The sequence below is a fragment of the Drosophila suzukii genome, unplaced genomic scaffold, assembly GCF_043229965.1.
Source record: "Drosophila suzukii unplaced genomic scaffold, CBGP_Dsuzu_IsoJpt1.0 scf_20, whole genome shotgun sequence".
NCBI lineage: Eukaryota > Metazoa > Arthropoda > Insecta > Diptera > Drosophilidae > Drosophila > Drosophila suzukii.
In genome coordinates this window covers 139,926-196,600 of record NW_027255907.1, presented here as the reverse complement: position 1 = coordinate 196,600, position 56,675 = coordinate 139,926, and the positions used below count along the sequence as shown (strand labels likewise).

Here is a 56,675-nt window from a genome sequence, read left to right as displayed (position 1 = left end):
GAAACCCCTTTGGTCCCTTAAGCTGAGTAACAGGTATCTGATAGTCGAGGTACTCGACTATAGCGTTCTTCCTTGCTTGGAAGCTGTGACCTTAAGCGTACGCTCGGAAATGTTTAAGAGCATCAATCGCTGCCAAGCACTGTTGCTCCGTGATAGTATAGTTTCGTTAAGCCTTGTTCAACTTTTTCGACACGAAAGCAGTCGTACGCTCGTCTCCTTCATCAGAAACCTGAACCAGAACTGCTCCTACCCCGATCTAGCTGGTATTACAATATATTCAGAAGGTCTTAGAAAAATCTGGATTGCACAGTACAGGCGCCACCGTTAAACACTTCTTTAATTCTGTAAATGCCTTTATTGCTTCAGGGACCAAACTTAATTTACGCTTTGTCGTTATCAGGTCTGTTAAAGGGGCTGATAGATCACAAAAATGGGAACGAACTTTCTATACCAGCCACAGAGTCCCATAAAGCTTCTTAGTCCACGGAGGGTTTTCGGAATCGGAAAATCTGTGATAGCCGCCACTTTCACTGGGTCTGTGCGTATTATGCCATCACCAATGATGTGTCCTAAGTTCCGTTCCCGTCTCATGCAAAAATGGCCTTGGCTAACTTTGATTGTTAAGACTGCTCTTTTGATGTGCACAGCCAACTCTCTGAGCACCTCCAAATGAGTCCCGAAGCTTGATGAAACCACAATTAAGTCGCCCAAATACAAGAAAACTTCATTTCGCTAACGTGGCGGTACCACCTTGTCCATCAGTCTAGACATGGTACTCGTCGCATTGCAAAGGCCAAATGGCATCAGCTTGAATTGGCAAAGCTGCCTACCGGGAACAGTAAAGGCAGCTTTGTTGCGAGAGTTGACTTCTAACAGCACCTGCCAATAGTCATCCTTTAAATCTAAGCTAGTAATGAACTCTGCCTTGGGAAGTCGACTCAAAGTCCCGTTTATCTGCGGCAAGGGCTAAGCGTCTTTTTCTGTGAAGCTATTTACCTTTCGGCAGTCAAGACAAATTCGGACTCTACTAGGATTGATTACCATAACTATTGGCGAAGATCAAGGACTTTGTCTATTTCGGTATATATAGCTTTTTTTACAGCCGGCGAAACCGAAACCGTCGATTGAGTGTGTGATTAAATTTGTTTTCCCAAGACCTTCCTGCGTGAAAGATGGAAAACAATAAATATCTTCCAAAAGTTTTTCTCTCTGGTCTTGGGATAAAACATGGGTATCATCACTACTGCTGTCACTGGCTTTGGCTTCAGCTAATTCTACTTCCTCTATCGCTAGACATTTGGGCAGAAGGTCGTAGTGCTTCTAGAAGTCTATCCCCAGGTATAAGTCGTGTTTCTGAGATGGCACAATGTAAATAGGTAAACATTTCTTAACATTTGCGTATTCTATCTCAACCTTAATACGCCCTACTATACGCTGAGGACTTCCATCAGCCGTCACAGCATTCCTTTAAATCGCCCTAAAAGGCACATGTCCTGCCTCTACTTCGGCTGCTAAACTGCAACCTACACAACTAATAGACGCACCTGAATCCAGAAAGCACAGTGCGATCCAACAGCCGAACTGGAAAAAATGGTCGAGGATCTCCAGCTGCATTGACACAAATGTAATCTAGGCCGAGTTCGCAATGCTTCACGGTTTGCCAGAAGGTTTTCATACGCCTTGAACTACGCGATTTCGGTTTTTGTAAGTCGGTTAAATAATTGATTGTATGAACAGTTGGAGCAGAGAACTAATATTACTAACTAACACATATAAAGAAATGGGATTGTCGACTTTAAGCATCGTCTTTCTTACTCCATCGTTGCCACTTGATTTCGTAAGGCACTCGAAGGCGTTGGTCTGAACGGCGACCCTATGGGAGCTCCGCAACCATAACAGAAAACTCTCCTTTCGGCAAAACAGTCCTGGTATCTGTGGCCCTCTTTTCGACAGTTCCAACACACCGGTGAAAACGTCTCCATTTCTAAATCTGTCTCTGCTTCTTGCTCGCTTCGCTCCTCAGAATCTTGAACTGTTTCCGAGATCTCTCGCCTGAATGGGCTGGCTTTTGCATACCCGTGTGTCTTCTTGACTTCATCCAAGAAGACCTCGCATCTTCTACAAGTTTCTCTCAGCTCTGTAACCGTTCGGATTTCTACGTTAAGAATTTCATGCCTAATCTCTGGACGTAAATTATTCTTTAAGACTCGTACAAGTTTGCGAGCAGACCATGGAACTTCTAATTGATCCACTAATCCCGATATGCTATCGTAAAAGCTGTCGAAAGATTCATTGGTCTTCTGCTTACTATTTCTAATGAGCTCTTCAACATCTACATCGTCCCTTTCCTCCCGCGTTGTACTCTATTCACGGACTTGTAATAGCGCCAATAGAACTCATAGGCTTTACCTTCGAAATGAACACTGGCATTTCTGGACAGTATTGAGAAGTTTCCCTCTAATGTCTGGTTTGTAAGTGCCTCAACTCTATATATAAAGTTGTCCACTTACACTCCGACTCCAGAGTACTTCAACTTCCATCCATTCAGGATCTGTACAACCTTATCCGGCCGGTTATTCAAGTCAGATCCAATGTTTCTGTGAGAGATGGGTGATCCAGCATTGTTTGCTGCTTACATTCCTCTCGTAGAGTCTATTTTGACCTTCCGTAGTGCGTGAAGGCGAAGTAGGCCTTATTCCGCTATTACCATTTTCATTTGCTGGGGTTGCGGCGAAAGCGCGAAATCTTTTTTATACTGAACTCTGAACTAACTCCACAAGTTTCTCTGAAAGAGTCGTGAGCAATCTCCTCTCCATATGTAACCAACTACTAGGCTCCTCAAGATGGGCTTGGCTTGCCTCACTTCTTTCCAAGATCATACCTTTAGCACGCGTTTGTGAACCAGCTGGCCTACAAGGCAATAGGCAAACGGGACAATAATCGCTCCCCTTGAAATGACTCTCAATACATTTCTTGTGATACTCGTTTTGACATGAAGTAATATACGAGTCCGCGGCACCTCTTATTTCCCTCTCGCACATTGGACACACTGATGTCGAAGCATCAACTTGAGATTGTATCATTTGAGAAAAGAGCAACTAACGATCGAATAAAGACAACACTATAAATTAAAACTCAACGCGTACTTTATTGCGTTTAGCTAACGCGAAAAAAGATGATTGAACTCTGCAGCGTGTCGAAGTGTATTAATAATTATTGTTTGCCGATATTCTCTTCGTTGAGACTTAGCTTTAGGGGTTATAGCTAGATAGTAAAAGATAATTGAAGATAGTTTAAAGATAATCTATTGAATTATTCCGGAGAGAACGCCGTTCACACTGTCTGACTTTCTGGCAAAAATATATCAACTTTCTTCAACTTTGGGTGGTTAAGACACTCTCGCAAGACAGGTAGTTTATTTTCCAAATCTCTCAGTTTTCGGAAAATTTGACTTGAAGTTGTGTTAGACTAACCGTTGTTAATTTCTCGTGGCCAGTAGATCAACCTAAGAGACTTACTTTTTTTAAACTGTTTTCCGCAAACAATTGAAGGTCAAACAAATAGTTCTAACAAAGTAAGTAAAAGAGAGTCGAATTTTGACAACGTGATTTTTTTGTAGCTCTGATCAAAAAGAGCAACTAAAATTGTACTCCTCTTGCGATCCAAAACATATACAGATTAAATCAACTGATTCGACATAAAAGTATTAGGGAAATGAGGAAAATGTAGTAAATTCTGGACTTTATTTACGATTAGTCCTAACGAGTGCAAAAAGTTATATCCATTAAGGCCCTTACGTTGGGCGCCACTAATTTTAATAAAAATAATTAATTATAACTGTAACGTGCAACCTTATATAGCACAGTATTGAACACAGATCTGTCCCCGCGGGGCACGCTATATTATCCAGCTCAATCTCGTCGGCTTTGGGGGTGGAGGTCTTGCTAATCCAGATCTGGTAGTTGCCCATTTTTATTAAACAAGGCATTGAGCGTGCTTGCGACGACATACGAAATTAAATCGTAGACAATGAAGAAAAACCCGGAGAATGTAAATTAATTCCAGAAGAGAGATAGATTAAATTAGAAGAAAAAAAGTAGGAAAATTCGGAAAATGAGACGCCGATGTTGTTACGTCTGTGGCCACTGGCTTCAATTTTTGATTCGCGTGATCACTGGCTCCAATTTTTGATTCGCGTGATCCCTATAGATACCCTTACGACCGCATAATAACCTGCAGAGTTTAAGCGAAATAATTACTCCATGGTTGTGTTCAAATACATTTTTAATAATCTAAATTAAATTCTATACCTATGTTGCCAGTGCGGGTTTCTCCCCTTTTGACATTGGGAAAAGACTTAAACGGAACACAATTGCAAAGGAAAAAAGAACCTTAGAGATGTCTAATAACCAAAAAAACCTATTGTTCGTACCCAAAGGTACTCAACATGACCACACCCAACAAATCAAGCAGTAGCCAAGTTGGGAACAGTACCAGGCGCTCAGTAGCACCCACTGCATATGAGAATGGCTGATCAGCATATTATATGTCTCACTAACTCACCGTCTCACCGACTCAACGGCACACTGACCGGCCAATGCAGTCAGCACATTTTGCAGTGTCTGCCGAGCCAACAACACAAACTGCTACCATAATCAAAACTCCCTGACCTACCTACCTACTTTAGAATATAGCGCACTTCACTAATCATTACACTAAACTTTCGTCTTCCAAGTAGTATATAAACATGTGCCAAATGAAGAATAAATCAGTTATCAACGCATCTCATAACTCCGCGGTTCTACTTCCTACCTCTGGGAATAGGGCTCGTAATACACTATCTCCACTAGCAGCTGACCCACGTTAGCTCACCCTCAGCGCAGTTCAGCATCGCCTGTGGTCCGGCATCGCAGTAACCATCGTTACCATTGCCGCGACGCGATCGTCCTGCCATCAAAGCGTCCCCGTGCCAGCGACAAGTGCTCATTACCCCCTTGTCCCGCGGTGTGTACTTTGGTTAGGCACAAACACCAATAGTTTGTTTTCCATTAGGATAAACAGATATAATTACTAGGTACGCATAGTATGAGGTAATCTTAAATTTTAATAAAGGGTCTTAATATATTTAAAATAAATAGAAATTTCATTGTTGGATTCATAGATAAGTTTTACTTAAAGCTTTAAAGGGCTCTTATTCTTCAAAAGAAATATTTTCCATTATTTGGTTCTAAATGTTGTTCTTATTTTTTCTCGGTGTATTAACGGCTTAATTTTATTTCATTACTAGTGTGGTTTTTTTTTTTTAACCGTTCTACTAATGAACCAAGTTCGGCTTTGGGACAACAAATGTTTTACTAATGGTCATATAAATCTTCCATTCAATTTGCTATTAGCTGCATGTTCTCTTTGACTTTTGTTTGACCATTTTATTAATCATTAAATTCAAATGCCGAGTATAAATTAACCAAAGAATAAAAATTTTTGTAGTAACTCACTTTGTATACTCTCCACGACGAAAGATCGATCTCCCGAGCGGTGGCTGTAAAAGAATAGCGACTCTGGTTCGCAAAGGGATAAATAAATACAGAGTATTCATATGTTTTAGTCAACGAACCAGTTTCTTAATTAATAATTCATAAAACCGAACCCTTTACATGATTGTATTTATACTAGATTCGTCGGAAAGTATGTAACAGGCAGAAGGAAGCGTTTCCGACCCCACAAAGTATATATATTCTTGATCAGGATCACTAGCCGAGTCGATCTAGCCATGTCCGTCTGTCCTTCTCTCTGTCCGTCCGGATGAACGCTGAGATCTCGGAAACTTTGAGAGCTAGGCTATTGAGATTTGGCGTGCAGATTCCTGAGCTTCTTACGCAGCGCAAGTTTGTTTCAGCAGAGTGCCACGCCCACTCTAAAGCCCACAAACCGCCCAAAACTGTGGCTCCTACAGATTTGATGCTAGAATAAAAATTTTAACTGAAATGTATTGTTCTCATCAATACCTATCGATTGACCCAAAAAAAAGTTTGCCACGCCCACTTTAGCGCCCACAAACCGCGAAAACCTGTGACGCCCACAATTTTCATGCTAGGTAAAAAATTTCAACTGAAATGTATTGGTCTCGTCAATACCTATTGATTGGTCCAAAAAAATTTGCCACGCCCACTCTAACGCCCATAACGCTTAAATCTGTATACCGCCGGTAGGTGGCGCATTTTAATCTCGCTTTGCTACTTGCATATCTCTATTTAGCTGAGTAACGGGTATCTGATAGTCGAGGTACTCGACTATAGCGTTCTTCCTTGTTTTATTCTTACATTCGGTTCTACTTAAGCATATATTTTCTGTTCCTAAATAAATTTTATTTTATTTAATATTTAATTTCACGTCATTTCAAAACTTTTCCTTCAATGTGTCATTCTGTGCATATTTAGTGACTCTGGCCGATCTAGCAATCATCCGGGTGGGTTAAATGTTAAAGAAATATTAACATTGTGCGAATTAATCGTTGTAGCACGGCTGTTCACTATTTACTAATGTTCCGGCAATAGGCGAGCCTGAGCTGCGGATTCTTTTTCTGGCTCTCCCTAACACCTTTGGATAATTTTCCATGCGCACGAGATCGAGCCCTGTAGTCGCGTTTTTGGTCAATTTAAACACTGGCCGACTGAACTGGAATCCTGGGGGACTACATATTCACTCTGTACAAACTATCGAGCTACTGCTGCTCTTGTTTGTTGCCTATTTAATTGCTGCTGCTCAGTTAACTACAGAGGGTGATCCGCTGATGCGGTTAGAAAATGCGATTTTCTGTCCGTTAAGATTAGATAAACGCTGTGAGAACACTAGGCCTTCGCGGTGGGAAACTTCTGGTGCTTGGTTGACTACAGAAGGTGCTCCTGTGGACGCGGTGGTCGACCGCGTGACTACAAGCTCGGCTGCCGGAGGGTGCTCCTGTGACGCAGTGGGCGACCGCGTGACTCCAAACACGGCTGCCAGGCGGTGCTCCTGTGGACGCGGTGGGCGACCGCGTGACTCCAAGCACGGCTGCCAAGAGGTGCTCCAGTGGACACTGTGGGGATCCGTCGATCTTCCAGCGTTTGTTGGGCGCGTCGATGCCCATGCTAACCAGCACTTGCTGCAGCTGCGGGTGGCCAATGCGGCTCGCTATTCCAATAGGATTAAAGAAAATCGGTAAAACGAACGTCGTCAGAAACCCGCTTAAGCCCGGTTATCATTTTTCAGCTTACCTAGGCAACTGCCAATATAAATAAATTTCATACTCGGTTTTCAGAACACTAGTTCGTATATTTCTTTCGGACTTAGCTTGCCGCACTCTAATTAAACGCATGCGATCGCTTTGGAAACTTTGAAAGAAAAAAACGTGTCCGGAATTCGGATGCGGATCTGTGAAGTTGGCCGCGGTGCGGAAGCCGAGCTTAGGATTGCGGCTCTGTTGCAGCTGATTTATTCCAGCTGATCTAAAGCAGCTGCAGCTGAGGTCCACTAATTTGGCAACGCAAAGCTAAGTGCATATGTACCTATGTACTTATAGAGCCTACTTTCAGGCTAACTATATATATACGTGCTCGCAAAAACACTTCAGGCGCTGTTACAAAGTAAATCGTCCAAATAAACAAAAACTTCGTTTCGCAGCTGTGGTGGAATTACCCTGTCCATTAATTTGGACATGGTTTGTCTCGCATGGCAAAGTCCAAACGGCATCGCTTTAAATTGGTACAGGGGTCTTCCGGAAACAGTGTATGCCGTTTTGTCCATTAAGGCCTCTTCTAAGGGGTCATGACAGTAGGCAGTCCTTTAAGTCAAGACTTGTAATAAATTCAGCCTTGGGTAACCTGCTTAGAATTCCACTAATCTGGGGTAGCGGATACGCATCCTTTTCGGTCAACGCATTTATTTTCCTACTGTCCAGGCACAACCGAAATTTTCCTGGTTTTTGTACAAGGTGATGACCAGGCACTCTCTGATTCCTCGATGACTCCTAAGTTCAACATTCGAACTACCACAGCATACATTAATTTATCCATTGCTTGCGAAACCGGAGTGATCAAAGTGGTTTTTCCCAATCCTTTTTGAGTAAGTGAAGGAAACAAGTTCACCACCTTTGCCAGCTTCGTCCTCTGATCATGCTCTACAGACTTTAGGTCCAGTTCGCATATGCTAGCCAATATTGGAAGAAGATTAAACTTGCGCCAAAAATCAATACCCAAATAAAGGTTTTGTTTCAGTGTTGGCACTTTGTAAATGTCTAATTCTTCTGTTCTTTTGTCATAGCATACCGGAAGCCTCACTTTGCCAACTATTTCTTATTTGTTTCCATCTGCCGTGCTAACACTTGGAGCTATTTCCTTAAAGTTTATGCTACTGTGAGGATGCGTGAAACACACCCTCCACATTTCGCCACCTTTATTCTTTCCGCCACGAAGGCATACAATTTGATATTACGGCACGACTGCCATTTATTTATAAGTTATAAGCATAAGTTAGCCATAAGTCGTTACGCCACGAAGGCAATTTATTTAAGTTCAAACTAGAAAGTAAGCTTATCAGATTTAAATATCGCGCGCACCAGGGCTGGAAAACCACCCAGTGTTGGTCAACCGAGGGCCAACAGCTGATAGTGCCGATAGCGATAGGCGGGGGATCGATAAGAAACTGTGTTGGGAAACGGAAAAACCCGGCAAACCGAGCTTACATGCGGCCGCAAGGGCGGAAGCTCGACCTCATATTCCCGAATTGCAGAAAAGGCGACCAGACCAAGGAGCGGACTTCAACCCGGAGTGGTACAGCGGCACGAGCGTCGGCACGCCGGATCTAAGGAGTAAGTGGGACAGACAATAGAGATCAGACTGAGTGCGAGTAGGGGACCAGGAAAATAACTTGTAAAACTAGCGAGTAATAGAGACAAGAGAGAATGAAGAAGTATGTGTCCGTGTGAATTTGTGCATTTTTCGGGAACCCACGTGCAGTGATTTGAGCCGGTCGGGAATCGTGTTGCGCCAGAGAAGCTTACTCAGTGAAAACGACCACCCGATCGCCCGCAAGGAGCATAGGAAAGGATCGCCTCTGGCCACCCTCTCCTGGGAACCCCGCCCCAAATACGGTTTAGGTAGTCGCGAGCCACGTGCAGTGATTTGTGCCGGTCGGGAATCGTGTTGCGCCAGAGAAGCTTACTCAGTGCAAACGACCACCCGATCGCCCACAAGGAGCATAGGAAAGGATCGCCTCTGGCCACCCTCTCCTGGGAACCCCGCCCCAAATACGGTTTAGGTAGTCGCGAGCCACGTGCAGTGATCTGTGCCGGTCGGGAATCGTGTTGCGCCAGAGAAGCTTACTCAGTGCAAATGACCACTCGATCGACCACAGGGAGCACAGGGAAGGGTCGCCTCCGGCCATCCTCCCCTCGGATCCCTACCCCCTACCCCAGTAGCTTGTGAGTCGCACATCCAGAAGGAACGGCCACGCCGTCCCGTTTTGTTGGTATTTTCTCAGGGATCGGCTACGCCGCTCGTTTCGTTAGTATTTTCGCCGGGAGCAGCCCCGCCCTCCACTATACCTTTCGGATGCCGTGTTGCGCTAGAGCTGCTTACTCGGTGCAACGCGGATACTCTGGCCTCCTTTTCCCACAAATCCACGCGGCAACTCCCCGTCCAGTTTCGTCCCAATACTTTTCTACAAATTTAACTGGAGAGGACCCTGGCCGGACTGAGTTGTATCCCAGCCTATGAAAAAGGTCCTTACACTACTTGGTAGAAATTCTCGAGCTAAATTCCCTCCTAGACAACTCACGGCTGCCCCTGAATCTAACAAACCCTTTACTAGTAGTTCCAACAGCTGCACAGCTACAAACGGACGTTGGTCAGCTTTTGAGTGTTCTAGAGCATTGGTTTCTTTAAGGTGACTCTGCAGCTGCTTCATTTCTGACTAGAATGTTTTCATCCTAGTTATGCTCCGAGAATCCGTCTGGTGATCGTCTGTTTTTGAATTGTCGATCCCTACTTCAATTTCCTGCTCATTTCCTGGTAAGCACATGTGGTCATATGAGCTATTGAGAGATCTTACAGATGCTTCTGTCTCTGACTCGTACGCTTTGAAATCTAAATCTACATCGTTTTCCTCATCGACCTCACTTTGACTTGCTGAATCACATCCTACGAAATCTATAAAGTCTGAGGATCTAACGCCATCATCTAGGCGTGCGCCTCTGGGTGAACAGGGTTCGGGTTGTTTGTGTTGCAGCATCTGCGTGCGGCCGTGGAGGTTTTTTGCCAGACATTTCCTGCAATTCATTTTATACACTTTTTCTAACCCGCATCCATGACAAAACACCCGCCTCGCTTGCTTGCACTGTAGATGTCGGTGACCTTCTTAACGGAAATTCCCACCAAATTCTATCGCACCTACTTCACTCTCAACATCTAATTCACTATCAGGTATCTGACCGCCTTCTACCAGAACCTCCTGTATTTCCGCTATGTCTCTTTTAAAGGTCATTCTTTTTGCGTACCCATGGGTGCGCTTAACATCCTCCAAAAAGGACTCCCTACGTCGACAGACTTCGCGAAAATGTGACACACAGGTGATGTCTACGTTAAGAATCTCGTGACGAATTTCAGGCCGCAAGTTTTTCTTAAGAATCCTGACAAGTTTGCTGTTTCATTATCCAACAGTGAGCAGAACTAGTCATAGAAGTGGTCAAAGGTTTCTTGCTCTTTTTGTAGTCTCTGCCTTATAAGTTCCTCTATATCCCCATCATCTCTATCATCTCGGAACTGCTGCCTTAGACCCGCACAAAGTCCATTCCGACTTATATTTCTGACAGACTTGTGATGTCTCCAGAAGAATTATTTGGCTTTTCTCTCGAATAAGGAGCTAATATTGCGGCACGTGACCTCAAAGTTTTCCACTAACGTCTGGTTAGTAAGAGCTTCTACCCGATAAATAAAATGATCTATGGATAAACCTGTACCGGAAAAAGTAAGCTTTCAACCATTCTTTATTTGACCCACCTTATCGGGTCTTTGTGATACGAGGGTGGTCCGATAAGTACTTAACCTCCAAAAGAAAAACGAAAATTTTGGAAAAGTGGCGATTTATTTCTCAACTTAATCTCCTTTTAGCTCGATACACTTGACCCATCGATGCTTCAACTTCTTTAGCCCGTCTGAAAAATACGTTTTCTCGAGGTCTGCAAAATAGGCCTCTGTAGCGGCGACGACCTCCTCATTCGACGCCAATTTCTGTCCAGCGAGTGACTTTTTCAAGTTTGGAAATAAAAAGAAGTATCACGGGGCCAAATATGGAGAATATGGTCGATGGGGTAGCAGTTTGTAGCCCAATTCGACCAATTTGGCCTTGGCGAGGCCGGAAGTGTGAGCCGGTGCGTTGTCATGATGGAAGAGCCTTTTTTTCTTCGCCAAATGGGTCCGTTTTTTCTGCAACTCGGCGTCGAATCGGCCCAATAATTCGGCATAGTACAGCACTGTGACCGTTTTGCCCTTCTCCAGGTAGTCGATGTTGATCACACCTTGTGAATCCCAAAAAACGGTGGCCATCATCTTTCCGGCCGATGGGGCAGTCTTCGCCTTCTTCGGAGCAGGTTCGCCGGGTGAAGTCCTCTGTTTCGACTGTTCCTTGGTCTCTGGTGTGTACCAGTGGATCCATGTTTCGTCGACGGTCACGAAACGACGCAGAAACTCCTTCGGATTGCGCTTAAACAGCGTCCGATTCGGATGAAATTTCGACAGTAGCCGTCTACGAGAATGTACTAAATAAATTTCTCTTGCGATAGTGACGCCATCGGACGGTGAGGCTAAGTACTTATCGGACTGCCCTCGTAAGTCTGAACCTGTACCAACGCTTCTGCCCATCGAATGCTCTCTACCTCTTTGCGAATTATCACCGCGCCAAGTATGTACTTGCCTATCCTAATTCTGATTCGGTTATTGTACGTCGAAGGCGATAGGCGTTGAAAGCAGTTCTGGACATTTTTCTCTATCAATTGGGCCAATTTATCCATCAAGGTGGTTAAGATTCTGTTTTCCATACTGTTGAGTTGATCTAGACCAATAAAACTAGCCGTATTATTGGGAGTGGATGAACCCGAAAAAATAAATAAAAACGTTTTATATAAATAATATTAAAAATTCCAAAAATAAATAAGTCAAATTAAAAACCGTTAAACGTAATGCATGGACAAAGCCCTAAAACATTTGCAGTTCTGAAAAAACGTGTCTTTACAATTTTAGAAAAAACAAGGAAGAACGCTATAGTCGAGTACCTCGACTATCAGATACCCGTTACTCAGCTAAATGGAGATATGCAAGCAGCAAAGCGAGATTAAAATGCGCCACCTACCGGCGGTAGACAGATTTAAGCGTTATGGGCGTTAGAGTGGGCGAGGCAAATTTATTTTTGGATAAATCGATAGGTATTGACGACACCAATACATTTCAGTTAAAATTTTTTATGTAGCATGCAAATTGTGGGCGTCACAGGTTTTCGCGGTTTGTGGGCGTTTAAGTGGGCGTGGCAAACTTTTTTTTAGGTCAATCGATAGGTATTGATGAGAACAATACATTTCAGTTAAAATTTTTTATCTAGCATCAAAACTGTTGGAGTTACAGTTTTGGGCGGTTTGTGGGCGTTAGAGTGGGCGTGGCAGTCTACTGAAACAAACTTGCGCTGCGTAGGAAGCTCAGGAATCTGTACTCCAAATCTCAATAGCCTAGCTCTCATAGTTTCCGAGATCTCAGCGTTCATCCGGACAGACAGACGGACAGACGGACAGACGGACAGACGGACAGACGGACATGGCTAGATCGACTCGGCTAGTGATCCTGATCAAGAATATATATACTTTATGGGGTCGGAAACGCTTCCTTCTGCCTGTTACATACTTTCCGACGAATCTAGTATACCCTTTTACTCTACGAGTAACGGGTATAACTAGGAAGAACGCTATAGTCGAGTACCTCGACTATCATATACCCGTTACTCAGCTAAAGGGAAATGGAGACGTGCAAGCAGCAAGCGAAATTAAAATGCGCCACCTACCCGTGATCTCAATATATGGTTATGTGGGCGGTAGAGAGATTTAAGCGTTATGGGCGTTAGAGTGGGCGTGGCAAACCTTTTTTGGACCAATCGATAGGTATTGACGAGACCAATGCAATTCAGTTAAAATATTTTATCTAGCATGAATATTGTGGGCGCCACAGGTTTGGTCGGTTTGTGGGCGTTAGAGTGGGCGTGGCAATCTTTTTTTTTTGGATGAATCGATAGGTACTGACGAGACTAATACACTTCAGTTAAAATTTTGTATCTAGCATGAAAATTGTGGGCGCCACGGGCTCGGGCGGCTTGTGGGCGTTAGAGTGGGTAACAAACTTGCGCTGCGTACAAGGCTACGGAATCTAAATCTGAGATCGAAATTCTCTACCTTTTATAGTTTCCGAGATATCTGCGTGCATACTTATGATTTTCTGAAGTTTGTGGACGGTTTGTGGACGTTAAAGTGGGCGTGGCAATCGATAGGTATTGATTGGAACAATACATTTCAGTTAAAATTTTTTTTCTAGCATCAAAACTGTAGGAGCCACAGTTTTGGACGGTTTGTGGGCGTTAGAGTGGGCGTGGCACCCTGCTGAAACAACCTTGCGCTGCGCAGGAATCTCAGGAATCTGGATACCTAATCCCAGTATAGAGCTCTTATAGTTTCCGCGATCTAAGCGTTCATACGGACAGACGGACATGGCTAGATCGACTCGGCTATTAATCCTGATCAAGAATTTATATACTTTATGGGGTTCTGCCTGTTATATACTTTCCGAGGAATTTAGTATACCCTTTTACTCTACGATAAACGGGTATAAATATGCTATTGTATAGTGTAGTTGTTAAGGATCGCAATCCTATGCACAAACACCGCCATTCTACAAAAGCATTTTACGATGAACTCTTCGTTTTCTATCAGAATGCTGGTATGGTAAAATTCTGAAATGATTGCCAAAATTCCATGATATCTGAAAACATGAAGTGGCCATCGATCGTGCACCAGACAACTAATATGAGCTGGTTCAAACCTGGGCTCTGGGGCGTTATGTTAGAAATTCCGAAAGTCAATATAAATTTGTCTGAATACACGCTTAGGCACCACATGAACTGACTACGATTTCAATCGAAATTTTCTGTAATCTGTATTCCAAAACGATCATATTCAATTCTAGGTTTGAGAAAAATGAAAATGAAATAAAGAAATTGTTTGACTATCGTTTGGTGAGTCTCATAGTTTAATGAAAAATACATTTTTCCACCATTGAGCTAACACGTAGGGGCGATGATGCTAAGGACTTTTGGTTATGCCAAGAAATAACCCTTGGGCTGATGTTATCTAGGACTAGCAGCAGCGCACGCTATATGTGGCCGGCTAGTACTCGTCGTTTGGGTGTAAAGGTCTTGTCACTGCTATCCCGCCCTCTCATATGCATCACCTCTCTTATAAATTGAGCGTGCTTGCGACAAACAAAGGTACGATCAAGGCACGACGAACACCTAGACACGCACATAACAACCGGACGGAGAAACGACAGTCAAACAAAAGTATTGCACATTCCATCAGATATATGTTGCAGCCACTGTTGTTATTCTGGCTGCATAGCCCACCCTGCCTGCGATCATCTTTTCCAAAAAAATTATTATTTTTGATGACCCCATTCGCTAATGTCTTAAACACCTAGGACAGCATTGAGGTAATAATAATATAATATATAATAATATTTATTACTTAAAATCTACAAGATACACGAAACGTAAAAAGACGATAATTAAAAGGGACACTAAATTTATGACTAAACTCGGAACATCGAACGCAAACCTAAATCGAATTTACATTTAACAAATGGACTAAACGAAAAGCTTTTAAACGCGCAGCTGCACTTCAGAAAAGGTAAACAAACCGAACTATTGGGGCGCTTGAAAGTGCATCTCTTAAATTGTTGTTGCTAAGCTTTGCCTAAGCATTAGATGCGCTAACAGGCGCGCATGCGCCGAAGCAACCTCGCTTGGACGAAGCTAAACTAAAACAAGGAAGAACGCTATAGTCGAGTACCTCGACTATCAGATACCCGTTACTCAGCTAAAGGGACCAAAGGGAAATGGAGATATGCAAGCAGCAAAGCGAGATTAAAATACGCCACCTACCGGCGGTAGACAGATTTAAGCGTTATGGGCGTTAGAGTGGGCGTGGAAATTTTTTTTGGATCAATCTATAGGTATTGACGAGACCAACACATTTCAGTTAAAATTTTTTATCTAGCACGAAAACTGTGTGCGTCACAGGTTTGTGCGGTTTGTGGGCGTGGCACATTGCTGAAACAAACTTACGCTGCGTAAGAAGCTCAGGAATCTGCACGCCAAATATATAGCTTCCGAAATCTCAGCGTTCATCCGGACAGACGGACATGGCTAGATCGACTCGGCTAGTGATCCTGATCAAGAATATATATACTTTATGGGGTCGGAAACGCTTCCTTCTGCCTGTTACATACTTTCCGACGAATCTAGTATACCCTTTTACTCTACGAGTAACGGGTATAGAAAAAACGCGTATAGGAGCGGGGTGAGGGGCATGCAGATAGGCAGATATTCAGACAAAAGCAAATATAAGGCCCTAATAAGATATTCAGACAAAAGCAAATATAAGGCCCTAATATTTGCTTTTGTCTGAATATCTTATGCATGGTTACAAAGGGACTTACATGCTTTGTTGCGATCCCCGATGAAAGCGCTTCCAGTCGATTTCCGCTGTAAATTTCTTTGGGAGAGAAAAATTAAAGGTCTAAGGCCCTTATTTGCCATGCCTCACAAAACTACAACCTTGACACAAAAAAGGAAGTTGAGAGCTTATTATTCTCTGTGCATTTGCATTTTCGCCTAAGCGCCGTTAGCTGGACTGACGATTTGTGGGGGTCTGTTACAAACTGTGGCAATTTGAGCCAACCCCTTGGTGGGGAAAAGCGACTCGGTGCTCCCAATATTCTTTGCGCTGCCAGATAAAGTCGTTGTTTGTTGTAGGTGTTTGAATTGAACATTTTCATTCCCTGGACGAGATGTTCTAAGAACTGCAAATTGATTTGTTTTTTTTTCTAATTTGCTGTCCTACCAGCTTTTTTGACTATCTCACCCGAAGGCTTTGCCCTACCAGCGGACTGGTTGCTATTGAGCTCAAGATCCGTTGGTTTTATTGAAAAAGATCAATACAAAACAAAGAACTATAACTTGGACTGACTTTAAGTGGGCGAACAATTTTCTTATTACCGCACTTTGCACTGCCACTATGAAATCACTTTTCCGGGGCTTGTGCCCGCGGTGCGCAGCTTTTATAGGGACGCCGCTTGACCCATTTCCCCACAATAGAAGGAGAAAGCCTATCATCACTTTCAATCTTTTTAGACCATGTGGTGTTTGCCCACTCAGGCTTTGACCCTTAAATCTCCCGATCTCCACAAGAGAGGGGATAGGCGCTCATCGAATTCCCTCGCTTAAAGGTTGAGTTGCTAAGCGTCAACAATATGTTGCGATGCTTAGGCACATGCTTCGGGAACATTTTCACCGCAGCATTTGCATTTGTATCTATACAATAGCTACAAGCTCCCAACACAGTTTGCTAAATTCTAAACGATTTCTGTATCGAAGTCATATCTGTTATCGCTACCGAGATCTTGTCACCGAACTTTGTACCGAAAAGAAAATTCTAGAGTGTGTGAAAGGATTTGAGAAATTAGGATTCCTGCCAAGTTTTGGAGCAATGAGTAATGTGTAAATATAATTTTCATGCAATAATAATAATTATTCATTTCAGATGATTGTCCAACCAATTACTACAATTACATAGGATGGCATTCCCATACCTTGTTTGCTTTAGTTGATAATAGGTATGTCATTACAGGTACCGAATTCTTTACGTTAATGTTGGACGCCCAGGGTGATGTGACGACTCACAAATTTACCTGCAGAGTAAGCTGAAAACAATGTTGGAGCAGCCAGCATGCCAAAACGATACGTGGAACTCCGATCCCAGTTGTTGTCCTTGTCAGCTCGGCATTTAGGTTTCCTAAGACGGTTATGAAGCCATATCCCTATTCACTAGATCCCTGCAAGCATTTTCTATCGCGGAAGGCACTATTAAGTGACTACGGCGACAATTTTAGAAGTTACTTCGGCGATTTCGCATTCGGATCGCCGAAGCGACTCCCATCGGGAAGAAATGTGCCACTTCGGCGACACTTCCCGAAGTTACTTCTGCGTTACTTCTGGAAGTGTCGCCGAAGTCACTTTTGGAAGTGTCGCCGAAGTCACTCATAGAAGTGGCGCCGAAGTGGCACATTTCTTCCCGACGGGAGTCGCTTCCGCGATCCGAATGCGAAATCGCCGAAGTAACTTCTAAAAGTGTCGCCGTAGTCACTTCTGGAAGTCACTCAGAAATGACTTTTCATTTGCTTGTAGAAGATACCTAGAAGAGTCTTTCCCAATTGGAAAAACTTAAAAAAAACATATTTTTGTATACTTTCAATGTTTTGCATTTATTTTGTGTATAAGGGCTTTGTCCGCTTGTATACACGGTCCCTGGCATGTAGGAAATTTTTGCTGAACAATTTAAGTCCAGTTCCGTCGACATAAGAAAATTATTAATAACCATTTCTAAAAGAAACAGAAAAAAAAATTGTTTTTTGTTCAGTTAAAGTAAAAATAAACTAGAAGCCATTACCTTTTACAATGAAATATGTTGAGAATCGTTGGATGCTGGGTTTCTCCGCAGTTACACGCCAAGTAATGTCCACAGCTTGCTTGTCCGTAAATATTAAATCTGTTAAGCAATTAAACTCATTTAGAAAAAAAACAAAGCTATATATTTAAAACGCACAAATTTGATACAAAACCGAACTGTCCAAAGGCAAATCGCGCAATGAAATGACGCTCGGGCGAAAATTGGGTCAAAAGGAAGACCCAAAAAATTTTCCGAAAAAAAGGAGTAACGGAAAATTACCGCGACCTCTTTTTATCGGGTGTCTTTTCCCACTAATTTAGTTTTTGTAAAATGTGTACTATCGTCTTTCTATCGCGCAGAAGTGTCTCAGAAGTTACTTCTTCGCAATCCCGACCCTTTGTCGTGACCTGCTTTTTACGCAGTGTAGGTGCCGGCTAGTCATCGACCGTCCCAGGGAGGGGAACAACCAACAACAACTACGCAGCAGACAAAACAAAAACAAAACGGAAATTCACACTCGGACAACGGCAATCTTCACGACGGATTTTTCTTGAACATCTGGACTGGACAACACAGCTCTTATCGTGGTCCTGGAGTCCCTCCCAACCATGAGTGTATCCTTCAACATTTTGGACACATCTCCCAATTCTGTTTTGTGGGTCTTGCTACCTCGCCTAACTCATCTCACCCCCAACACGAATTTCTATTCACACTTCATTTCGTTTTCACATTATAACATTTAACATTTAATAATCCTACCTACGGTACCGAACTTTTACAGGGAATACATATATATATGAATCAATAAATAAATAGCAATAAACAATGTTCCAATAGTTTTGGGTTTGAGTAAATAAATAGGTTAAACAAATAAATAATTTAAATAGATATTGTTGCAATTGGAGTCGAGTGGGAGCGACGTTATCGATAGTTTAGGTCGATAGGGCGATAGCTGCAGCAGCGGGATGAGTCTGGCGGGCGATCTGGCCATTTGAAGATTAATCCCGGTTCGCTCTGGGATTACTTCAAATGGCCCATGTATCCAATGACCCAATGTCGAGAGAGGCCATGTAATATGGCGGGGGGCGATGATCAGCAGATATCGTGATAGTCGCGGCCATACTGTCCAGCAATCAAGGCAGATGCAGCTAGGAGTGCTAGTACAAATTTTCTTTGTGCCTTAAATTAAATAGTGAGTTATGTGAAAGTTCTATAGTAGTTCGGTATTTAATATTTATCATTTATAAAGGCAGCCGGGGTCCCAATACAAAGGGCCCCGGAAGAATTTATTTGGAGTTTTACCGACATCGCCATACTTCGCCATACCTACCAGCCCGACTTGGCTGCCCAGCAACCGGTGTCCGTTCGACCCGTGCCAGCGACCAGCCAGGAAAGCCTTCCACGATCGACGCCGACGACGTCAACATTTCCCGGTGAGTCCGTTCCGGCGTACCGCGTCCTCATCCTCTCGCGAACTTCCAGCGGTCGCATTGCGGCGCTGAGAAGTATCGCCATTTTGTCTGGCAGCCGAATCTCGGACTGCCCGTGCACCACTCACCGGAGAGCGCCGTTTTCCCGTGTGGAGATCCGTATCGCTGCTGGCCGCCGGCAGAAAGTCATCCGCCCGGGCTATCATCGCCTCCAGGCCCGGCCCAACAGTGGCTGAAAATTAGCAGAAATTAAATACACGTGTACATCGATTATATATATTGATATCTACTTACCTGTTTGTGAGTTTATCCGGAGTTAGACCCGAGAGCCTTATTTGTCCTCGTTGTTTGCCTAAAATTTAAAAGGTCGCGAGCATTAGTTAAATGGTATAGCTTACAGTGCATTTACGTACCTTTTTGGCCTGTCCCTTCTTTTCCCTTGGAGCTCCTCAGGATTAGGTGACCATACACACGCGCATCGCGCAATACATGGCTGGTAGAGCATAATTTCCGCGGCGCCTGTACCCTTTCCCAGCAAAACAAATCCTCTGCTTTGACCGCGTAAATATCCGAGACGGCGGACAGGTTTCGGTCTTAGAGGCTGAGGAAGGATAAATCTGTCAAGAGAAGCATGTGTATAAATGATTGTACTTACCATATTTATTAAACCTTTGTAATACCCACTATGTGTGAATAAGCTTACCCAGTGGGGGAGATGGAACCGTAGCCGTAGTCGCGAGGAGGGGGCTCCTGCCGACTGCGAATGGGTGGTGCCCTGCAGCATCTTGAGGGCATCCATGGTTGGGTGGGAGCGCTTGGCTAGGTCACCGATAGCCACCAAATGTAATCCATTTTCCCCGTCCATATTTGTAGATTTTTGCTTTGTTTACGTTTTGTCCTTAGTGATGACCGATAGATTAGTAAAGTGAGACCGCGAAGTTATCGATACTTATGTTGCGAGCTGTGGCATTAGGGGTACTCTGCCCTGAAGACGACTGAGCTAGCGGCACTGCCACCGAAAAAAGCAGTTCGTAACAATATAAGTATGAATAAACTAGTTTGGGCGGGTTATATAATCATACATCATAGTCTCATACATAATTAGTCTCAATTTTTTTATTTTTGCTCACTGGGTTTGCGGCTTGCAGTTCCGGGAACAACTATTTTTCTTGGTGGCAAATATAATTTTAAGGGGCGAATAAAAACATGTGGCCACCCGGGGATGAGTGACCAATTTTCTTGTCGAAAATTTAGATATCCTGGTGGCTGGTCTTCGTCTTTCCTTACGTAAGTCTGTTTTCCTGATCCAGGCTTATCCCTCACAGAATGTACTACAAATATTTATCTGTTAACTCCACTCACATCAACAAGTATTTTTTTATCACTCACTGGGTAGGAACTTGACTTCTGCTAATGTTATATTTTTTCCAACAGAACCGTCTGCGACCAATTACTTTTGCCCTTTAATCACCCTTGCTTGTTTCACTTTTCCAAACCTCTATCCGCCAAAAAAATCACTCAAACTTTTCGAATTTAAACCTTGGTTCATTTGGAAGTTATCCGGTTTAATGAACCAGTTCCATAACTCGCCTAAGCTGCACGACTCCCTGAGCTCACGAGTCGTCAATAGTCGTGTATCGACATTTCGCCTATCGTTATCAGTCTTAATTAGAGCTGGAGAACAATCGATGGTGGGACTATCGATGGTTTAAAAAAAATTAAAATAAATAAATAAATAAAAACGCCAAAAATTCATATTTTGAGATCAAATTCTTTATAAGTCAAAATTCTTATTAATAAATAACAACTGGTCTACAGTTTTGGACTTCAGCGCGCATCGACGGTCTGAAATGATTTGTCCTGCCTTACTAAAAGTCCTTTCGGAGGCACAGGAGGATGCTGGGACGCACAGATATTTTTTAGCGAGGGCCTTGAAGGCTTGAAAATCATCATTGGTCATCTGAAAAAGACTTTTTTGGTTAATCTGTACAAATAGTTATACATGTCTAATACTAACCTTCCAGTGTAGTAATCATCGTTTTTTTGCTCAAAGTACTGCCGCATTAGTATTATTGAGTCTGCCCTGTTTGATGTAACTTTATTAGACAGTTTACCTTGCAGGTAAGGATAAAAGCTTGCTTGTGGTGGTGCTGGAGCTGTGGAACTAGCATTCGAATTCATAGACAATATTTCGTAGAGCTTCAACTCCAAAGCCTTAGCAGCTTGTTCAGCATTCGATGGTAGAAAAAAGCCTTCGTTTTTGAAGCGTGGATCTAGCAGTGACGCAATTCGTTCTTTGATGCGAATTTTGATCAAGTCATGAGCATCCTGAGCCGCTTTCGAAGAGCACTTTATTAAATTCATTTTTTGATACAACTCGGCAATTATTGGTATAATTAGTGATACAGTGACAGTTTTATCCGCTGGGGCTTGTTTGCTTGCATCATTAAACAGTGACATTATTGCGCACAGTTCTTTTAAAATCTCAACTTCTTCAATTGAAAATGGCTGTGGGGCCTTTGCTGTGTTTACCAAAGCATAGGAAATAGCGTCATGAGTCTTGATGATTCTTTCCATCATAAAAAAAGAGCTGTTCCACCTTGTAGGAACTTACTGTATTAAAGTATGTGGCACACTTACGGCCTGCGCTATCTTAAACTTTTCAGTAGCTATTGAGCTGCTTTTAAAAAAAGTTACGATGCGTTTACACTTGTTCATAATCTCAGAAAAACTTTGCACTTTCAATACCTCCTGGACGAGCAAGTTTAAAGTATGTGCGAGGCACGGCAGATGTTTAATTTTAAGGAGATCGCAAGCTTTTTTCATTGTAGCATCATTGTCCGTCACTATCGTAGTAATCTTGTGCAGCACGGACCATTCTAAAAAAATGTCCTGTAATGTCTCCGCAACATTGGCGGCAGTGTGATTGGTTGGATTTAAAAGCTTTCTGGTGGCAAGGACGGCCGATTTCATTGAAAACGTGGATTTATAAGCATTACACATGCACACATACACATACACACACATGTACAAGAGAGAGAGTTGTGAAAGCAGAGAGTGCGGACGCGTTCTAAAATCGCTCCGTTTATTCCTTGAAGTTTTCAGCTTAAAACCAGAAGCGCAGCCGGCCATCCGGCGTGGAGCACTCGGGACACGCACCTGGACATCAGCTGGTGGACGGGAGGCCGTGGACGACATCCAGGAGCAGCTTGGGAATCTATCCCCAACAGGTTTGGCGGCCAGGCAGGGGCCGGTCGTAGATGAGGGAGGGGAGGCATCTCTGCCTCTTATTACTTTCCACTCGTTGTTTGTTTAGCAGTTGCCAAATTTTTTCACTCGCGCTTTCTATTTTTGCAAACACTGAATCAGTGGTGGAAAGCGCTTGCGCGACCAGCTGATCGTAGTGTGCGGGTAAAAGATCCAAGCTTACTGCAGTACCATCGAACTCCCCAGGCGGGGAAATGGCGGGCAGGGGATCGGGGGCACAACACCCTGGCGCTAGCCTAGGGGTTGGGCCAACCAATAGTGGAGGCACGCCGGCAAACAAAGGCCTGGCGGCGCCGGCTAATGCCGACGGCTTCCACACGCCTTTGTCCAGTCTACCTGACTGGGCCAACACGGGAGCTGACCCTTTTAAAAAAAGCAGTGTAATGGCGAGATCGCCAGAAAAAAGGGTGGAGTGCAGTGGCAGGCAGCCTGGCACCCCCCCAGCAGGAGATAAAAGCAGCCCAAAAGCTGCAGATGAGGAGCAGGGGGATGAGGGATATAGTCGACGAAATCGACTATCTCCAGAGGGAAGTCCTGTCAGCTGTGCAATGCATAGTCGAAGAACAGGAAAAAGCTAAGGAGATAGCAAAAAAAACCTGCGCAGAAGTGCTCGCGAGCGGCACCAGCAAGCGACCCAGGGGTCAAGAAACTGGGATGACGCTAGCGGTACCAGCGAAAAAGGCGATGCATAAGGCACCGGCAAGTGATGCCAGTCAAGGTGTAAAGAAAGGGAAACATGCTGGGACAGTTAGCACCAGCAAGCCCCAAAAACCTGGGAAGAAGCCAGAGGAGTGGACACAGGTGAAGCAGAAGGTCCGGAAGCCCAAGGTGCGACCGCCACGGAACGACGCGATAGTCATCGCAGCCTCTGCTAGAGGGTCCTATGCCGACATCCTTAAAAAGGTTAAGGCTGAACCGCAGCTTAAGGAGCTAGGACAAGCAGTACAGGCCGTTAGGCGAACAGCAAAGGGGGAACTCCTAGTGATTCTAAACAAGGTCTCTGACCCTAAAACCGTAGAGCTTCAGACCACAATGAAGGCTGCCCTGGGCAACAATGTCGACGTCAGAGCGCTGACTGAGACAATGCTGATCGAGGTAAAAGACATCGATGAGACCACCGACAAAGCAGACATCTTATGTGCGGTTCAATCACAATTTGATGTGGAACTGCCAGAGTCCGCGGTGGTAAACCTAAGGGTGGCATACGGAGGCACCCAAACCGCCATACTAAGAGTTATGCCCGACATAGGGAGGCGACTCTTGGAGAAGGGCAAAATAAGGCTGGGATGGACCTGGTGTAGAGTCCGCCCAAAGCAAACACCTAAAAGGTGTTTTAAATGTATGGAGTTTAACCATGTAGCAGGGAATTGCAGGGTCCAGGAGGACTGCTCAAAATGCTGCTACAACTGTGGCGCAAAGGAGCACCAAGCCAGAGGCTGCAAAGCAAAGGCCTGCTGCATGCTATGCAAACGCAAAAAGGAGAAAGATTGCGATCACCCAACAATGAGTGGGAAATGCCCGTACTTCAGGAGGGCTATGCAAGGGCTTAGGGGTAAATGAAGTTCCTTCAGATTAACCTAAACCATTGCGAGGTTGCCCAATCGTTGCTAGAGCAAAATGTCATCGAGAAAAACGTAGACATGGCACTCATAAGCGAGCAATACAGGAATAAAAATTCCGCAGAATGGGTAACAAATAATAGCAAAAAATCGGCAATATGGAGCTGCGGTAATCTAAGGCGACAGATTAGCAAGAAAAAATGCGGAAATTGCTTCGCTAGGGCCCAAGTGAATGGTATAGCTTTCTATAGCTGTTACCTGCCGCCAAGCCTTAGCCTCCCCCAGGCAACATCTGCGCTCGAAGAGATTGCAGAAGACGCCCGGGAAAATCGCCCCGCCGTAATTGCCGGGGACTTTAATGCCTGGGCTACGGAGTGGGGCTCCCCCCGAACCAACGCGAGGGGAAAGGCGCTACTTGAGAGCTTCGCCGCACTTGACCTAGTGCTGCTGAACTCTGGAACAAAACCGACTTTTTCAAGAGCCGGCACCAGTTCTATCATTGACCTCACATTTGTGAACACTGGATTGGCCTCGGGCTCCAGCTGGGAGGTTAGTGACACCTACACGGGTAGTGACCATGCAGCAATAATCTGCACGATAAATTCTAGAAGTGGCCCACCACGAGTCCCTAAGACCGTGCCAGGGTACAAAATAGAAACACTAGACGTGGAGATGGTACAGATGTTGTTCGAGGACCTCTCCACAAGCGGCTCAGCTGAAGAAAGGGCAAACCACATCGCAGAGTACACCAAGGTAGCCTGTGATGCATCTATGCAGAGAAGAGGGAAAAACCCATCAAGAAGAAGACCTGCATACTGGTGGAACCAATCCATTGCGGAAGCCAGGAAAGACTGCCACAGGGCAAGACGCGCATACCAACGCTCAAGAGGAAGGCCCGAATTTGAGGCACTCCAAATATACTTCAGGGAAAAGGGACGAGCCCTGGAAAAAACTTTAAAAGAGAGCAAACGCAGGTGCTTTAACAATATCTGCGAGGAAATAGACTCCAACCCATGGGGCTTCGCATATAAACTCGTCACAAAACGGCTGCGGGTATTTAGTCGGCCATCACCGACATGCCCAGTCAGCCTAAAAAGGATCGTGGAAACACTATTCCCAGAGCAAGAAGGTATGGCGCGGACCTCACTGATCGTGAACAGGGCGAGCATAAAGCTCACAAGTGCCGAAGAAGTCCTCCAGGTATTGAGGACAATACTGGACGACAAGGCACCGGGACCAGATGGAATCCCGAAAAAAGTTCTCAAAATTGCCATAAAAGCAAATACTAAAGAGTACGTTGACATGTATAACGCATGCCTAACGGAAGGTGTGTTCCCTAGCCGCTGGAAAACACAGCGGCTGGTACTCATACCAAAGGGGGAAAAACCCGCGGAGGAGCCTTCTTCGTATAGGCCACTCTGCATGCTGGACACGGTGGGTAAAATTCTCGAAAGAATAATCCTCTCCGGGCTAGAAGGTGCCCTTGCCGAAACCAACGGCCTCTCAGAGATGCAGTATGGTTTTCGGAAGGGGCTATCCACCATCGACGCCGTCGGTAAACTGTGTGAAATCGCAGATAAAGCCATTGAGGGGAAAAGGTGGTTGTACGGCACTAAGCAGTACTGCTTAGCGGCAACGTTGGATGTAAAAAACGCTTTCAACTCCGCCAGCTGGCACCACACACTAAATGCACTGAGCAACTTAAACGTACCAGTGTATATACAGAGATTAATAGCGAGCTACTTTGAAGGCCGCCTGCTCCTGTACGATACTGATTCCGGGCAATCGACCCACAGGGTCACCGGGGGAGTTCCCCAAGGATCAGTCCTAGGCCCTTTGTTATGGAATGTCATGTACGATGGGATACTTAGGATCACGATGCCCGAAGGGGCACGACTCATTGGTTTCGCGGATGACGTGGCCATAGTGGTTACGGCAAAGAAACTCCCAGATGCGGAAGGAATCTGCAATGAAGCGGGGAAACGAGCAAGCGCATGGCTCGACTCCAAGGGACTCGCCTTGGCAGCGCACAAGACTGAAGCAGTCCTGATAAGTAGCAGGCAGAAAGTGGAGGCAGCTACTATCAAAATTGGAGAAGCCACAATTACATCGCGTCCAAGCCTAAAATACTTGGGCGTCATGATCGACCACCGGCTTTCTTTCAAAGAACATCTAGCGTACGCTAGTGGCAAGGCAAGTAGGACCGCGGCCGCGATATCGCGAATTATGGCGAACACTCGGGGACCAAGGCAACCTGGACGTAGATTACTGGTTAGTGCTGTCACATCGACGCTGATGTACGCTGCTCCCATATGGGCTCGAGCCACAAAAAATGGAAGTTATATGCAAGACGGCGACTCCGTGCAGAGATTGTGTGCACTACGGGTATGCTGTCCGTTCCGCACGGTATCCCATGACGCGGCGCTGGTAATATCGGGAGGCATACCGATTGATCTGCTGGCAGTGGAATCGGCTAACATCCGCGCGGGCAGCACAGGGGTCGCAACTGCAGAATCCGTACGGAAAAGGTGCAGAGAACTCACCATTGCTAAGTGGCAAGAGAGGTGGGTAAATAGTAGCAAAGGACGATGGACGTATAAGCTTATCCCAGAACTGCAGAGATGGCTGGGTCGGAAGCATGGACATGTGGACTACTACTTAACGCAACTGTTGACGGGACATGGATGCTTTAAATACTATCTGAATAGGTTTAAGCATGAACGTTATCCGCACTGCCCACTCTGCGAGTCGGATAATGAAGACGCAGAACACGTGTTTTTTGTGTGTCCGAGATTCGAAAATGAACGAAGAGATCTGAGCATAAGGGTTGATAGGACGCCAGCCTCTTGTAACCTGGTGGACATTATGCTTGAATCAGAAGTAAATTGGTCTGCGGTTTGCAACATGGCTACAATAGTACTCAAAAAACTGCGCATCGCAGAAAGACTGCGAAATTCCAATAGGATAGAATCCTAGAGAGCCCTAAGGGCATTCCCCCCCCGGCGAAGTAATACCTAACGGCAGTACCGCCGGGGAAGCGGGGAGGGGGTGGAGTTTTTACTGGGTTAGAGTCCCAGACTTCGGCAAGCTAGTTCAGCTCCGAGTTGGCTTTCGATGATTTAAACCACCACTAACACAAAAAAAAAAAAACACATGTACAAGTGCCAAAGCGCATTTACTTACTTTTGAGAAACTTGTCCATAATCCATTCCAGGCCACTGCCAGCACCAACACCACCACTTTTAAGCTAATAAAACAATATAAAAATATGTTAACTGTGTAATCAATTTTACTTTTTTATGTACTTACATATTAATTAACTTGTTCGCTTGCCAACGTCCGCTAAAAAAGTAATGGGAAAAGCATAAAGTGATGGGCAAAAAAAAAAGGAAAACCATCGATAGTGAGAAAAAACAATCGACTTTCACGAAATTTTGAGACAATAGATACTATCGATGTTTCCATCGATTGTTCTCCAGCTCTAGTCTTAATGTAAACAGCTTTGCTAAATTCCCAATTTGTGCATATTCTTGTCGTTTAGCACATAACACCTTTATGTTTTTGTAAAATGTGTACTACGTCTTTCTATCGTCCGGAAGTGACTTAGAAGATACTTCTACGCGATACATGTATAATTTGTTTTTTGTAAAATGTGTACTATCGTCTTTCTAGAGCGCAGAAGTTACTAAGAAGTGACTTCTGGACGACAGGCGATAGAACTATCGCCTTTTTGCTTGCAGGGATCTTTCTGCGGAAAAATGAGCCTTCAACTACAATTGTTGAAAATGCCTTCGGACAGTTTAAAGAACGTTTTGGGAGAATCGGAAAGGTCTTCAACAATCAAACCACAAGATCAAACAATTTGATATTATGCTGCTGTATACTCCACATTTTCTTAAATGAGAGCAACAGTGATATTCAATCAAGGTGGACAATGGAACTGGGAGAAGTACGCAATCAACCTGAACATGTGGTGTGAATGGGAAATCGCAACAGAGAAGCCGAAGCTGTTCGTCAAGTGCACTTTAATGTCCAGACCCAGACAACTAGATAAGGTACCGTTGTTTGTAATTGTATTTCTAATATAATTCACAGATCTTTTAATCTAATGGCAAGTAAATAGGTTAGGTTAGGTAGGAGTGGTTGGAGATTAGATACTAATCCCCTCACTTAGGCCACAATGGGCCCCTTTTGATACCACATGATCTCTGAACAGATCCGTTTCCCTAACTCATGGGTTATCTGTTTTCGCGAAGTATTCTGTTCTTCTTAAGAAACATAAGAGTTTTTGGATGCTTACATCCTGAATGGCCGAAAGGTTCGGAAGTGTGTAGCTACCTAGGGTTTGAAAGCGCTTTACATGGCAAGTAATTAAAACATATATAGAAAACATATATACCCGTTATTTGTATAAAGGGTATATTAGATTCGTCGGAAAGTATGTAACAGAAGGGAAGCGTTTCCGATCCTTAGCCGAGTCAAACTAGCCATGCCCGTATGTCCGTCTGTCTGCCAGTCTGTCTGTCCGTCCGTATGAACGCTAAGATCTCAGAAACTATAAATGAGAATGTCAGGACATGGCATGCAGATTCTAAGGATTCCTGCACAAGCGACCATAACGCTGGTGCCTGCATGGCGCCCAAAATTTCGACGATTTTGTAAAAAATGTAAATGAAATTTTGATTGGATTATCAAGATCCTTCTAAAGCCAAAAATGGTTCCTTCATTAAAAAGTAATAAGCAAGTAATGGAATCGCCACTAGGTGGCATAGTTGCGTGGTGAGCATTCTTGTAAACAGCCCCTTTGCTGCTTGCATATGTAAGTAGCTGAGTAACGGGTATCTGATAGTCAAGGCCATCGACTTATCGACTTTCTTGCACTTAAATGTATTCTTTATTAAATAAACTTAAGTTATTGATTTAATTGTACTCTGCTTACTAAAAATTTCATCTGCGCCTAATTCAATTTCTTGCCGTGTTTTTCTGGTTTTTACTTTTAAAACATTCTTTGAAGTTAACAGGCTTGTATAACAAAAACTAGACATATCTATTTGTTTTAAGTTAAAATATCTAAATTTTTTAAATGTTTTTTTTTTTATTCGAAAGCAATTTAACTGCAGAGGAAACGTTGATTAATAATAATAATCAAAGTAATTATAACTAACCGAAAATTTTAATGATGAATCTGGTTACTTATTTCTACATTATATTACTACAATATATTAATACAAGCAAGACCCGCCGCCACGAAAGAATAAGTCCAAAGGAATCACATCAATGTGGCTCAAAGGTTTAAAAACCCGATCGTCTGTTATATTCCATTTAGAGAAACAAGGAAGAACGCTATAGTCGAGTACATCGACTATCAGATACCCGTTACTCAGATAACAAACTTTAAAATGAGTTAGCCGCGCACTTTGTTCTCTCTCCCTTGCTCTCATTTCTCGGCTCTGCTTTTGTTTCTGCCAGCGCCAAGAATGAGAAAGCAAAACATAAAATAGACAAAAAACATTTATATTTATGTATGCTTGCTAAACATACACAATTTTAAGGCACATTCTGTATTTAAAAATATTTGGTTGAATAGCTTTGTTTGAAAGAATTCTATTTGCCGCGGATATTAGATTGCAATTTTTTACGTCCACACACATGCATAAATACATATGTATGTATGTATGTCGTTTTCTGGCTCTATTGTCAAGGCTTGTCCTAACTACTTTGGTTTGAGAGCATTGGACTGAAAACGCAAAAGTTTTTTATTATTCATTGAAAGAGATAAATAAAGATGTACAGATCTTTAAAGGTTTTTGCCCGTCAATGGGACAAATGGAATTCAATAGAATAAGTTAGCCGCGCACTTTGCTCTCTCTGAGCGCCGGCAGCGCCCTTCAGTTCTGCAGTAGGGACGCGGTGACATGGCTCAAGGCAAAAAGCTTTTTTTTTTTTTTTTGTGCCTAAAACGCTGTGCCGCTGTTGACGTCAGCAGAGAAGTCGGCGCAGCGTAGAAGACTGCCTACAAAAACGATCGTGCAACAAAGATAGGCAGATATTCGGAAGTTCCCTCTCTTTCTTTGTTTAATAATCTGCCTGCACTCGGCGCTCTCAGAGACAAATTTCGGCAGGTCCGTTATTTCTTTTGAGTCTCTCCGTTATGTCCGGCTAGCGACTAATGTTTCGGCGGACAAATTTTCGTGGCGAAGCGACATGTGAGTGCCCTAATATTTTAGGAGCATTATTGTATATCGAAAAAAAACAACTAATATTGTTTTATAAAAGTAAATTGTTTGATTATAGTAAAATTAAGTAAATTGAATTTACTTTTAATGTTATGCTTACGTGTTATACATTAATATTACAATATAATTTTTTAGTTAAGTTATAGAAATTTAGTTCGTTAAAATGTATTGAAATATTTAAAACATTTTAATAGTACCATTTTTGAAGAATTCCTTTTTATATTTTTTACTAAAAAAAGTAAAAGTTATGTAGTCGGATATTTTTCGCTTTAGAAAGGGTATAGGTGCAGTGGCACGCGCCTACTGCGAAGAGAAAACAAAAGAAATCATTCATTCTGATTGAGTTATTGAAGCAAGCCATTTAAATTGTGCGCAGCACAAGTCAGTCAGGTAAGTGTTTCATTAAGTTGAAGATGTTGTGCATTGATCTTAGTTTAAAGTATTAAGGTATTCAATGGGTTCCGTAAGCCGAAAGTGGATGATGAAATGTTTTGCGCCAATAAAAATCCTGCAAAGGGTGCAAACACAGCTCTAAAAGGTAAATATGCAAATAAACAAATAAAACGCATTTTTTAAGCATATGACCATAAATTTTATCAGGAGCGTTGGCCAAGGATTCGGAGGACCCGGACAAAGGTTTAAGGAAGGCGATGACCAATGTAAAAAGCAAATTAACGTAACATAAAATTAGGCTTACTAACAATAATTGTCCTTTAACAGAAAACCTAAATAACATTATTTAATTAAAATATATTTAAAAGTATATACAAATTTATGTATTTTAAATTCTATAAGTAAAAACTCATGGGAAAAATTGTGATTTTCACAAGTGATTTCACTTGGGACGTGTCACTTGCAAGTGATTTCACTTGGGACGTGTCACTTGCAAGTGATTTCATAAGTGAAAACTCATGGAAAAAATTTGATTTTCACAAGTGATTTCACTTGGGACGTGTCACCGGCACGTGACAGGCCATACGAAAAATGAGTATAAGGAACAAGTGAAATCCCGTGGGACTTCGAAAAATTTTCACTTGTGAATCACCTTGTGAATCCCGTGGGACATGTCCTCTTGCACAAGTGAAGAACAAGTGACGCTCCATATAGAAAATTGTATGGAATGTCCGCATTTTCACTTGTGAAAATTCAAATGAAAATTATTCGAGAATTATAGAATTTAAAATACATAAATTTGTATATACTTTTAAATATATTTTAATTAAATAATGTTATTTAGGTTCTCTGTTAAAGGACAATTATTGTTAGTAAGCCTAATTTTATGTTACGTTAATTTGCTTTTTACATTGGTCATCGCCTTCCTTAAACTTTTGTCCGGGTCCTCCGAATCCTTGGCCAACGCTCCTGTTAAAAATTATGGTCATATGCTTAAAAAATTCGTTTTATTTGTTTATTTGCATATTTACCTTTTAGAGCTGTGTTTCACCCTTTGCAGGATTTTTATTAGCGCAAAACATTTCATCATCCACTTTCGGCTAACGGAACCCATTGAATACCTTAATACTTTAAACTAAGATCAAGGCACAACATCTTCAACTTAATGTAACACTTACCTGACTTTATTATTTTCACTTAAAAAGACGAAAGAAGTAAATCTGCTGCGCACAATTTAAATGTCTTGCTTCCCTTTCAATAACTCAAACAGAATGAACCAAGTATTCCTCTCACCCCTTTACATGATTTCTTTTAATTTCTCTTCGCTGTTAACGCGTGCCACTGCACCTATACCCTTTCTAAAGCGAAAAATATTCGACTACATAATTTTTACTTTTTTGAGTAAAAAATACAAAATGAATTACTATTAAAATGTTTTAAATAAATTTTAACTAACTTAATTTCTATAACTTAACTAAAAAATTATATTGTAATATTAATGTATAATACGTAAGCATAACATTAAAAGTAAATTCAATTTATTTAATTTTACTATAATCAAATAATGTACTTTTATAAAACAATATTAGTTGTTTTTTTTTTCGATATACAATAATGCTCCTAAAATATTAGGGCATTCACATGTCGCTGCGACACGAAAATTTTTCCGCCGAAAAATTAGTCGCTAGCCGGACATAACGGAGAGACTCAAAAGAAATAACGGACCTGCCGAAATTTGTCTCTGAGAGCGCCGAGTGCAGGCAGATTATAAGACAAAGAAAGAGAGGGAAGCTCCGAATATCTGCCTCTATTTGTTGCACGATCGTTTTCGTAGGCAGTCTTCTACACTGCGCCGACTTCTCTGTTGACGTCAACAGCGGCACAGCGTTTAGGCACAAAAAAAAAAAGAAAAGCTTTTTGCCTTGAGCCATGTCACCGCGTCCCTACTGCAGAACCGAAGGGTACCCTGCAGTACCATTCAGCGCTTATTGAGCACTCAATCACTGCAAAAAGCTCATCACTGAGCGCTCAATGAGCGCACAATTTGTATGGAACTAAGTGCTTAAATTAACATAGGCATGTCCTAGGGTTCATCAGTGCTCATAAAATAGCACGCATTTTGCGCTTTTTTGAGCACCCTTTTGAGCGCTTTTTTGAGCAGCAGAAAAAGCACACGTTCAGCACATGTTGAGCGCTCGATTAAGCAGCGGAAAAAGCACACATTCAGCACACGTTGAGCGCTCATTCAAGCAGCGAAAAAGCGCACATTCAGCACACGTTGAGCGCTTAGCAGCAAATAAAATTTCAGTTGTAATTTTTATTTTTTTTTGTTTATTTTAAAATTTGAGCTCGGGGGTTTCCGGTGTTATCGGGGTCGCTGGCACCTCCTTCTCAGCATCTGGTGCCGGCGTTGCCTTTTTTTTGGTACAACTCAAGTTTTTAACGCATTGCATTGCCTTCTGCAGCGCCTTTTCGGGAGGCTCCGAGGGATCCACCAGGGCGATTGCATCTAGTATTAGAAAAAAATTAGTTTTAAAAATAAAACAAGACGAGAATAAAAACGAGTGACCGAAAGTAATCGTTATTTGTAAGATTTATTTATAATAAAAGAAATGTTATCTTTGGCATTCAATGTAAAAATCCCACAAGTCTTTTAAAAATTAAACTTACAAACAATAGTTTTCAGCCTCAACAAAAACTTACTTAATAGGGCACGGCGAAATTTGGGTAGTCTGAGCCTCTTCTTGTTTTGCCCCCCTCCAAGTTGTGGGACAGAACAAGTTCCTCGGATAATATGCTTAAGATGGAAGGACTTAGCCTTCCATTTTTTTTATAGATTTACCATCAGCCTTGTCTAAAAATATAAGAAAATTAAAAAAATATCGAGAAGAAATTTGCAAACTTTTGTTTTCGGTCACTTGATCTATTATATTTTGTTGTAAAAAATTATTTATGTATTTTTTTTATTATTTATTAAATCATTTATTTATTTTGCAGATGCGGAAAAAATACCACTTTTCCAGGGACGGAAAATTAGAGATGTTTGAGATTTTTATTTAAATAGTCATGTAAACGAACATGACTTACACAAAAATAAAAATTGTGCTTTAATGTTATTAATACAAAAAATCATAAGTTATAAAAACGAACATCTCATATTTTTGGTCCCTAGGAACTTATCACTCAATAAGATTTTCAAATTTTTTCACAGATTCATTAATTTGTTTATTTATATGCATCGTTTGTTGTTTTTCACGTCAAAAATTAATATTTTTCACAGCTATTTTTTTTCCGCCACGTGTTTTTTTGGGAATCTTCTATTTTCCATTTTTTCAATATACTTTAATTTGTTTTTACTCTCACTGATTAAATAAATATTGGTCTGCGACAGACTTACCTGGGAATCGTATAGGTATCACTTTTAAACCACTGGTTTATTTTATTTAACTACCTTAATTGCGTGCAATTCTAACTCCTTCACATAAGTAAACACAAGTGAAAAAGACGAAAAAAGTAGCGTGCCTTCCAGAAAAACAACAAGCAACAACAACAACGGTTCCGCTAATCCGTTGTTGTTCTGTTTTTTTGGCATGTCCCGTTTGGTCTATGCATCTTGCACATAAAAGCAGGGTATTTATAGACATATCCGACTTTGCAAATCGGTTTATAAAAATATATTCTTAAAACTTCACATATTATTAAATAATATTAATAAACCTATAAATTTGTTTAAGAAATACAAATATTTTAAAACAGAAACCTTTTATTTTAAATGGTTCTTTTATCATTTACGAACAAATGTCGCATTATTCAAAAGGCAAGGGTGCACAAAAGTCTATATATTTTAGTTGCTGGGCCTCCTTCCCATCACACGCACTTTTCCGTCTGAGACATGGCGAGAGAGGGAAAGCCCAAAATTACTTTTTGTGCGTTCTCTTTGCGGACCCGACTGACCCGACGCTCAGCTCTGCCGGCGTCGCTGGCTTCTCTGCCGACGTCGCAGTCGGCTTCGTGATGATTGGGCGCTTAACTCAATTGTGGAACTGCAGGGTACATACACACACATACACGCGTAAAAACATTTCGCATTGTCTGGCTCTGACGTCATAGCTTTTTTCTTTGGAGGTTTGTGGGCGTTAGAGTGGGCGTAGCAAAATTTTTTTTGGGTCAATCTAGCATCAAAACTGTAGGAGTTACAGTTTTGGGCGGTTTGTGGGCGTTAGAGTGGGCGTGGCAGTCTACTGAAACAAACTTGCGCTGCGTAAGAAGCTCAGGAATCTGCACGCCAAATCTCAATAGCCTAGCTCTCTTAGTTTCCGAGATCTCAGCGTTCATCCGGACAGACGGACAGACGGACATGGCTAGATCGACTCGGCTAGTGATCCTGATCAAGAATATATATACTTGATGGGGTCGGAAACGCTTCCTTCTGCCTGTTACATACTTTCCGACGAATCTAGTTTACCCTTTTACTCTACGAGTAACGGGTATAATAAGGAATTTTTGTATAATGTGTATTACAATTTTAATTGTTGTGCTTGCCAATGGCAACCTCAAATTGGATACAATTTAGATGTTTCGAAAAATACCTTTTTGTGGTAAATGTCTTGATTGAATTCGCTTTCTCGCTGTTCTGGACAGTGTAACCGCGTGGGAAAAGCAATAATTGAAAAGACTTGAATTTCTTGAAAACTGTGGGTTTAATTCAAAAACTAGCTCAAATTGTTCCCCTTCGAATGCGATACCGTGCAAGTTGGCACAACCTCTGTGAGAGTTGTATGAATTAATTAAATTTTGCATAGAAAATATTTATACTTTAATGGTTGATGTCAGGGTAGTCTCACTGGCGTGGACAGTGTGAAACGACAAATTTAAAAATTCTATGTGTTTAACACCACCACTGTAAATCAATTTTCTCAAAAACTGTGGGCTTCATTTTTATGAAATTTTCCCGAAACGTGCTCAAGACGATCCCTTATCTACCCATACACCGTGCATGTTGGTACAACCTCTAGGAGTGGAGACGTAGGTAATTTCATTTTTGCCCCCACTTTTTGTATACGGAAAATCCGCTGTTCCGCTGCTTTTTCAACTTTTTCTTAGCGGGCGCCCTTTGTTCCTCCTTCCCATAGAAGCCAGTGGGTCCTCCAGCTCCGCTTAAGCTGCCAAGTACCTGGTGGTGGTGGTGGTGTCCAGAGTCCTAATGGAGAGGTCGTCAGAGATCGCTATTAGTGCAACGCAAACAAATTCTTTTGACCAGATCTTACTTTCTTTGCGAAGAAACGATCGGCATGATGTCCATGTAGGGAGCAAAGTCCCTCTCGGCATGTTCCTTCCCACTGGGATTCTCTAGTGGATCTCCTCCAGCACTTCAACTATTCTGCGGATTTGTCCTGTTGTCGTATTGCTTCCTGACGTTGAAATCTGCACTGACCTCCATTAGGCGTTTTTGGGGATTTCTTCCATTTTTAATTTTGAAAATCATCACTACTTTTGTACGAACACCGCCAAAGATTAAATTTCTTATTCTATGGCCCGCGGTTAACGGCGATTATTGAAATTCATTCGCTAAATTTGGTATATTTTCTGGTATTTCCTTAGCTCATCTGAGTACCGCGCTGAAAAACAGACCCAACGAAAAGCGTTAGCCGCGTATTCGCCTCTCACTCACTTCTATGGTTAGCCCGCGGTTTTCGTCGATATGAGTACTAGGCTTTATTACAGAACTTAATTATCTGAACTTATATCTAGGAAGAAAACTGTCTCGAGTCAACACATGACCCAACCGAGCGAAAAAATGTTCTCTGCGATTGAGATAGAAGCAGGCCAAGGGCGAACGTAGTTTAGGCTTTCTCAGTTATAGCTTTAATTAGCAACATGAGTAAGACCATTTTATAAAATAAGGTGTTGTTTGTTTTTCGTTAATAACGAAAAATAAATTCAAATTTAATATACATACATATTTACAATTAGATTATATTTAATGAATCGTCAATATATATTTCATCATCGCTCGGATTATAGTCTCAAACTATTATATCTTGAGAGCTGGTTGGATGTTGGTTATTAATATCCTCCATCTATTTACCATCGACCATTCGTTGAACGGGTTGTTCATAAGGTTTTCCGTTCTGAAAATTTCAAGTTAGTCCGTCATCCAAGTTTGACGAACCTTGTACCCTATTCACACAGAGGGGGTCTTCAGCAACCAAATTCCGCTTCAGCGACTTTTTTCCATAAGAAATACACTTGTTATAAATAAAAGGGGAAAAGTAGGTACAACTGGCATAAATATTCCAGTGTTTTTATTAAGAATTTTATCGAGCTCACGTAATTTTTGTGTTAAACGTTTTGCGATATTTTTTGAAAAAGAAATGCATTTGATCTGCAATGGTGCCCTTACAAGGAAATTCTTGTTGGTGCAGACCCAAGGAGCCTTCCAACGGCTTAGAATCCAGCAATTGATCTTATCATGAAATGAAGTATTAATATGCTCTTTTTTTAAGAAATTGACCAACCTCCAGCTTATGTCCTTCTTGGCAAGACCTGTTTAATCTAAAGAAAAAACCAGTTAAAGGCGAGGAAGGTGTTATAAATACTTAAAAGCTCAAATTGGTTATAACTTGCGAAAATTCTCATGGCGTCCTACGTTCCTACACTTGCCTAAGTGAAAATCTCATCATCAGCATTGCACATGCTAGCGTTTACACTGTATTAGGTTTGGCGTTTTATTTTTTTCGGAGCAACTTTGCACGTCCTATCCCTTCGGATACGGTTTTCTTATGCCGATTAGCCGTTCGCTTTAGCTATACTCAACTGGAATAAGAATCCGCTTGAAATGGCACCAGCAATTTAAGGAACAACAATTATCTTATAACGGCGACATTGCAGTCCAATTATGTCGCTGAAGCGGAAACCCCCTCTTTGAGAAAAGCCTTTTATTCGCAAACACACTTTAAAGCAAGTGTAACTCAGCTAAGGGGAGTGCGAAGGAGACTGTCCGATTTGAATAATTGGCATGTAGATGGTAGTTGACATTAAGAATGGTACGAACTGCATATTTTTCGATGGCAGTGCCGCTAGCTCAGTCTTATCTCAGGGCAGTGTACCCCTAATGCCACAGCTCGCAACATAAATATCGACAACTCTGCTGTCTCACATCACTAAACTATCGGTCATCACTAAGAACAAAAAAACGTAAACCAAGATACATACCTTCAAATATTGACGGAAAAATTGATTAAATTTGGTTGCTATCGATGACCTAGCCAAGCGCTCCCACCTAGCCATGGATGCCCTTAAGATGCTGCAGGGCACAACCCATTCTCGGTCGGTAGGAGCCCCTTCCTCGCGACTACGACAGTTCCATCTCCCCCAAAAAATCACTCACACATTGTGGTTTTTACAAATGTTTAATGAATATGGTAAGTACAATCATTTTTATTCATGCTCCTCTTAACCGATCTATCCTTCCTCAGCCGAATACTTGTCCGCCGTCATAAATATTAACGCGGTCAAAGCAGAGGATTTGTTTTGCTGGAAAAAGGCAACAGGCGTCGCGGAAAGTTATGCTCTACCAGTCACTTATTGGTAGAGCCTCAAAAGGAACATACGCGATGCGTGTGTGTATGGCAAACGACGAGGACAAATAAGGCTCTCGGGTCTAAATCCGGATAAATTCACAATTAGTCAGGGAAGTAAATATAGTAATCCAGGTACAAATGTATTTAATTTTCCCTAAATTTCAGCCACTATTGGTCCGGGCCTGGAGGGCGATTATAGCCCGGGCTGGAGACTTCTCGCCGGAGGCCAGCAGTAATACGGGTCTCAGCAAACAAAAACTGGCGTTGCGCAAGGGCAGTCCAAAGTTCGGCTGCCAGACAAATCGGCGGTACGTGGTATTCCGGATCGGACTCACCGGGAAATGCTGGATGTCGTCGGCGTCGACTGCGAAAGGCGTTTATGGCTGGTCACGGTCACTTTTATGGCGGATCGAACGGACACCGGTTGCTGGCAGCCAAATCGTGGCTGATATGAATGGCGAAATCGCGCAGAAATCCGTGGAACTCCCAAGTAAATATCCCGGGGCCCTTTGTGTTGGGACCCCGGCTACCCTATATATGATTATTAATAAATAACAAACTAACATGTTAACTTTCCTATCACTCACAAAAGTTGTATCTTAAAACTTTCAGCTGCATCTGCCTGGTTAGTCAATATAGCTGCGACTATACTGATATCTGCTGATCATCTTCGTTCCTCCCCCACCATATTACATGACCTCTCCCAAAATTGGGTCATTGGATACATGAGTGCCATTTAAGGTAATCTCAGAGCGAACCGCGATTAATCCTCAAATAACCAGATCGCCCTATCGACCTAACCTGTCGATAGAGTTCGTCCCATAATCGACTCCAATTGCAACATTAACCAAAGATTTCGAGAGGTGCTTCCCGGAGTTTCAGCAGAACGACGAAATAATTGGTACCTTTGGAGATAGGATGGGACTCAACACGGCACTGATACCATCCTGCAGTTCGATCGGCGCCTAAGGCGGGTCCACGCATGACGGGAACTTTAGCAGATGTGATCGCGATGCTCGTATACTTTGTTTCTCCTTATTTCAGATCACAACCGGATGTCTTTGGCGTGATACACTCCCAGACTACACTCCTCCAGCAAGAATGCATTGCTGCCGACGGATTTGACCACCCTGGCTTTTAAGAATTTGCGAGCAAACTTGGCGTTAAAAGATTTGCTGAAATCACTTAGCACGAAGTTGCGGCGGAAGACTTCTTGCCCCGGCTTGGCGAGCAACGTACGGGCTCGCTTATCATAGCGTTGCCGGCTCATCTCGTATGCCCCCTCCAGTTGCTTCTGCACTTTGGCTTGGATTATTTGAAGCTTGTCCTTGGTCTGCATTCCGGCAATTTCATGGTCGACCAGGGACCTGAGTCGTCTGGCTAGCTTGTAACTGATGGCCAAATACGGTGAAGAACGATGGCCACCTCAATCTCCGGCAGGTGTGCATCCCATTCCCGGTGACATTCCCGGTCAAGACATTCCTGTTAACTCTCTTCGCGGCATTGCTCTGTGGTGAGTATACTGGAGTCTTCATGTGCTGTATACCGAAGCCATCGATCATCTCCTCAAACGCCTTGGATACGAACTGTTTGCCGTTGTCCGAATGTATCGTAAAACTTGTAAAATATCTGGTTTACCAGGAAATTCACTACGTTCGTCGCCGTCGCCTCCTTCATCGCCTTTAAGAAGGTGTACTTTTAGAAATGGCCCACCACGATGAATATCCACGCGTGATCACTCTTGGACCTCGGATACTTGCCCAGAAAATCGATGTAGAGTTTCTGGAATGGCCTTTCCGTCCCTACTCTTCGTCCGATTCCGACCTGCATCCTGAAGTTTGCACACCTCGCAACCCCGGATAGGCATTCCTGGCCAATAGAACTAACGTCGCAGGGTGTCCAAGGTCTTCGTCATTTCAACATGGCCATCATAGGGGTCCGAATGCGTCAGGTGTAGCGCTTGTAGTGAATATCGTAAGTTGGGAGGAGGTGGGGTGCATGCAGAAAGGGGGAGGAGAGCAACAGACCTTAATGTCAACCTGATTTGTGGCACCTCCCAGATTCGCTATGGGGTTACAGGCAGAAATATGGCGGCATAATCGGTCTTTCCAATTTCGACCGTCTCACAGTCAAGAAGTGTTTTCTTAAAGTGTCTTGTTAAGTCTTAAATTATAAAATAACGAGAGCAAAAGTTCGGCTTGCAGCCACAAAGATTAGTTCAGCGCTAAGTCCAATTGGGCGAGTGGAGAAATCGAAGAATATTCCAGTTGTATTTATTAGGGAAGGTAGCGATTCCGACCCCATAAAGTATATATATTCTTTAAGAGGATCACTAGCCGAGTCGATCTAGCCATGTCCGTCTGTCCGGATAAACGCTGAGATCTCGGAAACTATAAGAGATAGGCTATTGAGATTTGGCATGCTGTAGTATGCATGTATCATTGTAGCGAGTACCCACTGTACCGACACCAACATTGTGTTACAGTGTACTCAACCAAATACAAAAGTGCCGGCCGCTAAACTCTTGCGGCCAGCCGAAATATGAATGCGCCTCAGAGCCCAACTTATGGGAAGTGCTAGTGTCAGCATATTCCCATGGCCTGAGTGCAGACACATACAAGGCATGCATATACAACTGCTCTCGCGCTCTTGGTGCTACCAGCACAAATACAATTGTGAGCATATACTTTGATATATACATGACGGCCGCTGCCAATGTTTGCAGGCAGCGCAGCCGCAATTAGCTAGCTGTAAGTCACTCGAATTATGACCATCAATCAATAAAGAACAAGCTTGGCCGTTGGCCACTATAACCAAATCTTTTACTTTATTCTGAGGATAATAACACACATCTAATAAATATGATTTAAATAATACATGGCGACCGTGACAGTGATGTCGAAGCAAACAAAGTTTTAATTTGAAGTGCGAATTGTGTACAACAAACCAAAATAAGTGCACCAGCAACAAAAATTGAAGAAAATGGTGATGGTACAGATTGTACAACAAGCAAATGTTAGAGAAATATGATGCAAATGCTGAGAAAGTGATATTGATGAGAGAATCTAATGGTCAGAAAGAAGAGCAAGCGCCTACGATAAAGGGGGCTATGTAAATCCGAAGACAAAACAAAGTTGAAGAAACGCGAGGGAAGCCAGAAGAGAGGAAAAGCTATTAAATAAATAATCTACGTTACTGCCTGTGCGAGGACCAGCACCGGCGCCGCCTAAACCCATAGGCCAGGGACGACCACAAGAGAAAAAAAAAAGAGTGGGAGGCATGGCAATTCCTCCTACACCTACGTTGGAAAAGTAATGAACATAAACGACGACGTTGGACTGGACAAAGCTGCTCCTGTCGAGCAAAGGGATGCACCGAGTCTAAAAGAAGCTCTAGAGGTGTGCCCCAACGATGGACCACACCCCCTCACAATAGCTGAGTACAGGGCACGCCAGCAGAAGAAGGACAAACCAAAGAAGAAGAGGAGCGGCAGGAGAAGTAAACTCTTGCGCCAACGGAGGTTGGCTAAGGACCTAATAAAGACGGCAGCGACATCTGAAGAAACACAAATACACAAGGCCGAATTAACAAAAATTGAGGACAAACTTCGTATTGGTGCGAAGTAACGTAACCAGGCTGCATTAATTGCCAATGCCTAAGTTACCTTAATATTGAAATCTTACACTCAAGCCGATGCGTGAAAACGCTGCTTGAAAACTACTAACCCCTTGTTAGGCTTTGTACTAAAATCATATGGCAGATATTTTAATTATATAGAGCGACAAATTGTAAATCTGCCATGTGAAAAATTACTATCCAAAACATTTCCTTTTCTTTCCAAATTTCTCTTTATGAATAACAGTTTATCTAAAACAAAAGATTCGCCATACATACTTGGCATAAAATATAGAATTTTGGAAAACATTCCCAAAATGGGTTTTGTAGACACAAAAGTTGTCGATTCAACGGCGAACGTCGTTAATAAAGTAGAATCTCAAAATATTGATTTAGAAACAATAACCATACTATTAATAATAATTGTAATTATAATGTCAGCAAGTGTTTTTCTAAAAATCTATAAATTACACAATAGGTGTTTGAAGAAAAGATTCCAGAGTCGAGCAAACGACCTGGATAAAATTTAAAAAAAAAAGAGATACAAAATAAAACTTGCCAGTTATAATTTCAAGAATTATTGAAAGCAAACAAAAAAATTTTACTTTAAAAAATATATAAAAAAAAAAAAAAAAAAACAAAAACAAAATTTTACAATTTCTTCTATTATGGCCACAAGTATAGGTAGATAAACAAAACAAACAGAATGAATGCAGAGGCAGTTTTCAATACCTATATGAGGGATCAATATTTTAGTGAAAGAATTATCACATTGGTCTCAACGACCCCAATTACTATCTATGAGTTAGAAAATTTATATATGTCAACATATAATCTAGAAAGCTCACCATTAATACATTGCTCTAATAAACAAAAAGCGATGGTATTAAGCACCATCCCGGGTGTCCACGTGAGAACAATTGTAAGCGAAAATGACATATTAGGTAGTGCTAGAATTTCAGTGGTGTACAAGAATAATTCATATCCATATTATAATGGAATGGAGTGAATTATATAAGGATCTAAATAAATTAAAAAGCGATTTCGATAAATCATATAAATCATTAACGCAAAATAGATCAATACAACAAGCCACTATAAATAAACATGCGGAAATATTAGTATCTCGCTTCAACAATGCGCGTATACTAATACATGAGCAAAGAGATCGACTAGATAAAAATCGTTGGTCTGAAGTATCAAAATTTCTAACCAGACTTCGATCAAACCTAATAACTATAAAAGAAAGGTATAACTTAAATATTTCAATACCGACCATTCTGAACACCCCTCTGAAAGTAGAAACTGGGGACAAATTGGAATCATCAGATCCACCAGAAGTCGACTCAGTATAGGTAGAAGAATCTGAATTTGACAGCCCAGAAGTAGAAGAGAAAGATTTAAATAATCTCACAATTCCAGCTGTACTTTTTCAATCTGAATTATCAGATCAGGAAACAATTGAATCCGATTGCGAAATCGAACAACACCAAATAAGAACAATGACGGACGAAACTGTTGCCCAACGGGCATATATTAAGGATATAGCAAATGCTATCCCTGAATTCAACGGACAAAAAATCAACCTTCAAAGATTCATAACAGCCTTGAAATTAGTAAACCTAACCAAAGGCACATTTGAAGAAATAGCAGTTGAAGTCATAAAATCAAAAATAGTTGGCTCAACCTTGTACAAAGTTCAAAACGAATCCACTATAAACGGAATTATAAAAAAATTACAAGACACAATTATCGGCGAAACATCCGATGTAGTCAAAGCAAAAATGGCTAAAACTACTCAAAAAGGAAAAACAGCTGAAAAATTCACAACTGAAGTTGACAATTTACGAAAGCTACTCGAAGCTTCGTATATTGATGAAGGATTACCCGCTGAACATGAGCACAAATTCAGCACCAAGGAGGCTATAAACACAATGGTCAAAAATTGTGAGCATGGCCGACTCAAAACAATACTTGAGGCAGGCAACTTTTCATCAATGAATGAGGCTCTCACCAAATATATACAGTGTAGTACGGAAATGACGGGTAATGCAAACGCAATACTATTTGCCAGAAAAGGAACGGCCTATAGAGGTAACAACTTCAGAAGTAACTACCGTGGTAGAGGTAGAGGAAATGGTCGTGGTAACTACCAAAATAATGGGTATTACCAATATAACAGCTACAACAGAAATAGCGGTTACAACCAAAATAATGGTTTTAATCGAAACTATAATAACCAGACCAATAACTATAGTAGAGGTCGTGGAAATTATAGACAAAACAATAATAACCAAAATACAGGCAATTACGGCAACACACAACACAACAATAATGTCCGCTTTACCCAGCCAGTTTCGGGAAACTCGCAGACCCCTTTAGATACAATAAATTAAAAATACCAACGGTATATACCATAAACCTCAATCTCAATATCTTCGTACCATTTATTAATTCAGAAACAGGAAGGCAGCTTACGTTCCTTGTGGATACGGGAGCAAATATTTCACTTTTAAAAGAAAATGCAGATACCTTTAGCAACATACAAATAAAAAATACAATAAATATTCAAGGAATAGGCGAGGGAATCATAAAATCCAAAGGACTTGCACCAGTAGAACTCCAAACAGACAAATATATAATTCCATACAATTTTCATATAGTAAATAAAGATTTTGCGATTCCATGTGATGGAATAATAGGAATAGATTTTATAAAAGAATTAAACTGTCAAATAGATCTTAACCCTACAGAGGATTGGTTTATAATAAGACCAAATAATATAGACATTCATATTTATATCCCAATAACATATACTTCTGGTAATAATACAATTCTACTACCAGCCAGATCTCAAGTAGTACGAAAAATCAAAGTAATGTCCGATACTGATACTATATTAATACCAAATCAGGAGATTCAACCTGGTATTTACGTTGCAAATACTATCACATCAAAAGAGAATACATTTGTCCGATTACTCAACACAACCAGTACTGATCAATTGGTTAGTATAACAAATTTAAAATGTGAACCAATTTCCGATTATAATGTAATTCAAAACATTTCAAGTAATAGAGAGCAAAACATCATAGAAGAACTGAAGAAAAATTTTCCAATTCAATTTAAACAACAATTAACGGAACTATGTGGAAAATATACTGACGTATTCGGTCTTCAAACCGAATCAATAACAACAAACAATTTTTACAAGCAGAAACTGAGATTGAAGGACGATGAACCGATCTATATAAAAAATTGTCGAAGCCCGCACAGCCAAGTTGAGGAAATTCAAAAACAAGTAGGAAAATTAATCAAAGACAATATAGTCGAGCCATCTGTATCAGAATACAACAGCCCACTTCTACTTGTCCCAAAGAAAACCCTTCCGGGTTCAAACGAAAAGAAATGGCGACTAGTAGTTGACTATCGTCAAATCAACAAAAAACTTCTGTCTGATAAATTTCCACTCCCAAGAATTGATGACATCTTGGACCAACTAGGTAGAGCAAAGTATTTCTCATGCCTTGATTTAATGTCAGGTTTCCATCAAATCGAACTAGAAGAAAATTCAAGAAACATAACGTCGTTTTCAACGAGCAATGGCTCATATCGTTTTACGCGATTACCTTTCGGCTTAAAAATAGCCCCAAATTCATTTCAGAGAATGATGACTATTGCATTTTCTGGACTTGAAGCTTCTCAAGCATTCCTCTATATGGATGAATTAATAGTCATTGGATGTTCTGAAAGACATATGCTCAAAAACCTAAAAGACATCTTTGAAATATGCAGAAAGTACAACTTTAAATTACACCCACAAAAATGTTCATTTTTTATGCATGAAGTGACCTTCCTTGGTGATAAATGCACCGACAAAGGAATCTTACCAGACGACAAGAAATATAATGTCATAAGAAACTATCCAGTCCCACATGATGCAGATAGCGCTAGACGATTTATAGCATTTTGCAATTATTATAGACGTTTCATTAAAAACTTCGCAGACTATTCACGGCACATAACTAGATTATGTAAAAAGAATGTTCCATTTGAATGGTCTCCCGAATGCCAAAAATCATTCCAATATTTAAAAGATAAACTTATAGAACCAACTTTATTACAATATCCTGATTTCCTTAAAGAATTTTGTATAATAACGGATGCAAGTAAACAAGCATGTGGAGCGGTATTAACGCAAAACCATAACGGACTCCAACTCCCGCTAGCATATGCATCACGTTCATTTACAAAAGCTGAAAGCAATAAAAGCACTACAGAACAGGAACTAGGAGCAATTCATTGGGCAATTACACACTTTCGACCATATATTTATGGCAAACATTTTACAGTTAAAACCGATCACAGACCACTAACATACTTATTTTCAATGGTCAATCCTAGTTCAAAACTCACGCGCATGCGGCTCGAATTAGAGGAATACGACTTCACAGTCGAGTATCTAAAGGGAAAAGATAACTTTGTGGCAGACGCCCTTTCTAGAATAACAATTAAGGATCTTCAAAACATTACGGCAAATATATTACAAGTCACTACAAGACAAAAAAGTAGACAAAATTCCTGCGCAGGAAAAGATAAAGTAGAATTGCCTAGGCAATCTCAAGTAAAAGCTTCTAAGCCCAACGTATATGAAGTCATTAACAATGACGAAGTACGTAAAGTAGTGACCTTGCATGTAAATAATAATATATGTTTTTTCAAACATGGAAAAAAAATTACAGCAAGATATGATGTAGGAGATTTGTATACTAATGGAAGTCTTGACTTAGGTCAGTTTTTCCAAAGGCTTGAACTGCAGGCTGGTAAACAAAAAATTACCCAACTCAAAGTGGCACCATGGGAAAAAATCTTTGAAAATATTTCAATAGATAAATTTAAAAAAATGGGCAACAAAATATTAAAATCATTAAGAGTAGCGCTACTCAACCCGGTGACCCTAATAACAACTAATAACGAAAAAGAAGCAATATTGTCTACATTACATGACGACCCTATTCAAGGAGGACATTCAGGTATAACAAAAACCTTGGCCAAGGTCAAAAGACACTACTATTGGAAAGGAATGAGTAAAGACATAACACAGTACATACGTAAATGTCCAAAATGCCAAATGTCAAAAACGACAAGACATACAAAAACTCCTTTAACACTTACAGAAACACCAGAAATGGTATTCGATAAGGTAATTGTGGATACGATCGGTCCACTGCCGAAATCAGATCAAGGAAATGAATATGCAGTCACCTTAATATGTGATCTGTCAAAATACCTTGTTGCCATACCAGTACCTAATAAAAATGCAAAAACGGTAGCAAAGGCTATATTCGAAGAATTTGTTTTAAAGTACGGTCCAATGAAGACGTTCATTACGGACATGGGAACAGAATACAAAAATTCTTTAATCGAACACCTATGCAAAAACTTAAATATCAAACATATAACATCGACAGCACACCATCATCAGACTGTCGGAACTGTGGAACGAAGCCACAGAACCTTTAATGAATTTATACGTACATACATCTCAACTGATAAAACGGATTGGGATATATGGCTAAAATATTTTGTTTATTGTTTCAACACGACACCCTCTATGGCACATGATTATTGTCCATATGAGTTAGTGTTTGGTAGGACTTCGAATTTACCGAAACATTTTAATAGCGTAGAGAGAATAGAACCTATTTATAATATAGATGATTACGCAAAAGAAACAAAGTTTAGATTAGAGCAAGCTTTCAAAAGAGCCAGATTAATATTAGAATCAAATAAAATAAAACAAAAATGTCACTATGATAGAAACTGTTTAGATTTTGAACTAAAAATTGGAGATCAAGTTTTATTAAAGAATGAAACAGGTCACAAATTAGAATACAAATATACGGGACCATATAAAGTAATTGGTATAGGAGATAATGATAATATAAGAATTTCAAATATTAAAAACAAAGAACAAAAAGTTCATAAAGATAGGTTAAAAATTTTTATTTCAAAATAATTTTTATACAATTTATACGTATGGCCATACATAGAATAAATACATAGAATAAATACCACAAATAAATATAAAAAAATAAATAATTAAAAAAAAAATTTAAAAAAAAAAAAATACATACATATAAAAAAAAATATAAATATAAAAAACAACAGATATCAATATTTTCTGATTAGAACAGCATTTTTGAATAACATGTTTTCCAACTTTCTTATATTTCTTTAACGATACAAAATAATTTCTATAACTTTTAAATTTTCAAATATATAATTTAATTTTTATTATTTTTTAAAAAATTAAAAAAAAACCAAACATATTCTTTATTACATTACGTTATTTTTCAAAAGGAGGGAGATGTAGTATGCATGTATCATTGTAGCGAGTACCCACTGTACCGACACCAACATTGTGTTACAGTGTACTCAACCAAATACAAAAGTGCCGGCCGCTAAACTCTTGCGGCCAGCCGAAATATGAATGCGCCTCAGAGCCCAACTTATGGGAAGTGCTAGTGTCAGCATATTCCCATGGCCTGAGTGCAGACACATACAAGGCATGCATATACAACTGCTCTCGCGCTCTTGGTGCTACCAGCACAAATACAATTGTGAGCATATACTTTGATATATACATGACGGCCGCTGCCAATGTTTGCAGGCAGCGCAGCCGCAATTAGCTAGCTGTAAGTCACTCGAATTATGACCATCAATCAACAAAGAACAAGCTTGGCCGTTGGCCACTATAACCAAATCTTTTACTTTATTCTGAGGATAATAACACACATCTAATAAATATGAATTAAATAATACAATGCAGATTTCTGAGCTTCTTACGCAGCGCAAGATTGTTTCAGCAATGTGCCACGCCTACTCTAACGCCCACAAACCGCCAAAAGCCGGGGCTCCTACAATTTTGATGCTAAAATAAATATTTTAACTGAAATGTATTGTTCTCATCAATACCTATCGATTGACCCAAAATAAGTTTGTCACGCCCACTTTAACGGCCACAAACCGCCCAAGCCTGTGACGCCCACAATTTTCATGCTAGATAAACAATTTTAACTGAAATGTATTGGTCTCGTCAATCTATCTATTGATCCAAAAAAAATTTCCACGCCCACTCTAACGCCCATAACGCTTAAATCTGTTGACCGCCGGTAGGTGGGGCATTTTAATCTTTTAATCTGATAGTCGAGGTATTTGGGTATCGGGTATCTGCGGCGCTACAGTGCTTGTAATATATCAAGCCTAGGAAATAAAATGTCCCTTTAAAAACTACTGATATCAAACAAAAACACCTCTTAACGAGGTAAAACAAGGGAGAACGCTATAGTCGAGTACCTCGACTATCAGATACCCGTTACTCAGCTAAATGGAGATATGCAAGCAGCAAAGCGAGATTAAAATGCGCCACCTACCGGCGGTATACAGATTTAAGCGTTATGGGCGTTAGAGTGGGCGTGGCAAATTTTTTTTTGGATCAATCGATAGGTATTGACGAGACCAAAACATTTCAGTTAAAATTTTTTATCTAGCATGAAAATTGTGGGCGTCACAGGGTTTTGCGGTTTGTGGGCGTTAAAGTAGGCGTGGCAAACTTTTTTTTGGGTCAATCGATAGGTATTGATGAGAACATTACATTTCAGTTAAAATTTTCTATCTAGCATCAAAACTGTAGGAGCCACAGTTTTGGGCGGTTTGTGGGCGTTAGAGTGGGCGTGGCAGTCTACTGAAACAAACTTGCGCTGCGTAGGAAGCTCAGACGGACATGGCTAGATCGACTCGGCTAGTGATCCTGATCAAGAATATATATACTTTATGGGGTCGGAAACGCTTCCTTCTGCCTGTTACATACTTTCCGACGAATCTAGTGTACCCTTTTACTCTACGAGTAACGGGTATAAAAATCGTGACGACCGCACCTTTAACATTCAAAAGTTCTGATATCATAATTTGTGACGCAAAATAATTTTATATTCGAGAAAATAATAAAAACACTTTATAAATTTACTCATTCGGCCCGCTTCAAAGAAATATTAAAGATTTGACAAACACGAACATTTTTTATTGTTGCGTGCCGTCCAAAAAAGAAATGTTTTCACTGCCCAATTAGCATTTAACAAAGACTTTAAATGTACCCATAATTTTTCTCAAATTTTTAAATTACCTTTCAACATAAAACAGTATATTCACATCTTTGCTGTTACGTGGCCAAGAACATTTAGAGATTGTTGTATCATTAGCTTTGAAAAGTGTTCCATCTTTTCTTAAAACTGATGTATATTGTCCTTCATTTAATGCATTTCCATGGTGAAATATGGCACTTGATAAAATATATCTTTTATTTTCAAATCTAAGCTCACTTTGTGACGCGTTTGTTAAATTAAAATTGGTTATTTTTCTATTCGCTGCATCGACTAAACTAAGTGAGAACACAAGTACGTGCCCTGAATTTTATATTAAGGACTGACATTGTAAATAGTTTCCGCAATGGGCACACTCGCTATCTTCAATATTCATTTATTTTGCATTTTCTATCTTTAGAAACACAAAGTTGAGCAATTACGTTTTCTGATATTTGTATATTTGGCCTATAATCGCAGTTAGAGAATTTTAAAGATTCCACAAGTTTATATACAAATAATGTTCTTATTCCTGCTAGGGAATGACACTTTAATAATTGTCGCAAAAAATCTCCACTGTCCTGCTGTTCTATGTTGTAAAAAATTCTTGATCGTAAATCTGAAATATTAATGTTTGTCCCCATCGTTAAAAGGTTTGTTTAATTCAGGAATGATGCCTTTAAAATGTTACTATTTTGATCATTTAATTTATTGTTGAACGTTAATGCACTAAGAGCAGTACAAACAAAATTCATAACGTTGCATTTAAGATATTTTAAATTCAGTTGTACTGACACCATTCCTGGAATTTATTAATATCTGACTGCAAGCAGAAACCAGACTTAATATTATTATATGATAAACAAAGCTTAACATCATCAGCATACATTACTTCACGAGAGTAAGTTACGATAGAGGGAAGATCACTTATAAACAGAGTAAACAGGCCTAAATGACTGCCCTGAGGCACTCCAGATGTCACGTAGATCATCTTAGAAACAGGGTTTTTTAATAAAACCCTCTGAGATCTATCATTCAAATAACTTAAAATCCCAGTTAACAGATTATTCGGAAGCCCGAGCTTATCTAATTTGAACAAAAGAAGAGAGTGGTTTACAGAGTAAAAGGCTTTACTAAGATCTGTATATATAACATCTGTCTGCAATTTTTTGTTAAATCCATCTATTACAAAAGATGTCAATTCGAGATGTCAATTCTTCGCTTAACAAAACCATGTTGACACGGAGATATCAAAAAGGAACACAAATTTTGCAAATGAGAGGTAATAATGCGTTCGAATGTTTTGGAAATGGCATACAATTTGGAGATTCCTCTATAGTTCTAAACATTCACCTTCGCACCCTTTTTGTGGAGTGGAATAATAAAAGAATCTTTTCAGATAGTATGAAAAACAGGTGATGAGATAGACAAATTAAAAATTTTAAGAATGTGTTTATAAATAGTTCGGGCACAAAAATTAAGCACACACCCAGGGAGTCCAATTGGCCCACGGAGAATAGGTTGGCGTTATAGTTTCTAAATCACTTAAGATAGAACTTTACAGGAGAAAAACTACATTTTGCCCTGTTTAAGTGATTAAGGTAACTAGAATTAGACCACGAAAGAGAAGTAGATTGGAAGAGCCCCGCAAATAAATCTGTAATTTCGGGATCCGTAGATGCCGCAATAGAGTTTAATCGTACTTATGATGTCAATTTTGAAGACAAAGTTATAAAACTTTCTTGGATCCTTTGAAAATTAAAAATGGTAACTTGGCATTTGAAGGGATATGTAAGTATTATGTACAGATTGTGAAATTTTATTTAAGGAGTAAAGTATATACATTCAAAATTTAAAATAATGCAGAATATCGCTAGTGGCATGAAAGATTGGGCCATATTAGTGTAGGGAAATTTTTAGAATTTATACGAAATAGATTGTTTTAAGATGTTGAACTTATAAAAAGCATACAGCTAAATAAAAATGAATTATGTGAGGTGTGTAATAACGGAAAGCAATCTAGGCTAATATTTATTCTGATGTATGTAATCCGATTATGGCCTCAACTATTGATAATCAAAACTAATATGTAGTATTTATTGATCAATATACATATTACCGTGTGACATATTGAATAAATTATAACTTATTTTAGAACAGAGAAAATTATAAATAATAAAAATATAATATAAAATAAAATATAAATAAAAACTGCACATTTTGAACAAAACTCACAAAATTAAAATTTCACACCTTCGCGCACAAGCAGTCATGAGCAAGGACTCGAGGGGGTGAGATTCGGGTTCGTGGGTACCCACGTTCACTTTCTCCTGCTCATTCTCAGAAGATAACAAGGGGTCACAATATTTGAAATGCAATAAAACGGGAGGGTTCCGTGGAATACCAAACACACTGATTATGGTATGAATATACGCTTGCAATTAAAAACAACTCATACAAAATACATTTAAAACCGCCTTGAAAACCTCCGCAACCGCTTTTAATAGCTACTCTTAGCTTAAGGCTTAGGAAATTCGAATTGTTGCATGGCGACATCTTATGCCAATGCTGGCCTGACCTTAACTGACCATTTATTCATATCTTGCTTACACAGAGATTGCCTTTCCTTAACCTATGTCGAAGTTGTACACCTTCGATATTTACCTACATCCTAACCCCTCCTACACCACGTTCACCCCCGGTAACTTGTTATCAATCTTTGTGTTCGTTTTCCTTCTAATAACCATTCTACTGGGGTATTGGGCTGCTCCTTATGTTCGAGAACCAATCGCCTGTATGCACTCCCTGTAGATGTCAACCTGTTAAGTGAACATTCTAGACTATAAAAATGACACCACTCAAATTGCTCAGGATCAGTTCTTCAAATGCCCCAGTACTGCATACCTATGGATCTAACCGTAGAATTTGTCGATTCGGAAAACGAGGTTGAGATTGACAACCTGGTACAGTGGTCGGCAGCGGCCTATCTAGTGAGCATAGGGAAGTGTTCTGCCCATCCTCTGCTCGCTCACGTATAACGTACATGTTCGTGTGACTTCGGCATGGGTCTTCAACTTCGGCGCGCGTTTTTGTTGCTGCGGCAGAGAAACGTCTCGCTTCAGCACGCCGCGCGCAAACTTCGTGTTTGTTACACTCACACTAATGCAAGGCAAACTTGTGATGGTATGTGTGTGCCGACCACTGACCTGGAATAATCGAAAACTCGGATCTGGACCTTGTGCAGGTTTCCGAAGCAGAAGATTCGGTTGATCGCCTCCTACAAAGCGTATTTCAACCGGCTGCATCGTCGACCCAAAATAGGGACCCAGGATTGGAGTCTCTTGAGTGGAGCCAGTTTCCATTGGGGACTACCACGCAGGCTTTTTTGGAATCCCTTATCACACACGAAGAAGGTTAAGATGTATTTCAGTGTCCACAGGAATTTCAATTGGACGACGACCTATCCAGCCCAGAAGATGAGGTTTTTCCTAACGACGACCACATCTTTGAAGAACTTATGGGACCTCAACCGCCACCGACTTACCATTATTTAACTTTGCTGGATGATAGAGATGACGACGCATTACTACATGTTTTATTTGATATAGATTCTTAACTTTTTAATTATAAATACACGATGGATAAAGATAAATAAAGTAAAAACTATTTTAAAATTGAGGGCTTATAATTGTTTTTTATTTATTGGACAATTTTTCTTTGCCTTACAAATACTGTTTAGCTCTGCCTTGTGAACCAATAGACGATGCATATTAAAGTCGTATCGCAACCAAATTTTCCGTACTTTAGGACAGAAATAACAATAATAAAAGGAGGATTTAGATTTCTGATAGGCGAAGTTGTGTATTTTTAAGGTATGCGCTTTTAGGCCGCTGCGAGTAGTAAGGGATTTTGTTTCTGAACACAACTCGCAATGATACTTCACCATTTCGATGTTTTTAAAAATAAACTGACTTTTCTATAAAAAACGTATCTTATATAGCATTTGAGGGACAATTCTTACGTTATATATACTAACTTTATTTTAACGCTATTGAAAGATTTATATAAATATAAAAAGAGATAGACATACTGATATTTATTTCTGACTTTATTCTAATTTCGGGTTAAAGAATTAGTATACAACAGTTTGGTACTAGTGCACAACGAATCCAATCTTACGCTGATCAAAAATGGTATGCATATAAATTAAAAGTAAATACTTTATCAACTATTCTTGGTGAATTTGATAGGACTTCTTAGAGACCTTAAATGAAGTGAAGCCTGTGATTGGCTACACAAAAACTGAAAATCTATGTATTGGATTTCAGTATAAGACCACTGGATGTAAGCTGAAAAAGACACCATATGGAGATAAAACAGCTCTGTATTTAACTGATAAGGACGACAAAGATGTTTGGATATTTCTACCTAAAAGTTATGTGAACAAATGTTCTACAAAGACACCATTTAGGATATTAAATGAGAATGGAATAACTCATATGGTATATAAAGGAAAAGATCTGAACAGAGATAGTTGTGCTCAAATTGAATTTTTATCAGTAAATAAGTAAAGTAAATAAAATTCTTCAATATAAAGAGCTGAGTTTTTAAATCCAACAACAGTCTTAAATCAGTCTCAAAAAGAAATAGTTTTCCTTAAAAATGTACGCTCAACAGATAGAACTATTCTTAATGCAATTTTAAGGCATGCTTTTCGAGCGACACCTACAAAGGATGGAGTTCCTAAAAGCTACTTTGGAGGATTAAGAGGAAAAAGAGTTGATCCATTCGAAGTTTGGATTCCATTATAAACTTTGTCCCTGGAGCGACGATGATGCCTCATATGCTGCCTGCACTGAAAGAGGAAGCCCTTAGTCTAATGATTAAATATTATAAGTTAAGCAAACGTATTGCTCCAAAACCATAAATAAAACGAATTAATTTTACTTAAATATATATGTTTTTTATTTTTTAAAATGGCTCTTAAAAATTTGTATTATTAATTTATCATTAAATGAAAAGTCGTTTCTCTTGAATTTTCTTTAAAAAAATTTAGTGTTTTCTTTTTACTTTTAAAAAGACCGTACAGCATACAACAATGTCCGCAGGTATTGGAAAAGTATCCCTGTAGTTGTTACTTATTAAAACAAAATTTATAAGCGTTAGATTTTAAAAATTTTAAAAATTCTTTTTTCTGGGGATATTGACCATATGAATCGAAAAATTCTACTGACCTACGACTATCAAAATAAAATGCAATCCAATGAGTTGCAGGTTGATCTGAAGTGTCGGTATTCGTAATTATTAGTGCGGGATACTTTAAAATAGTTTTTGGTAACCTATCCGAAGGAAAAACTCCTTTAAAAATAGATTTTGTCTTTGAATGCTTAGAAAGAAAATGTTCAGTTTTTAAAGTAAATTTGGTATTTGACCAATAACTGCGTTGTCTATCGACAGTGTATTGTTGCCCGGATGTATTGTAAATGATTTGACTTCAACCTTGCTGTATGGGTACAGAGCATTTTTTGTTTGTAAAACATGATGATGAGCCAATGAAATGCTTGGGTTAACTGTTATGTGGTTCATGAAAAGTTGTGCTTCAAGTATCTCTAAATTTGATTCAGTACCAGTTTCCATTAAATAAAACGCTGTTTTTTCAATATTGAAATTAATTCTTAAATCAACATTGTTAACAAGCAGTTTGTTTTAACTGAAAATATCTCTATGAACTTTTCCGAATAACTCAACCTTGTTACTATTTTGAAACATGTTTTTAAGGGTTTCATTCGAGTCAGGATAAACATATTTCCCTGCTGTTATTCTTCCAAAATTGGGAAAATAACCTTGGGAGGCCAAGTGACTTTCAGAGGCGTCACTCCCATAGTTTAAAACTGTTTGCAAATACGCTCTATAGTCATAATTATTATCACTTTGCGATACCAGTATATTATTTAAATAAGCTGACGAACTTCTAAATATTGAATGTAGAATATTGTTTACAACACCAACAGCATTTCCTTCAATGCTGTTGTTATCATTTTTTTTTAAGTTGCACAACAAGTCGTAAATAAACACTTGATAAATCTCAATACGTTTCACCATTTCCCAAGCAAACAAATTCGATTGCAGAGGCACCGTCCAAAGAAGCAATTGGATTGTATGAGACTGCTTCAGTTCTTAGAATAGAACTTTGCGTGGGGTGTGCCGCAAACAAATCTAATTCACTTTTCATACATTCGATATGCGTACTCATTTTGCTTTAGAAAAAATATCTTAAATATTTAATTTTCTGGTTGATTGTTTTTTTTATGTTGCGTTTGGGTATGTTTACGTTGCCGTTTAGATGTATAATGAAGTCGTTTTTTCCTATAACCTAGCCTTTTATTTAATTTTCCACTTCCACTTTGAAAACGGGTAATTATACCCGTTACTCGTAGAGTAAAAGGGTATACTAGATTCGTCGGAAAGTATGTAACAGGCAGAAGGAAGCGTTTCCGACCCCATAAAGTATATATATTCTTGATCAGGATCACTAGCCGAGTCGATCTAGCCATGTCCGTCTGTCCGTCTGTCCGTCTGTCCGTCTGTCTGTCCGGATGAACGCTGAGATCTCGGAAACTATGAGAGCTAGGCTATTGAGATTTGGCGTACAGATTCCTG

The 56,675-nt window shown here is 40.5% G+C and overlaps 3 protein-coding genes and 3 long non-coding RNA genes across 16 annotated transcripts; 2 read left to right on the top strand and 4 right to left on the bottom strand.

Annotated features, from left to right (window-relative positions):
* Positions 1–6,343: 6,343 nt before the first annotated feature.
* LOC118879737 (uncharacterized) lies at positions 6,344–7,452 on the bottom strand. The gene is made up of 2 exons (XM_036822634.3): positions 7,254–7,452; positions 6,344–7,170 (listed from the first exon to the last, which is right to left on the bottom strand). Exons 1-2 carry the CDS (start codon positions 7,282–7,284, stop codon positions 6,827–6,829), a joined length of 375 nt encoding a protein of 124 aa, XP_036678529.1. The 5' UTR covers positions 7,285–7,452; the 3' UTR covers positions 6,344–6,826.
* A 5,359-nt stretch (positions 7,453–12,811) lies between these two features.
* Positions 12,812–18,669, top strand: LOC136117636 (uncharacterized). Its single transcript, XR_010655215.2, has 2 exons — positions 12,812–16,958; positions 18,151–18,669. It is a non-coding gene; the product is annotated as an uncharacterized lncRNA (long non-coding RNA).
* On the bottom strand, positions 17,588–27,460 carry LOC118879736 (uncharacterized). Of its 5 annotated transcripts, none has more exons than XR_011605604.1 (7): positions 21,239–21,654; positions 19,877–21,181; positions 19,635–19,822; positions 19,516–19,573; positions 19,122–19,453; positions 17,792–17,890; positions 17,588–17,724 (listed from the first exon to the last, which is right to left on the bottom strand). XR_011605604.1 is itself a non-coding variant. In XM_065868614.2 (5 exons), the coding sequence occupies exons 4-5, from the start codon at positions 19,304–19,306 to the stop codon at positions 18,949–18,951; spliced, it is 207 nt and encodes a 68-aa protein (XP_065724686.1). In that variant the 5' UTR covers positions 19,307–19,453; positions 19,516–19,573; positions 19,635–19,822; positions 19,877–20,245; the 3' UTR covers positions 18,509–18,948. The 5 variants fall into 5 exon arrangements, 3 of the variants coding, with proteins under 3 accessions (XP_065724686.1, XP_070855096.1, XP_036678527.1); XR_010655213.2 differs by lacking the exons at positions 17,588–17,724; positions 17,792–17,890 and adding exons at positions 27,231–27,294; positions 27,357–27,460 and having other exon boundaries at positions 18,509–19,453; positions 21,239–21,549; XM_065868614.2 differs by lacking the exons at positions 17,588–17,724; positions 17,792–17,890; positions 21,239–21,654 and adding an exon at positions 18,509–18,970 and having other exon boundaries at positions 19,877–20,245.
* A 4,028-nt stretch (positions 27,461–31,488) lies between these two features.
* Positions 31,489–32,028, bottom strand: LOC118878502 (uncharacterized). Of its 2 annotated transcripts, none has more exons than XR_010655140.2 (3): positions 31,855–32,028; positions 31,708–31,804; positions 31,489–31,645 (listed from the first exon to the last, which is right to left on the bottom strand). It is a non-coding gene; the product is annotated as an uncharacterized lncRNA (long non-coding RNA). The 2 variants fall into 2 exon arrangements; XR_010655141.2 differs by having other exon boundaries at positions 31,708–31,797; positions 31,855–31,991.
* A 956-nt stretch (positions 32,029–32,984) lies between these two features.
* On the bottom strand, positions 32,985–33,579 carry LOC139354752 (uncharacterized). Its single transcript, XR_011605616.1, has 2 exons — positions 33,380–33,579; positions 32,985–33,185 (listed from the first exon to the last, which is right to left on the bottom strand). It is a non-coding gene; the product is annotated as an uncharacterized lncRNA (long non-coding RNA).
* Positions 33,580–37,830: 4,251 nt separating this feature from the next.
* On the top strand, positions 37,831–41,077 carry LOC108018344 (uncharacterized). Of its 6 annotated transcripts, none has more exons than XM_065868587.2 (4): positions 37,831–38,100; positions 38,155–38,749; positions 38,872–39,772; positions 39,901–41,077. In XM_065868587.2, exons 3-4 carry the CDS (start codon positions 39,654–39,656, stop codon positions 39,959–39,961), a joined length of 180 nt encoding a protein of 59 aa, XP_065724659.1. In that variant the 5' UTR covers positions 37,831–38,100; positions 38,155–38,749; positions 38,872–39,653; the 3' UTR covers positions 39,962–41,077. The 6 variants fall into 6 exon arrangements, 4 of the variants coding, with proteins under 4 accessions (XP_065724659.1, XP_065724658.1, XP_065724657.1 ...); XM_065868586.2 differs by having other exon boundaries at positions 37,836–38,100; positions 38,872–39,000; positions 39,304–41,077; XM_065868585.2 differs by having other exon boundaries at positions 37,836–38,100; positions 38,872–39,000; positions 39,071–41,077.
* The last annotated feature ends 15,598 nt before the right edge of the window (positions 41,078–56,675 follow it).

Coding starts and splice junctions, on each gene's coding strand:
- LOC108018344 (XM_065868586.2), top strand. CDS start 38,398: ATGTATTTAATTTTCCCTAAATTTCAGCCACTATTGGTCCGGGCCTGG. Junction 38,750..38,871: donor GAAATCCGTGGAACTCCCAA/GTAAATATCCCG, acceptor TAAAACTTTCAG/CTGCATCTGCCTGGTTAGTC.
- LOC118879737 (XM_036822634.3), bottom strand. CDS start 7,284: ATGAAATTTATTTATATTGGCAGTTGCCTAG. Junction 7,171..7,253: donor TTATATTGGCAGTTGCCTAG/GTAAGCTGAAAA, acceptor CTATTGGAATAG/CGAGCCGCATTGGCCACCCG.
- LOC118879736 (XM_036822632.3), bottom strand. CDS start 20,086: ATGGACGGGGAAAATGGATTACATTTGGTGGCTATCGGTGACCTAGCC. Junction 19,823..19,876: donor ACAAAGGTTTAATAAATATG/GTAAGTACAATC, acceptor ATCCTTCCTCAG/CCTCTAAGACCGAAACCTGT. Junction 19,574..19,634: donor AGAAGGGACAGGCCAAAAAG/GTACGTAAATGC, acceptor TTTAAATTTTAG/GCAAACAACGAGGACAAATA.